Source organism: Electrona antarctica (assembly GCF_951216825.1).
Source record: "Electrona antarctica genome assembly, chromosome: 8".
Taxonomy (NCBI): domain Eukaryota; kingdom Metazoa; phylum Chordata; class Actinopteri; order Myctophiformes; family Myctophidae; genus Electrona; species Electrona antarctica.
Window position 1 is genome coordinate 20,452,903 of NC_136789.1, and position 72,089 is coordinate 20,524,991.

The window sequence follows — 72,089 nt, forward strand, 5'->3', positions numbered from 1 at the left end:
ATCCTCAAAAATGATGAAAAACGGAAACGGCATGCTATAGTATGCCGCCCGAGACCATGGGCTATAGCCCATGGTCAAAAAGGATGAAAAACGAGGATTAGAAAAAAAGTTGAAAATCACTCCGAGACCATGGGCTATAGTCCATGGTCTCGGGGTGATTTTCGTCTTTTTTTTTCAAATCCTCAAAAATGATGAAAAACGGAAACGGCATGCTATAGTATGCCGCCCGAGACCATGGGCTATAGCCCATGATCAAAAAGGATGAAAAACGAGGATTAGAAAAAAATGTTGAAAATCACTCCGAGACCATGGGCTATAGTCCATGGTCTCGGGGCAATTTTCGTCTTTTTTTCAAATCCTCAAAAATGATGAAAAACGGAAATGGCAAGCTATAGTATGCCGTCCGAGACCATGGGCTATAGCCCATGGTCAAAAAGGATGAAAAACGAGGATTAGAAAAAAAGTTGAAAATCACTCCGAGACCATGGGCTATAGTCCATGTTCTCGGGGTGAATTTCGTCTTTTTTTTCAAATCCTCAAAAATGATGAAAAACGGAAACGGCATGCTATAGTATGCCGCCCGAGACCATGGGCTATAGCCCATGGTCAAAAAGGATGAAAAACGAGGATTAGAAAAAAAGTTGAAAATCACTCCGAGACCATGGGCTATAGTCCATGGTCTCGGGGTGATTTTCGTCTTTTTTTTTTAAATCCTCAAAAATGATGAAAAACGGAAACGGCATACTATAGTATGCCGCCCGAGACCATGGGCTATAGCCCATGATCAAAAAGGATGAAAAACAAGGATTAGAAAAAAATGTTGAAAATCACTCCGAGACCATGGGCTATAGTCCATGGTCTCGGGGCAATTTTCGTCTTTTTTTCAAATCCTCAAAAATGATGAAAAACGGAAATGGCAAGCTATAGTATGCCGTCCGAGACCATGGGCTATAGCCCATGGTCAAAAAGGATGAAAAACGAGGATTAGAAAAAAAGTTGAAAATCACTCCGAGACCATGGGCTATAGTCCATGGTCTCGGGGTGATTTTCGTTTTTTTTTTAAATCCTCAAAAATGATGAAAAACGGAAACGGCATGCTATAGTATGCCGCCCGAGACCATGGGCTATAGCCCATGATCAAAAAGTATTAAAAACAAGGATTAGAAAAAAAGTTGAAAATCACTCCGAGACCATGGGCTATAGTCCATGGTCTCGGGGTGATTTTCGTCTTCTTTTTTTCAAATCCTCAAAAATGAAAAAAGGCATGCTATAGTATGCCATCCAAGGCCATGGGCCTAGGTTCATCTTACGGTGGACATGTTTGCCTGAAAAGGAATCTTTGAAATGTTCCATAGTTTTAGAATTATAGTGCTTTCAAATTTGAGAAATGAACAATGGGGCTCAATGGCAGATATTGGCACGTCAAAAAAGCACTTTCACCTATAAACTCCATTCACACTTTTTATAATTCAGCTTACTGTGGAGACACATACTGGAACTTTTTACTTTGAAATGTTTTGTAGTTTCTGAGTTATTTAACCTTAACGCCCAATGCATTCTCAATGGCAATAGCACAAACTTTGGCATGCTACTAGTCCTAAATACTTACACCTAGAAACCCCATTCAAACCTATTTAGGTTCATCTTACAGTGGACATGTTTGCCTGAAAAGGAATCTTTGAAATGTTTCATAGTTTTAGAAATATAGTGCTTTCAAATTTGAGAAATGTACAATGGGGCTCAATGGCAGATATTGGCAAGTAAAGATTTAAGTGGGGTTTGAACCCACAACCTCCAGATCATGTAACCAGTGTGATAAGTCACTGAGCTACTTGCTACCTGGCACAACACAGTTTGCCTTTCCCTTTGAGTAACAACACTTGTACAAAATAAAATAAAAAAAATAAAATAACAGGAGATTTGTCTATTGTTTCTTGTGCTGTTGTTTATCTCTAGAGGTTTGAATGCTTATGAACCACAATGGAAACAAGTCTCTGGCTCTTCTATCATTATGTTATTTGCTTTTTGTACAAAGCAAGCACAGTGGCTCACTGGGTACAGAGCCTGCCTGGGAATCTGGAGGCCATGGGCTATAGTCCATGTTCTCGGGGTGAATTTCGTCTTTTTTTTCAAATCCTCAAAAATGATGAAAAACGGAAACGGCATGCTATAGTATGCCGCCCGAGACCATGGGCTATAGCCCATGATCAAAAAGGATGAAAAACAAGGATTAGAAAAAAAGTTGAAAATCACTCCGAGACCATGGGCTATAGTCCATGGTCTCGGGGTGATTTTCGTCTTCTTTTTTTCAAATCCTCAAAAATGATGAAAAAAGGCATGCTATAGTATGCCATCCAAGGCCATGGGCCTAGGTTCATCTTACGGTGGACATGTTTGCCTGAAAAGGAATCTTTGAAAAGTTCCATAGTTTTAGAAATATAGTGCTTTCAAATTTGAGAAATGTACAATGGGGCTCAATGGCAGATATTGGCACAAAAAAGCACTTTCACCTATAAACTCCATTCACACTTTTTATAATTCAGCTTACTGTGGAGACACATACTGGAACTTTTTACTTTGAAATGTTTTGTAGTTTCTGAGTTATTTAACCTTAACGCCCAATGCATTCTCAATGGCAATAGCACAAACTTTGGCATGCTACTAGTCCTAAATACTTACACCTAGAAACCCCATTCAAACTTATTTAGGTTCATCTTACAGTGGACATGTTTGCCTGAAAAGGAATCTTTGAAATGTTTCATAGTTTTAGAAATATAGTGCTTTCAAATTTGAGACATTTACAATGGGGCTCAATGGCAGATATTGGCACGTCAAAAAAGCACTTTCACCTAGAAACTCCATTCACACTTTTTATAACTCAGCTTACTGTGGAGACACATGCTGGAACCTTTTACTTTGAAATGTTTTGTAGTTTCTGAGTTAATTAACTTAAACGCCCAATGCATTCTCAATGGCAATAGCACAAAGTTTGGCATGCTACTAGTCCTACATACTTAAACCTAGAAACCCCATTCAAACCAATTTAGGTTCATCTTACGGTGGACATGTTTGCCTGAAAATGAATTTTTGAAATGTTTCATAGTTTTAGAAATATAGTGCTTTCAAATTTGAACATTTATAATGGGGGTCAATGGCAGATTCGGTCATTAAAAAAAAAGGCTTGAATGGGGTTTGAACCCACAACCTCTAGAACATGTAACAAGTGTCCTAACTCACTGACCTATGTGCTACCTGCCACAATGTAGTCTTCCTTTGCCTTTGAGTAACAACATTGGTACAAAAAAAATAAAAATAAAATGACAGGAGATTTTTCTAAAATTGTCGTTTATGCCGTAGGAAACCATGAAAAACGACATACTCCGCCAGGTAATTAGTATTACTAATACTTAACTTGGTTTCTTGTAAAGATTAATTCATCATCATCATCATCACCTTTATTTATACTTGGAAGTACAATTGAGGGCAACCCTAAAGAACCCCCTTTTCAATGTAGCTGAGGTTACAATACAACACAATCATCCATTGCACAATACCTTATAAAATCAGGGTAAATTACAAACTTTCTGCACAACAACCAAACAAAACAAAAATAACTCAATTGAAACAGCTTGATTATTATTAGTTTAATATGTGCTTATTTGTTTAATTGTCTGTTTTCACCTTTTCTTCAGTAAAACCCTGCCAACTACATCACATGCATGTTCCTTAGAGGAGTTGGTGCAAAGGAATTCAGCTTGTATTTTAGTTCAGTTCCTACATTGACATGGGAATAGTTGGGGGAACGTTAGCCCAAAATAGCCAAGTGAGCTTGTAGATCGGCTATTTTTGGCAAAGAGATTTAGTGTAGAGGGAAACAAGTGGTTCCCACGCTTCTAAAAGTAGCACTACACCTGGTCCAGCTGGGACCCCCATGGGGGTCCTTGAGAGGGTTCCAGGTGGTCCCCAGAAAAATAATTGATAGTTATGGGTCCATTTGGTCAGACGGTCCATGGACGAATGCATATACAAAACTTGGGGGTCTTGAAATAAAAAAGTTCAAGAACCATTGGCCTAGGTAGGTTGTCCCGGGTTGTCTCTCGCTGTCCTTTCCCAGGGACTGTTGGCCAGGTCAGCAGCCTCCTCTCTGACTGTGCTCCATCTGCTCCTGGATTCTCTGCAGGACCTCCTGCATCCTCCTCAACTGGGGGACAGGGATTCAGTGGATGACAGTATTTCTTAATATGATTTTATATCAATTAATAAATTGTGCGTTAAGCGAATTTAGCCTTTGGGAAGCTGTACTGTAGTACAGTGAAGTATAATGCATTTGTTTTAAATCCATACCTCTTCGTCTTTCTCCAGGATGAGTCTTTCTGTCTCGCTGTCGATGGAGGCCAGTGGCAGAGGGAAATCTACCCCACTCCCCCGCGGAAGCTTGTCCCTCACACTAACACACACGCACGCGCACACACACACACACACACACACACACACACACACACACACACACACACACACACACACACACACACACACACACACACACACACACACACACACACACACACACACACACACACACACACACACAGGATCATATCAATTCTTTTGGAAATGAAAAACACCATGTTCCTCTTTTGAAAGAATAAACGATCTACTAAAACATCCATCTCTCATTAATTCAATTACTCAGTTAACAAAACCTATAATCCAGCAATCATTCAATTGCTGATTCATCAGCGTGTATGCATTTCGCAGGAGCACATTCCAGAAACCATAACATAACATAAGCTAACATTAGCTAGCCTAACGTAAATGTGCATGTCATTGTCAAGTATTATTTTATGCAATTTGGAAACAGGTTAAACCATCACGGCGGTGCACTCGTCAGTGCACAAGGCCATCAGCTGGCATCACTTTCGCGCACTTGACTTGTCAAGTGATGCAAAAAAATCACGTGGCCGTGGTTTTCTGAATTTGCGATACTGCTGGTGCGAAAGGCATACACGCATTCAGTCAAAGGTTCCACTGCCAACCACCTGCGCCTCCTCTCCTGCACCCCCATGCGCGTCATGTTCTGGATACAATGTGCCCTGTAGTTCTCATAGTGGATCTCTCGTGTCACGTCCTTCAGGTCCTGCATGTGGGTTCTGACCAGCATGTCCCTCAGCAGCAGGAAGTCTGAGTGGGCCGGGTTCTCCACTGACCCACAGAATGAAAGGTATCACAGGTTAACCATCGTTCGTCAAATCACTGAATTCTGTTCAATGCCGTGCATATACTGCGACGGGTTATGCTGGGCTTGTAAATCTGCTATTTTCAGTATGCAAACCTGCCGTGCAACCAAGTACAAATCCCAATAAAAGAACACTCAGTCATGTCGCTCAGTCACTCAAATGCAAGGATTCAGAAATGGGCGGCGGCCTGTTAATCACAGATGATACAGTAAGCTTTTGTCAAATCAAATGTGTTGTTTACATGGGAATAAAACAATGCTGTGTAGTGTGCGTGTGCGTGTGTGCGCGCGCGCGCGCGCGTGTGTGTGTGTGTGTGTGTGTGTGTGTGTGTGTGTGTGTGTGTGTGTGTGTGTGTGTGTGTGTGTGTGTGTGTGTGTGTGTGTGTGCGTGCGTGTGCATGCGCGTGCGTGTGTGCGTGTGTGTGTGTGTGTCATACCTTCTACCACACCCCAGGGGTACTGGCGACACCTGAACTTGCGGCCGTTACTTTCCATCTGGAGGTTACTACCAATCACTGCAAATGGAATACTGTCCTACAGAGACAGGAGGGGGGTTGTTAACATACAAATAAAACTAATGTAATGATAATACAATTATCAGAATAAATACATCATAGTATTATTTCCCTTTAACTTGCACACTTATAGGATGATGCTGCTAGATGATTGCTGTAGTCAACTAGCGTAGCCAATTGACTACGACTCATTGTGTACTTGATCGATTACTGCTGACCATTTTCCAAAGCATTTGTTGAATGCATTTAACTGAATGAAGAGAATCAACACCTTGAGCATCTGCTCATGTAGTTTGAAGGTTTCATCTTCATCTGAATCACATTCTGGAAACTGGTAGATGTTGATGCCAAAACTCTCAATCTCCTCACGAATCTGACATGGACACGTATGCAGGGATAGAGAGAGAGAAAGAGAGAGAGAGGCACAAGGGATAAGGATGGAGGAGAGAAAGAAGAAAGAGCTGATGAGAAAAGTGATTGTTATGATTATTGACTTTTTGGTTTTTCCCGTCTCTCCGTGTGTCCATGTGACCCCTGCCTAATTTCTTTCCACATTTGCCTGTCATAGTGCCACTGGGAGGCGCCATGGAAATCGATCGATACACATTATCTCTATGGTCATATGATGAAGACACATCTGTAGTAAACGCAGCGTCCTATTCCAGTGAAAATTTGCATGCACACAGTCCGGCTAGGCCAAGATAGAAATATCACCCTACACTTTTTCAAATCAGCCTCATGGTGGCGCTATAACAGTTTTTACCTATAACTCTTGAACCGTAGGTCATACAATCAATTCTTTCCCCCCTGGATTCCTTGGATCATTACGCAACTCCCCGTTAGAACACAGATTGAAGATTTGCCATGTTTGCAAAACCTCCACCCAATTGATTTCAAATCGCTCTGCCCGATCCAATGGTCACTCCATGAGGCAGATTTTTTGCAAAACACATTTTTTTCTACGGATTTTGTCCAAACATCACACATTAGTCAGATGTCTCATATTCCATATCGATTGGCTATGATTGTCTTGTGTGTGGCCCATTTTGCACAAAATTACACAAATCATGAATGCAGTGGTTGATTGCCATATAGGCCAAGAAAGAAATGCCAGCATGAACATTTTTCAAATCGGCATCATGGTGGCACTATAACAAGCAGATTCACGTTTTGGCCTCACGAGAGTGTGTATGTGCGTACGTATGTACAGTATGTGTGTGTGTGTGTGTGTGTGTGTGTGTGTGTGTGTGTGTGTGTGTGTGTGTGTGTGTGTGTGTGTGTGTGTGTGTGTGTGTGTGTGTGTGTGTGTGTGTGTGTGTGTGTGTGTGTTTCACACCTTCTGCTTCATCCTGTGCACCTCCTGTGGTGTCAGACTGTCAGCTTTGGCCAGTACAGGAACTATGTTGACCTTCTCATGCAGGGCTCTCATGCACTCCACATCCAATGGTCGCAGACTGGAGGACACACACATACTGTATGATGTAACCATTGGCCTACTGGAAAGGATGGATGGATTTTTTTTTTTTTTTTTTTCCAACCAAAGTTCATGTTTTAGGTTGTTATAGAGCAGGGGTGCCCACACCTTTTGACATACTTTCAAAATGACCAGCTCAACAAAATCTACCCACAAAAAATATGCAAAGAATGTACCTGAGGGGGGCGTTGGAATAGCGGCGTTGGCGTTGCATATAAGACAAACACACTTGGAATGGGAATGGAATTGCTAGGGCTTTTTTCCCTGTAAAACTTTGTAATGCTACTGACGTTTGTGTGCAACAGAAAACAAACTATTGCATTGTGGGTTTGAGTTGGGTTTGAATTGACAGGCCCTTTTCGATGTCAATCAATCAAGTCACCTAAATTCAAGTGGCAGATGCCTTTTTTATATATTTTTAGGGACATGTCATGTGGTTTACCTGCACAGCCTTTGCGATCTACTGGTAGACCTTTTGGGCACACCTGTTATAGAGGGTAAATAAAGTGATTGGCAAATCGAGTGCAAAGTGAGTTTAATGATTTCTCTATTAGAGAAAGTAAAAGATGTGTTATTATTATTATTTAAAAAAAATGCTGCTTACATTCGTTTCAGCGATTTTAGCTATTTTTGACAGGGCGGGGGCATTCGAACAAGTGGTTAAATATGTTTTTCTTTTTTTTAACAAAGTTTTACGGCGATTTCTTTATTGTTATTTACTATAGTCCTACTAGACTCCAGAAAATTACATCTGGCCACAAAAGATCACCGGATCTACTGAATGTGATTGTGAAGGGAGATACTAGGGGGGTGCCATACTGTGTGTCATAGGCTCAATATTTCAGTTTGTCTTAGTCTGAGGCTGTTTGTTGACATTCGATGCCCATTTAATTCAGTCTGACCATAGGCAGGAATGAATCATATCCCCAGATTCCCCACTAGCGATAAAGAAATGGCCGAGGGGGATATCAAAAACAGAGGCATGAATCTCGCCTAAAAGGAAATCAAACCTGGTCAAAGAGTCCAGCATCAAAGGCTGACCTCACCCCTGCTGTGTTGAAGCCAATATGGCAGGAAAAGAACACAAATCACCAAATGTGTCACCTCACTATTAACCTTGTGTCATTCAGCAGTTTGGTTCATTGTTGAATTGTGACTAAAGGATGTTTAGACAAAACGCAACAATATATTATATTAGTTGGGTAATATCTGATATTCTGATACTTCCATGACCGCAGAGAGCAAAGGTCCATTTCTCAGTGGATTTATCTATGAAGGTTAAAAAACAAATTGAGCCCCCATGCCCCTCACAAATGCGGGGAAAATGTGTGAGAGCCCCAAATCCATATGGCCGTTTTTGAACCACTAAACCACTTTCAACCTGGTGTCCCTAGTTTGGGTATGCCATTAAAGGTTTGGGCAAAACATTATATAGGGTTTAAGTGATTAAGGATATGAGATCTCTGCAGCTTTGTGTACCCGTGGCCAAGCGGAGAGATGAAGTAGAGACAGCAATGGACCCTGTTGTCTTGAATGTTCTTCCTGTTAAACCCACTCTCGTCTCTGAAATACTGCTCAAACTGCTGGTCAATGAAGTCCTCTACCGCCTTCCAGCTGCAGTTGACACACAGAAAATCACCATGAGAAAACTACAACAGCTATAACAATATAGCAGTTGTTCTCAAAATGGGGTGCTTTAAGGCTTTAAAGCATATCAAACAGGGGGACATTGAAATTAAAACATTTTGTCCTCGGTATACAGTAGGCATAAGTCATATAATATATGACTTATGCCTACTGTATACCTAGGACAAAATGTTTTAATTAAAAAACATAATTAATTAATTAATTAATTAATTAATTAATTAATTAATTAATTAATTAATTAATTAATACATAAATAAATACATAAATAAATACATAAATAAATACATAAATAAATACATAAATAAATACATAAATACATAAATAAATAAACATACTATGTCTGTATTATATAAACATTAATACAGACACCATTCAAAAGGTATTTTAGCTGAGCACCAATATCCTCACCTTTCTGTGTTGTTGACAGCATCTCCAAACCCTGGCGTGTCAATGATGGTCAGGCACAGTTTGACCCCTTTCTCCTCGATGCTAACCGTGTGTCTGACAATGTTCACTGTCTGAGGGATCCGTTCTACACCCACACACAAACAAACACACACACACAGAGGCGAAAAACATTAGCCGGGGCTGAGCACTTATGATAACACGCGGATGCCTCACTATGTGTAGTGTGTCGTGTACAAACCGAACATTTTAAAACCCATTATTCGCCACAGTGGCTGATTGGCGGCCCAATGGCCCGATATCAGCATGGTGTGTCTATACTTAACACTTATGTTGTGTTCACACGGACAGACGCAAAGCTACACAGTGTATTTGTAGCTGTTGTAGCTTTTGCAGCAGCTACAAGCAGTTTGCTTCATATCTTCACGTCGCTGGCTTCCATTGACAATGAATGGTACAGTATACTGCATTGTTGTGTCTGCCTGTGTGACCACAACATTACAGTATATCTAGGATCATACTGTATGCTTCAAGTACCCCTATATAATATATATCCTGTTCTGTTCATACAGAGCAGACTAGAGTAGATGAGTTGATGCTGCCTCACCTTCAGCATTGGGAACCCTCCTGTCCTTATAGAGGTCTGTGAGGAACAGACTGTTGACCAGCGTAGATTTACCCAGGCCAGACTCTCCTAGAGAGAGAGAGGGGGGGGGGGGGGGGGGGGGGGGGGAGCAAGAGAGAGAGAGAGAGAGAGAAAGAGAGAGAGAGAGAGGGGAGGGGGGGGGGGAGCAAGAGAGAGAGAGAGCGAGAGAGCGAGAGAGAGAGAGAGAGAGAGAGAGAGAGAGAGAAACAGAGAGACAGAGAGACAGAGAGAGAGAGAGACAGACAGAGAGAGACAGAGAGAGACAGAGAGACAGATAAATAAGAAATAAGAAATACTTGGTTGTGTAATAATAGTAACACAACACAACCGAGGGGCATACTTTCCCGACTGAACAGGCATCGCCCTATAGTTAGTTAGTTAGTAGACAACCAACTGAGATCACTCACCCTAACCCTATAGTTAGTTAGTAGACAACCAACTGAGATCACTCACCCTAACCCTATAGTTAGTTAGTTAGTAGACAACCAACTGAGATCACTCACCCTAACCCTATAGTTAGTTAGTAGTAGACAACCAACTGAGATCACTCACCCTAACCCTATAGTTAGTTAGTAGACAACCAACTGAGATCACTCACCCTAACCCTATAGTTAGTTAGTAGTAGACAACCAACTGAGATCACTCACCTACGACGATGACAGTGAACGTAAAGCCTTTCTTCACCGTCTTTCTATGTACTTGGTTGGGGAGCGTGGCAAAGCCCACGTACTCCCTCTCCTGATCCTGCGTAGACACAGACAGTCACAAGACATGTACAGTATGAGAGTAATGTTTGGAAAGAGTTCATTCATACACTAACTCACACACATAAAACTACCAAAATTAACCTCTTGGCAAAACAGTAGTATAGCAGTTTTCAATATGAATAAACTAAACACGCTGCTTAGTCAGCCAATGTCAAATGATTGTCATTGGCTGACGAAACATTGCAATAAGTATATTGTATTGTCCCGAATATAAGATTACTCTGATTATAAGACGACCCCCATTTTTCAAGACTCATTTGTGGAAAAATAACATTGAATGTCAAATAGTCTAGTCCCCGATTATAATACGACCCCGTTTTTTAGGATACAGTATTTCTAAACTGTATAAAAAACGTAGTCTTATATTCAGGCCAATAGGGTATGTTGCTGTAATCCATAGCATCAGACAATGTTTATTCAGCAGCATATAATGCTGTATTAATCACAGTAATGGGAGTCATGGACACCTCTGCACGTTTCTGAGAAGGAAAAAGTTCACACAAAACATGTCCACAGTGCAGTTCAACAAACGGGAACAGCATTATGGAAGGCGCTAATTGCTAAAAACTTTCTTTTTTTGATATAACCTCTTCACACCAGCCTTCCCAGAAACAGCAGATGCAAATTAACGTTTTTCTAAATCTGGCACATCATACAACATCACAAAGGTTAATTAATGTGTATCTTCCCTGCTAATACATAAGACTCATGCAGCTTGATTGGTGAATACATAATCTCTTGCATAATTATGCCCAATTTACAAAATATTGTGTACGTCATACAAAATATGATCTACAAGCTCACAATGCGTCGCATTGTATTATGTTATGAGCTTGTAGCTTGTTGAAAAAGTAGGCTAAGTTAATATAAACAAGTATACATTTGAAAGTATTTTTTAAAGCGTAATTAAGAATCCTTTTGACTAAATAAACAAATACAAATAACAACAACAATGATGAAATCAAACACACCTCAGGGGAGTCATAAGGGTCAAACTGTCCCCAGGCCCAGGGGCTGCGTGGCCGCGAGGAGGAGCTGAGTGTGGAGTCTGGGGAGCTCTGGGACATCATCTGCCTCCTCAGCGACAGGGGGGGCTGGAACTCTGCGTCCAGCAGGGGTCCGCTTTGTCTGTGAGGGGCAGTCGGGGAGCCTGGCAGGGCGCAGGAGGCAGGGAGGTGGGCGAGTGGGGGCTGGAACTCTGCGTCCAGTGGGGGTCCGCTTTGTCTGTGAGGGGCAGTCGGGGAGCCCGGCAGGGTGCAGGAGGCAGGGAGGTGGGCGAGTCGGGGCCGCCTAACGTGGCTGGGCAGTCGCCCCAAACTTCCAGTTCTCGCGGGTTCATGGCGGACATGATCCGGCGCCTCATAGGCCGCAGCGGGTTGCTGCTCCGAGGGCTGGGGGGTGGGCAGCAGGTCCCTCATGGCGTAGGGAAGATCTGTGTCTTCATGGTCCTTGTAGGGTTGCTGCTCCGAGGGCTGGGGGGTGGGTGGCAGGTCCCACATGGCGTAGGGAAGATCTGTGTCTTCATGGTCCTTGTAGGGTTGCTGCTCCGAGGGCTGGGGGGCGGGCAGCAGGTCCCTCATGGCGTAGGGAAGATCTGTGTCTTCAGGGTCCTCGTAGGGTTGCTGCTCCGAGGGCTGGGGGGCGGGCAGCAGGTCCCTCATGGCGTAGGGAAGATCTGTGTCTTCAGGGTCCTCGTAGGGTTGCTGCTCCGAGGGCTGGAGGGCGGGCGGCAAGTCCCTCATGGCGTAGGGAAATTCTGTGTCTTCAGGGTCCTTGTAGGGTTGCTGCTCCGAGGGCTGGGGGGCAGGCGGCAGGTCCCTCATGGCGAAGGGAAATTCTGTGTCTTCAGGGTCCTCGATGGACATACTGGACAACTGAGACAGGACAACGATGAAGGAGGTAATGCATGTGTTAGGCAGTGCTGGTTTTAGCACTATGATTTATTTTAAGAGTCTGTGTTCACTCACTTACTAGTTTTAATTTACTATAATAAATGTGAAGTGAGTGGTGCAACTCTGTGTGGGGGTTCCCGAGGGGGGGGGGGGGGGGGGGTTCCAGACCCACAGGAACACACCCAGGGTGCCTGCCCGGTTCCGGCGTGCCGCCCCGCGTACGAAACGGTTGAGAAACGACAGAGTTACCGTGTGGCAGTCCCCGTACCCTCTACTGTACAGTACTGTACTGTCACTGTACTGTACTGTACTGGCAAACCCGAAAGCATCATATATACAGTTAATATGTGCGTGTGTGTGTGTTTGTGTGTGCGTAAGGTTGCGCACAGGTGGTGAAAAACAACCATGCTGTTTTCCTGTTCATACCCAGCCAGCCAGCCAGCTACCCCACACACATAGCTCCGTAAGGGAGTGGTTGCACCACTCAAAAATAAGTCACATTGTATGGTTATAATTCACTCTCTAACCATAACTGTATCAACTAATCAAATGATTCCCGAGCGCGGCACGGCTGCAGCTCACCGCTCCTTGGTTGCGGCTCACCGCTCCAAGAGATATGGGTCAAATGCGGAGAACAAATTATACTATAACTACATCTATTTGAGATATTTTTGAAATAGTGTTAAGTGGTTAACTGCTGAACCGCTTACATAAAAGGGGGGGTGGTTATAGATATCTGATCCCCATGACAATATCATTTATTACAATATCACACTGACTGCTCCCCGTCAATCACGCAACAGTGCCATCGTTAGCCACTGACATGGCCCTTGGAAACGTCCAAACTTTTCATTAGATTCCAGTGTGACACTACTATACTGGGTGAGTCTACAAAACAACATGTTGCAGTGGAGATGTTGGCCAAGCTTCTATACACACACACACACACACACACACACACACACACACACACACACACACACACACACACACCTCCTATTAAAGGAGGTATAGACTATACAGCTGATTCTAGCCCAATATAGTTTCATTATAGGGTTCCTCTGTTTCGATCTTGTAAAGAGCAGTGGGGTCTGTCCGTCAGTCTGTCACTGTGTCTGTCCGTCTGGTCTGTCACTGTGTCTGTCCGTCTGTCTGTCACTGTGTCTGTCCGTCTGGTCTGTCTGTCAGTCAGTCTGATCAACACTTGTCATCCACCTGTCAGATTACCCACAAAGCTTTGCAGTAGGCTTAGCCTAGCTTCTTATGGTTTAACACACACACACACACGCACGCACGCACGCGCACACACACACACACACACACACACACACACACACACACACACACACACACACACACACACACACACACACACACACAGGCTATAATATGGCCTACCTTCTCTAAGCAGGCTGTGGTGTAGAGATGACAGGGGAAGAAGGGAGGTAGTTGTAGACAGTAGCTGTTATTATTTTATTATTGATGCTTCTGTTATTGTTGCCACAATGTTGAGGAACCTATATAATCATGTTGCTCTTGTGTAGCTTCCATAGTTTCTCCTATATGAGACATTTTGGATCTTGAATCTTTTAATGTGTTCAATAAATACAAAATCACAATGCTTAAGCAAGAATCTAACGAAAATAACACACCTGAAAAGTGCTATCAAAAATATTGAACAGTTATCATGTAGGCCTAATCAAGCATGGAATTGATTCATGTATTAGGCTAATTAACAACAACTTTGTTCTTGTTGTTCAGAGATTACACCATTCAGCAATACAATAGACCGTATTTGCAAATCCCACTAATCCCGTTAGAATGAAATCATGATTCCCTTTAATAGGGAACCATGATTTCCCTTGTGTGTTACCTTTTTTCTGTTTGGGGAACCGGACGGGGGACGACATGTGGTCCATCGATGAATGATGACGAGCCCTCTGGTGTTCACACAGCGAGAAATAAAGTGACTTGTGTCTGTCTGTTCAATGCGAAATGCAAAAGGTAAGGTTGCTCACACAAAGCTACCCACGCAATAAAGCAATAGCAATAGCATTCAAGTTCAAATTGTAAGACAGTGTATAACATACATACAGTATTAACAGCGCATGAAAAACGTGACAGATCGTCCTCCTGTGACGTCGCAGAGTGGTGCTGTAGTCTTTAGTGTATAGTGTACTGTAGTCCACTCCGCTACTCAGTGCACTGCCACTGAGCCAATTACCCACCTGTTGCTGGCTAGCCTATCATGGATCAGTGATAGCTATAGTGGCAACTGGCAAGATGACACATTAAAAGAAAAAATCTTTTAGGTTTTTTTAATGTGATTTTGTATTATTTAAAAAGAATATGTGTCATGTGGGTTTCATCATGTCATTTGAAATATCATTTAAACCATTTTTTTAAATGAAAATTACAGAATGCGCCTGGAAATGTTAAATGGTGTGAAATATTGAATATTATGAGTCTATTTTTTGTCAATTTTTGTCTCACATATGTAATGAGAAAACCTCACCAAAAATAATAATAAATACACTGCAGTAGTTTTTTACACGTTTCATGATTCATCAAATCAAATATCTTAATCTTGTGGAAAAACAGGTTACACCATTGAAAATTGACAATAATTGGTTAAATTAACTTGGTGCTTTTTATTTAACCTAACAACAATTTGTGTGGGTGAAAGAGGGAGGAGGGACCATATAAGATTATTATTATTTCGTCTATTTACATGTGGGCCAAATTATATTTAAGAAAATAGATACCGGTAATCTATAGTCCATGTAGTTAGGGCCTTTGAAGTTGTCTTATCAGCATGCAGCCAACATTGTCATGTTTGTGCTTAAGTGGTATAATTTAAAACTGATTAATGTATCAGCAAATAGAAAACGCATATTTGGTGTGGATCTTTAAGCGACAATTATTTCAGAGAGTGGATGACATGCAACACATGTCACATGACTACATAGCAAATCTTTGCATTACTCAGTGGTTGTGGGCTGGTTTCACAGATACAAATGCTGGGTTTAACATAAAGGCTGTGTCCAATATATTAAACAAAATATTGCTCTATTGGGACCAATCTTTTGGTTCTCATCAATTCATTTAGACACCAACCAAAGCTGCACATGGGACAAAAAGATGGAGTTGCATAATACTCGTGTAAACAGCTGAATGTCAGTCATCAATTTTGGTCAATTCCCAAATATGTAAACATCCACATTCTTAGCATGGCTGGCTACCACATTATTTTGTGCACCACCAATAATCTTTGATCTCTATACTTTTTATTAGCACACATATTCTACTCTACTCTAGGGATCTGGGCTAGCAGCTAACCAGCTTAATTGGTAAACCCAATGCCATTAAAATATCTTTCCCTTGTATTTGTTAAAGAAAATGTATTATTCCAAGTGTTTAACATTAAAACATTCCTCCAATATTTTTGATATTGACTAAAATACAGATACAGGGCCATCAAAGAAGGCTTTCTGAATCCAAATTGTGCAGCTTTATAAAGTGCAGTATTTTCACAGCTTTTAATCAAGGCATATATTGGTTTACACTACAGAGCAGCAGTGTTAGAAGACAAACACAAATGCATACACATTCCTTGTTGTTTTACCTTCTAAAACATGTTTATATTAAATGCATTTACGGTATACTGATGTCATTAATATGACCTTTTATTTGAAAAGGTGTCTTTGAGAAAGCAATACACTTTCACCCCACAGTCAGTCGATTATAAAACTAAACTGGTAAAGCTGGCCTCCACTAAAGCCTAGTTTATGCTTCAGTGATAAAGTGTTGTGTGACAGCAGTGTTCAACATCTATATTCAACAAGAATGTGTTTTAACAGAATGTGTTTTAACTGACGTGGCTGGCGTAACGTTGCACATGTCTTTATCTATCTGAGGTAACTTTGTGCCTAATGTTATGCTCCCAAAATACCCAAAATAGCCGATCTATATTAAAGCTATACATTGGCTATTGTTGGTCTGTGGCAGCGGTGTATGTATGACAAAGTATAAATCGGGCTTTAGCCCTCAGAGAAACGAGCTATCCTCTGTGGTTCTGTCCCACAAAACCCTGCATATTCTCCTGGGCCTGTTAGGGCGGCCCGGCAGAGGGCTGCGGACCTGCTGCAACTGAGAGGCTTCCGGCTGGAGCATTGGATGCTCTGAGTGGCCTTTGTGTTCAAATGTTTCACACTGCTCTTTGTTTGAATCTCCACCAATGGACATCAGGTGACCTTTAGAGCAGTCGTGGTTCTTGGGTTGTGAGCAGTCCTCATGGCCGCCGTTCAAGCAGGCGTGGTTGCCATTGCTTTGAGTGTCTCTGTGGCTGTGCTGATGCTGTCTGGCGCCTGGACGATCGTGGTTGAGTGTGATGTTCTCGTCTCGATGCTGTGACAGTTCAGCGAGACCACAGCCAGGCTGTATGTGACTACTGGAGTCATCTGAAATAAGACTGGGGTCAGAGCTGTCGTTTTGCTGGTTGTGGTCGGATGAGACGGTGTGTTGGAGGTGTTGGTGATTGCAGCTCTTCCAGAAGGCCCTGCAGTGGTGCTCCAGCTCAGACAGCACAGGCAGGCCAATGTCCAAATGCATCAGTAGGTTCTCTAGCCACTCGTCCAGTTTCACAAAGGATGGACTGAGGAGAGAAAGAAAGAAGCATGTGACAAATAATGATAATACGAGATACAAACTCAAAGATCTGTGGTGTTGAGCAAAAAGCAACATCTTGTGAGCTTGCAGGTCAGCTATTTTCACTCTTTTTGAACATTTGAAAGACTTACTGTAGATGACATGCCCAAAATATGGACACTCTGTGGGTTTATATACAGTATTAACCAATGCAAAGTAAACTGTATCAAACTGGTATTCATTTAAATGAAAGATTTTGAGAATGAGAATGAATGTTGTACCGTGTATCTGCCTCCAGGTCACAGCACAGGGCAGCTACGGGCAGGAAGGCAGCAGGGCAGTCTGGAGGGTGCAAGTGTTCCAGAAAACCATTGACATTCAGCCCGAAGTCTGAGCTCCGAGGTAAGAAGTCAGGGTCTGCACTCACTCTGCCTATTATCTTGAGAGACACAGTGACAGATGGGCACGATGCAACTGTGAAAATATTCAACTTAGGGATGTTTTTAATAGTTTATACACAGTAGAATGAAATGTGCATTTTGATAATCAACCTTTCCTTTCGCTGAACTCAATTCTAACAAATTGTGTTTATCTGTATTGAAAAAGATCTTTGTCTGATAAAAGGGACCTTTGCTGGCTATACTTATATTATATACCTCTACACCAGCATGCCTGTTAGATCATGAAGGGCCACAGACCAGGCAGTAATCAAGAGTCACAGCAGTTTATTTAGGTTTTACAGTGCAGATGGCAATGAAACGATGAGTGACATGATATGATGATGATAGAGGTGATGATCTTCAAATAATGCACCAACTTTGCACATCGGAGCTGTGGTGTCCCCCAGCACCTCTCCAGTGAGACAAGCAAATGTTTGTGTGGCTCCTACCTATAGCCACAGGTGTGCCAAATTAGTATCTCCACCCACCGCCAAACGAGGCAAACAGAGTGGTGGGGTTTTCTACAGTATACTTTGAAAAAGTAACAGAGCTTTTCTTTTAATCAGTTTGCATACAGTATACACTATACAGTATTGTTTTCTACAATTCTACTTTTTTAACCTTTATTTAACCAGTAAAAACCACATTGAGACTAAAGTCTCTTTAAATGTAGATAGCATAGATAGACAGATCGAGGTTTAATGTTTAACTGGAATCCCAATTCTATGTGATTGGCTTCAAAGTCCCACTGGACAAGAGCATCTGCTAAATTCTTACATTTTAAATACATAAATGAAACATTGCCTCTGATGTCAAGTGGTCCTACCTCACATATCATGATGCCAAAGGAGAAGATGTCGACTCGTTCATCATAGCTTTTCCCTGGAGGTGCACAGCAGAGAAGAAGGTAACATGTATGATGATTAGCATGCGCTACAAGTTTTTTCTACTTTTCTACTTTTCATTACTTAACTCATGATTTGCTTAGGATGCTGTCAACCAAGACTTTTATTTATCCCAATTCAATGAGTACCATCTATTTTCTTAATTTTCTGGAGTAAAGCCATCAGCCATGCCACTCAACATAAATCATGAGCCAGATTCAAACCCAGAACATCACAGTGATTCATCTTGATATTTATTACTGCTGAAAGGCTATTTTTGTGGAAATGCCAAATGGCAATTGGCCGTACATTGTGAAACAGCGCCCTCTAGTGGGAGCTAATAACAATAATCACCATGGATCATCTCAGGGGCCATCCAGTAGGGGTTCCCCACCACAGTGTAGCGTTTCCTGCGGTCTGGTCTTCGGAGCTCTGTCAGTCTCCCACTCCCTGCGGGGGGTCTCTGCAGAGTGGGGGCCCTACCCTGACACCTCTCCTCCTTCACCAGCCTGGCCAGGCCAAAGTCTGCCACCACCACACTCTGGTTCTAAAGACAGAAGGAAAAGTGAACAGTTTCACTAAATTCACTCAGAAGATAGCTGCTCAGATGGCTCAGAAGAGTTCTCGGTGGGGAGCAATTAGGGGTGAAGTGTCTTGAAGAAAATCGTTTGACAAAAATAAAGTATTTTCTTACAGCAAGATATAAATGGAACCTTAGTGCAGTACACTACCTCTCTGACCAAGCAGTTGTGCGAGTTCAGGTCACGGTGGATGACATTCATGGAGTGTAGATATGCCTGAGAAAGAAAGATGGAAAACGGAACATACTGTAGTACGTGAAGCATCAGTTTAGCGATAACCATATTATTAGTTTTTAGAGTAATAGGTAGGAATGGAGGAATGTCTCACCATTCCTGCTGCTATGTCTTTGGCAAAACTCACTCTCATATTCCAGGAAAAATCACTGTCCTTCAGATGAAAAGAATATACCTGTATGTCATACCATATTGCTCAAAACTATATTGATAATACATGGATGAAGATGAAAACCAGCCTCACCATCTTTTGAATAGTCTCCCTGAGAGTTCCTCCTTGCACATATTCTGAGATGAAGTTTAGCCGCTTGTCTTTATAAAGGAGACCAATAAACTTGAGGACATTCGGGTGGTCCAGACAACGCATCATCTTCACCTGTACAAATGTAGAGGAATCATACAGACATACACATCCACACGCTACTGAGTTCCCCAACACTGAGTGTAAAATTAATCAAGTGTAAAAATGGCCAATATGTGTTTTTTTTAGTGCAATCATCCAATCCACTAAGCAACTTTTGGGGGTGCTACCCACAAGTTTAGCTGTGTTTCTCATTCCACGAATGCCTGGTCCTTACAACCTGTACCTCGTTGGAAAGGTGACTAATGAATGATAAAAACTATATAAAATACAATACCAATTGGTATTATTAAAGGGGAGAAAATTAAATAATCAACCAAAGTTACATTTCTGAACTTTATATAGGCTACAGAACATAGGCTAGATATATTCTGTCTACCTACCTAGATATTTGTGTGTGTGCGTGCGTGCGTGCGTGCGTGCGTGCGTGCGTGCGTGCGTGCGTGCGTGCGTGCGTGCGACTTTAAACATTCAGCCTCAAATGTGTTTGCCTATTAAAATTTAAGATGCTGAACTGCTGTTGGGCTGTTTACCATCTTGAGGTTTGAGAGTTCCAAACCCCTCATCCTTTCTCGATAAGCTACCTACCTCCTTTAAGAAGGTCTTCTGTGTCTCCTCGTCAAAACGTATGAGCTCTTTCATCACCATCACCTCTCCAGTCTCTCGGTGTGTTACCTGAAAATTACATGATTATCTCAGGTGGAAATTGCATGTATATCTTGAAAATTAGAGCCATGGCTTCCCAACAGCACCGTTCTGTGCCAGTAGTACCTTGATAGCCTGTCCGAAGAAGCCCTTGCCGAGCACCTCACCGTGGATGAGGTCTGAGGACCTGAAGATGCGGTGACTCCTGTCTCCAGTGTCCACACGCAACGATTCTGAGCGCACCATGTCCCTGCGTTGGGACAGAAGAGGCATGGCGCCAGGCAAGAGGGGACACTTGTCTATACTACAGCTACGCCTAACAGAGAGACAGGAAACAGAAATGTATGTTGTAAGTGACTGACAGTGGCAAGACAGTGACAAGCACACAATATTTTCACGGTGAAACCTTTGCTACCCAAGTCTTTTGATCTGTTACATTTAAAGCTGCAATATATTGATATGTATGCCCCGATATAAGTAGCACAACTGTGCTGATTGCCAGTGATTGGAGACCTGTCACCTTTAGATCTTGTGATCAGACACTGGTTGACAAGAGGTATTGCATGAATGGTTAAAAACAAAACAAAAAACAGGCCTTCCCAATATTACGTGCTCACTGTGATAGCTGAATAGTGTAATTTTTTGTCAAGTAACACATGAAAGAGTCAGAAATCTTACACTTACAGGATATGTCTGGAACGCCTCTCCATTGTTCCTTGATGCTGAGGTGATACTAGGGCAGACATCCTGATTGGCTTGTGCATTTCCTCACCAGGACTAGGCTCCTCCTCCTCCACGCTGGGGAGTTTGGGGGTTCCACTGAGGCTATCATGGTCAGGGCGGGTGGCGTCGGTGTCCTGGGGACAGCCGGAGCTGCTGGTCTCTACAGCAGGCGGAGGGTTGTGCTCTATGGTCAGCTGCAGTGGTCTGTTCGTGTCCTGGATCACAGACATGATCTAGAAGTGGACGGACAGCGGCCACAGACCAATGTAGGCCTAGTCATCTACTACAGACATCATCAAAATGAAACCATTTATTGTAGTGATATTGCTTTGCATTTGGTAGAGTGGCTCTGCCGTTTATACTCTGTTCTCCTCTTTCTCATGTCTCTCACCACTGTACTACACAATACAATCCTCAGTATTAATTCAACATGTTATCCTCTTTCTCATGTCTCTCATCACTGTACTACACAATACAATCCTCAGTATTAATTCAACATGTTATCCTCTTTCTCATGTCTCTCACCACTGTACTACACAATACAAACCTCAGTATTAATTCAACATGACAGGATATTGTTGTGTACCTAACAGAGCATCAATGTTAATGGATCTTAGGCTACAGTACCTCGTCCGGGGAGACATTGCGGAGAGGGATGCCGTTCACCTCCAGCACACGGTCCCCGTTGTGGATGGAGTTCAGCAGGTCGGTACCGAGGACGGTTGGGTCCAGGCTGAGGAATAGTGAACAGGGACAGAGAGGTTATTCTAGCAGCTATAGATGTCACCAGATGTATTGGTAAGCGGAGATCTCTGATCAACTGGCTATGTGAGACTAGTAGTAAATTCCAATCCACCGACATTTCATGTTAAGAACCTCTGAGGGACTTTAATTTTCCATACACATATATGGTATCTATTTTATATACATATGTCATATGAGAATATGTTTCATATCCTGCCGTTTCTTGACAGAATGCAATGTGGTCTACATTCCCTTCAAGTTTAGACACACACATTCACATTCAGACAATTGAGACAAATAAAGCATAGGCAGAGAACTCACTCTGTCACGGTGACCAGAGGCCATTTCTCCTGGCTAATCTCTGTGGCCACATTCAGCCCTCGTCTGCCATCAGCACGGGGAGGGAGTGACACTAGCGCCACCAAGTGGGGACTCCTGGGCAGTGGCGATGCTGTCTCACTCTCAGAAGATGCTTTGCCCTGGCAGAAACAGTGGCCACTGCATGGCAGACAGACACGTAGAGGCGGTTTACCATCTCTATTTCTCTCCTATTTTAGCCTCTGATATACAGAAGTATACCAGTGTACACAGCAACATCCTCAATGTTTAACACTGAGAGTGTAAAATGTCTATTGTTACATTACTCAGGATTTTACAGTTTATGCTACTAGGTGATATTGTGGACATGGGATGGCATTGTGTAAGACAGACACGTCTCTCCTCCATTTGACCCATGTTCCTACACAATTCATTTTACAGTATCTCTGTGGGCCCCAAATGCCCCCGATGCATGGGTCCATTTGTCAGAGTAACACTGGGTAACGTTGACGCTGCACCAGCGACTCTTGCAGGTTGATCAAGGATGCCCGTTAGCATGGGTAATGAAGCTCCTCAGTGGCAGGCAGCCAGGCATAAAGAAGCAGCTTGAAGGAGGAACATGGTTTCTTTACCAATTAAGGACTGACCAGTTCAGACACCAACCAGTAGGGGTCAGCAGTGACAAAATTACAAAAGTGTGTGTGTGTGTGTGTGTGTGTGTGTGTGTGTGTGTGTGTGTGTGTGTGTGTGTGTGTGTGTGTGTGTGTGTGTGTGGGGGGGGGGGGGGGGGGGGGGGGGGGGAGAAAGAATGAACAGTGAACACTGAGGTTATACTAACCAGTAGAGCTCTGAGTGCTGTACCAGTGTGTAGGTTTCTCCATCTCCAATGAACATTTCACAACTCTTACATGTGAAACACTCGGGGTGGAACTTCTGCTCTCCAGCAACCTACACACAGTGAACACACAGACAGGAAGGATGACATAACACAACGGAAAGAGCAGGGAGGAGAGAGATTGGCATACAGAGTACATACAGAGTACAGACATACAGATGAGTTTGGCCCTGCCTGCTTTATAATAGCATATTACATCATTTTAATCTACCGTATACGTGTGTGGAATGTGGACAGTGAGAACAAAGATGGAAGACAAAGAAAGGAGTGAAAATATTATATACCGGTAGATGGTTAAATAACAAAATCCAAAACATGATTTTAATTACACAGTACCTAACATAAATTGCGATTGACACCGCAGTTATGATTGCGCCCAGGGCAGCGCTCCGCAGATTTGTTTATACATTTACGGTACCAACAATGCCCATTGAGAACGCTACCAGGCAATCACAGTGCGTCCTTTCTGGGACGTGGCAACATCCAGATGCATAAACATATAACGCGTTATATGAAGAAAATATATATGTTTATTCAAGACAACAAACAAACAAACAAACAAACAAAATGTTAAGTCCCCACTCCCCACATTGACCTCTCACTAATCCTCTATTTAGAGCTATTTAGATTTCAGACAGAAAGGAGTTAAAAAGCAAAGATTGTGAGCCAAATGTGAACTCTCAATATTGCTACATAGGCCTACTGAAGAATGAACCCACAGACTCATCAGACTGGCCTCTTTCTGAGAAATATAATGAACTTCCTCAAAGAAAAATAGATGAAAGCAACAATAAAGCCAAAGAAAATAGGGCAGGCTTGGCCTGATTTGCAAAAATGCAAATAAAACTTTGAATTATGCAAGTTCTTTGTGTAGATTAAAGGCTTCAAGGCCTGATACTGTCAGGGTGTTTCCACAGGGATATCCTCCACTTAACAGTTAAAGATAAAAAACAGTATTTATTGTCACATTGAGGAAGCAAAGAGGAAGGAAGCTTCTGAACATACAGCAGTAGTTGGCTTTAGTTTACACATTGTAATAGATGTACTAATTGCAAGGCTTGAGTTTGGATAGTTGTGAGAGTGAGGTCCAGTTCATACTGTATAGGGCAGGCTACTCAACTACAGTACTCGTTTTACTGAGATTATCCTTAGGAACGAGTTTAGGATTATGCAGTTGTACTGGGGTTAAGTTTAGGAATAAGACTATAGGTATTTAGGCATAGTTTTACTGAGGTTGCATTTAGTAATAAGGTTTGAATTTGGCATAGTTTTACTGAGGTTACATTTAGGAATAAGGTTTGTTTTAGGCATAGTTTTACTGAGGTTGCATTTAGTAATAAGGTTTGAATTTGGCATAGTTTTACTGAGGTTACATTTAGGAATAAGGTTTGTTTTAGGCATAGTTTTACTGAGGTTACATTTAGGAATAAGGTTTGTTTTAGGCATAGTTTTACTGAGGTTACGTTTAGGAATAGCCTACCTGATTAGACTACCGGATTAGACCCGGGGCGAGTCACGAGTTTTGGGGCAAGTGTTCCTGTATTCGTTCGCTATTTTTCAAAAAATTAAATTAAATAGAGATTGTGGTATTGTGTGTAAGTTCTCTTCCTAGAAATGAGTTACAAAAATAGAGTGACGTCTACAATTCTAAAAAGCAAACACTCACTCAAGTAAAATACAGATACAATTTTATTTTTCTATTATAATGTACTGTATGTAGGCCTACCTCATTACTGTCCACCAATGGTTGTGTATGATCAATAATCTTTTTGATTTGGACATCAATATGTAATCAATTTGCTACTATTTGAGTATACCTGTATAACCTAACCATTTAGGTTTAGGGCAGTGAAAACTTTAACTTGACTCCGCCAGATGGGGCAGCAGAGAGTACACTGGGTTTAGTGGCAGCGGTGGCCGAACGGATAGCAGAGCGGTCTTGATACCGGAAGGTCGCCAGTTCGAATCAGCGGTCCGACACGTTAAAATTACCACCGCTGAAGTGCCCTTGAACAAGGCATTGAACCACTACGATGAAATGTTCTATGAGCAGGGCCTGGCTGGAAACAAGTTCTTGAGCTTAGCCCAGATACCCTGGGTAAATATAGTAATCATTTCATTTCCCCCCTCCTGCAGGAGGGGGGAACCCAGTGTACTCTCTGCTGCGGAGTCAGGTTATGAAACCTTAGCCTTGTGTAGCGATACTAATATCACTGCGAGACATGGCCAAAGTAATTCCGGGGGTCCCCAGCCAAAAACGTTGAGAACCCCTGGTTTAGAGGATAGTAACTTGTACAGGTGGTATAGAGTCTCTTCTCTGACTATAGTGTTAGTTTTAGGACTGATTATGGTGAATTGTTAGTGTACAGGTCAAACTGAGGCCACTCCGGCCAGTACAGGAGAAATGGGCCAGGAAATTAGTGTTTCCTTTTTACTTGAATATTGCTTACTTGCACAATACAAAAGCCTTTGTAAGATGTAAAATGTTGTATATGTAAGGCTGATGTAGCAGACCATATTTTATAGTAACACAATTGCATACAATATTTTCCAATTTTTAGTTTGGTGGGGTGTGACCCTAACCATTCCATGGCTCTAATGTGGTAATATGATGATTCAGTAGAGTAAATCTTGAAAAAACAAGAGGGTGGCCGCACACGCCAATAGCCAGAGTGCCAATATTTTATTAGGACAGCAGGTAAGACAAAAATGAATCCAACGTTTCGGCGGTTAAGGCTTCAGGGAATGAAGGCTTAACCGCCGAAACGTTGGATTCATTTTTGTCTGTGCTGGCACCGCTACAAGGACTTCGGTGTGCGTTAGCATTTTTGTACAATATATGATGATTCAGATCATATCTGTTGCTGTTTTGACATACCCTCACCTTTACACACACTCTTGTCATACACAGACGCTATAGCAAAAACAGGCAGATGGAACCTCCACCCCAAACACACCCACACCCCCTGCACACACATACACACTCACACACATTTCCAGACATTCAGACAATCAGAAGAAAGTAATCTGCTTACACTTTGTCATTATGACTTAATATGCATTGGCAGCACCCACCAGCTCACCATTAATCTGTACTTTAGTGCAGTGTGTTGTTTACTATTGTGTGATGTGGTGTTTCGCTCAAAAGGTCCACAACTCTGGACTATTGTTGGAATGTTTTATGACAGTGGTGGGTCTCAAAGGGGTCCAAAGACCCCCGGGGGTCCTTGAGGGGTTTCCGGGGGTTCCCCCAGCAAAATTAAAGTTAATAATGCACCAAAATCAGTTCAACCACTGTAACCTATATATACATCGGCTATTTGCAACTCGACAAGTTCGCAAGCTTGTAGATCTGCAATAATAAAAAAGAGAGATAGCGGTCATTGAAATTAAAAAGTTTTCTTTCTCATTTTGCATAAAGTATATGAGGTGTTTGTATTATTCATTAGGTAGTACAGTGGAGGCATACTGGAGAACAGATATGGTTAAAATATTCTTAACCAGTACTATACAACTATACATTTCTTGATATGAAAAACTGCTATCAACTGCGATGCATCAACAGCAGGGGCATGGATTCCTCCCCATACCCCCAGCATATCGGCTTTGTTGTTATACAGTAAACGATGAAAAGGTTACCATGACAAGTCCAGTAGCGATAGCTTCCTTACAGCCGTGGCACTGCTCTCCGTAGCGGGCCCAGTAATGCTTCTTACAGAAGAGCTGACCATCTCTCTCATAGTACCAGTGAGACAGGATGCAGCCACACTCACAACACCTGAGGGAAACAGAGGATATGCATGAGAGACGAGACATACAGTAAGACAAGATGAAGATACAGTAGGATTTCATTGATCCCTGGGGTGTAATTAGCCTACGTTAGTGAGCACAGGATATAAACAAAGGTACAGGAAAAACATGGAACATGTTTAAGAAATGTATTCAGCCCTTCCTCTTCTCATGGTCGAAGTCCAAAGCTGTTTTGTTTTTGTCCCCCTCAGCAATATTGTAAATACTTTCGTTTCTTGGTTGTTGTTGTTTTTTGTCTTTGTCTTTTTTTTTGTCTGCCCGCTCTTTTTCTCCTTCTGAAATGTACAAATGTACAATGGAAGCGATATTGCCCTTTGCCCCTGTTAAGTGTTGACTTGATGCCATATGTGGTCCTGAAGAAAGCAAGGATGTTACAGAGACACTGGAGATGGAGTAACTTGGAGGGGGGAGGGAGGGAAGAGGGGTGAAAAAAAAAATCCTGGGAACTGCACTTGTGTCCTATGTATGCATAGAAATGCTGTTATTGTACTGCTTTTTCCAAATAAAATAAATATTATAAAAAAAAAGAAATGTATTCAGAGCCAGAGGTGAGAAATGAAGAGGATCATGAGAGTAGAAAATTAGCAACACTTCTTATGAATTAAGCACTCATAAATAATGCTTCATAATAATAATCAGTTTCATATAACATTTTATAATTACTTTTAAGGTCAAGTAGAAATGCATCATAATCTGCATAGTAGACTATCTCACTCTGTATAGACAAATCCATGGAGCAGTGGCCTATAGGCCAGGTGTAGCTAATCAGTGCTGGCTGCGCCCAGGGCACCCCTCCGTGGCCCCAAAAGTAATTAGGTTCTCTGCTTACAATAATCAACATTATATAATATTTGATAAAGTCAAGAATGTATATCCCGTTATTGATGTTATTGTGATTATAATACCAGATTGACTCGAACCTCCTTGCCTACAACAACAGTGTGGCTTCAACAGGCACAAACAGCCAGTCTTGCCATTCAGAATTGAAATACACCTCATGCACAAACTATTTCAATACGTGTGACTCTAACCCTCACACACACTAGTCCAGAGGGACTCCAACCACCAGTGTGGCGGTACAATATGAAAAACAAGAGGCCAAGATGAGTGAAATCAATGATGGAACATACAGGGTATAATAACAGTGAGGGAGGTGCAGGGCACCACGCACGCACGCACGCACGCACGCACGCACGCACGCACGCACACACGCACACACACACACACACACACACACACACACTTCAGAATGTTTGACCCAGAATAGGGGCGCTAGGTTTCATGTAGCTAAATATCACTTATGCTCCAAACATTCTCATGATGCATCTCAAAAGAAGCCTATATCTTCTCTATGTTTTTCCATGTCCTATTTAGTGTGTGTTTGTTGTTGAGAAACTATCAGTGACATCATACCGTATGTCACTGACAGTACTAATATAATTAGTACAGTTTTATTATGACTATGTGAAACATAGTCATATGGTGTCTCACATGAATTGACTCCCACCAGAATCTGTGACCACTGACCAAACAGTATGACTTAATAGAAAAGTAATCGCCAAGGGAACAGTCCATTCCCTTCATGAATATTGGCCCTGGGGGGAACAATAATTATGAACTCCAAGCATTATGACAGTGGTCTCATTAACTACAGAACAACAGGGCATTCATGTTCAGCCTTCTAGAACAGCAAATACAAGCCTCTTGCTTGAAAACTTGCAAAGTTGCAAACTGAATACCGTCGAATAAAAGCCATATATTGCACCGTTGGAACCCGTTTTCTTATCTCTCCAACACTGCCGCTTGGAGTGGGAGGCAACTTCCTGGACAGAGTAAAGGTCCATGCTTCCTTTTACCTAGACTTGTAAGGCCATGTTACGCTCACAATAGAGAATGAAAAACTTTGCCCAACAATTGAAAATTCATGTCAGGAGAGGAAGAGATGGAGAGTTGGAGACGCATAGTTCCTCTCATATGAAATATGTTTACAGACAACCAAATATCATTCATTATATATAGTGATTAATTAATGATATATATATCATATCAGGGGTTTATTAATTATAGATAGGATGCATCAATTGGTGTCTTTCTTTTTAACTAAGTATTTATATGTCTGGGATTTTGATGTAAGACAAGGAACTCTAGTGGAACTTTCAATTGCAGTACGTCATGTTTGAGTGTGAGCATCCCAAAAGAATGACAAAGAAGGCCCTTACCAGACAGTGTGTCGTAATACCAAATCTAACAGAAGAGCTCTTTCTTATTTGCTGAGAAAAGAATGGGGATCAAGGAGGGGAAAAAAGCATTGTCTAGGGTCAGCTGCACGTTTATTTCTGTCCTCCTGTGTGTGTGTGTGTGTGTGTGTGTGTGTGTGTGTGTGTGTGTGTGTGTGTGTGTGTGTGTGTGTGTGTGTGTGTGTGTGTGTGTGTGTGTTTTTGCCTTTGGCGACGGATGTGGGACATAATCAGCCTCACATCTGCCATTAGGCAAACATCTGGACTCAGACTCAACACCAGAATCCATCCAGGCATGAAATAAAGAATTGTAACCGCATGTTTTATGATTCAAGCTTGACTCACATCAATAATCTTCTTGAACTCTATGTCTAAATATTCCTGTGAATTTGACTTGTCATCTCTGTCCTTATTACTCCCTGCTGCTCCCGTGGCTCTGTGCACCGGCCGGCCCCCAGACACAATAGAACCCAAGGTTGAAAAAATATCAACCTTGCTAATGATGTCATAACACACTGTTGTAGGTCAAATGTCATGTCCTGGTGACGCATGATATCATGGTTGCCTCCCAGTTATCTCCCTGCTGGACTTCCTCTAAAAACATCTGTCATAATGGGCATGCACAATACTAGGACACCTGACAGTAGAATACTGTATGAGATCACTTAATGTATTAACTCCTTGTGCAGATTTGTCCTTAGATGCCCATACAGAACCCACCATTGCCAATTGTACAGCTCACTTGACTGGCTGCAGCCCAAGGCTAGAAGGCAACACCACTGGTACCTATTCCTTTTCAAATGCATCCACCTCAACTGCCCTTCATACCTGAAACAGTCCCTGAAACCATTCACATCCCCATACCCACTTAGACACACACAACACCCCTATCTCATGGTTCCCAACAGAATATTCTCGGTATCCGGACGCAGGTCATTCCACTACAAAGCTCCATCTGACTGGAACAACCTTCCACTTTCACTCAGATCAACTACCTCTCTAGGCCGCTTCAGGACTTCCCTATTTTCAAATCTCCAAACAACCTGTTCATGCTTCTAATACTACTTACTCACATGTTTACTTCTTACTGGTTATAGTACTGTTTTTCTCTATTTCCATATATAAACGAGTTGGGGGTCAGGGGTGGGAGAAGGGGAGCAAGCTAACTGTACCTGTATGTGTATGTCCTGTGTGTTTGTACTGTATGTCATGTTGTGTCTTTAGTACTGTGTACTTGCACTGCTGTATTGTTTGTATTTTGTATGTATAGGACCCCCTCGAAAACGAGATGCGACATCTCAAGGGGCCATCCTCTCAATAAAGTTCAATAAAGTTCAATTTTACTGAGTATTCATTACAGACCCAGCACGTTTCTGGTACAGCAAAAAAAGACAATTTGCAAAAATGTAGGCCTACATGCTCACATTGGATTTGTGATTGTTGGAGGAAGTATTTAAAAAGAGAAGTGTAAATACTATATGTGTATAGTGCAGAGAGGGACAGGAGTCACCGGACTTGGTTCTAATCAGACTTTAGTAACTCAAATAATTGTCATCACACACACACACACACACACACACACACACACGCTACAATGACAATGCCAGTGGAATCGTACCTCCCTTTCATTCCTCGGCGGAATCTCTGGTCCCGTCGTGACATTTGGACCCGTTCAGTTCTCTTCACTCCAACAGGACAGCTGTCACTCACTCCCTCCCTTTCCCAGGTCAGGCCGGGACAGATTTAGCGGAAAGACAGTAAATAGCAGAGCTCGTCACTCTCATGCGTGCTTGTTTGGATCTCCTACAATGACCTCCTCTGTGGTTGTTCTCCATGTGCTGCCTGGGCAGATGAAGTCTGGGGCTGTATAGTATAATATGGGAGACACTCTTACACCGCTCGCTGACAGCAAGTCTCCCTCTACTGGCCACTGACAGCCAGCCAGTGTCCCTCTGCAGGTCACTGACAGCCAGACAGTGTCCCTCTGCAAGTCTCCTGCTGGTAACATCCAGTCAGTTTCCCTCTGTCTGTTGGTCACCTTCTGGTCACTGACATCCAACCATTCAACCTCTGCATGGTCACCAAGCAAACCAAGCCAAGGATAGAACCCCCCCTCACACCACCCTATTTCTAACCTTTGGCTTTATAGACCCGGCAAGTGGCAGATAGAGTTACACTCCTACTTGCTCTGCATAGCATACATACAAGGCTGCAAGTGAAGTAGAGAACTATGCTTACTGTATATGCATGTTATCTGCAAAGGCATGGCACATGTTCACTGATGTGCAGTTAGTTTGTGTAAGGTGTGCAGGCATGAGTGTGTGTGTGTGTGCGTGTGTGTGTGCACGCTCACAAATTTGACATGAATCAGTTCTCTTTTCATCAGCCCAAGTAGGCACACAGCCATAATCTCTTTATGAATGCCCCAATTACCCCACTCTGGTTTAACAGCAGCCTCATTCACCACACACAACAAAGAGGGAAATGAAGAGGGAGAATTACATTCCAGGAGAGAGGAGTATGAGAACCAGTCCAGATCAGAGCCACTGAAACGCTATAAAACAAGACCAATTACTCATCTGAATATCATGCAGTGAGTGGGTATAAGCCTGCAATGCACATTACTGTATGTCTGTTAGTGTTAAAGCATGAGAAGCAACAAAGTAAAGACGTCACACTCTATTAGATTCAAAGTGTAAGTAAAATAAGATTTACTGTACTGTATCTCTGGACTGCATTTAAGCAAGTTAGTTCACATTAAATCTAAGAATAGCCCCAGACTGTGTCAGCAGGCAGCCGATCTGGAATCACACACTGCTCCAGTCTGTCAGACCAAGAACCAGGAAGAGGGTCACTGGATAGAACCAGGCAGAGGGTCACTGGATAGAACCAGGCAGAGGGTCACTGGATAGAAACAGGCAGAGGGTCACTGGATAGAACCAGGCAGAGGGTCACTGGATAGAAGAAAGGAGAGATACAGTAGACAATGCAAGAGATAGGGAGATGCTGTGTGTGTGTGTGTGTGTGTGTGTGTGTGTGTGAGAGAGAGAGAGAGAGAACACGCAGCATTACTCAATTGTTATTTGTCAATTGTTTATTTTTTAGAAAGGATTGTCAGAAATAGTGTATTGCATATAAAAAAGTGCATCATTCTCTTCATGGGCCAGATAGATGGCAGGTATTGTAGTTGCTAAACACATAAGTTGGCCTAAACGTTGGTATAAAACACAAATGCAAGCTCACAATGAAAGTAATATTAGTAGTAACACTAATAGTAACACTGAACATGTTTTACCCAAACAATATCACATATTACATCCATGCCAGCCCATCATCAGGGCAAGATAAAATAAAGCACATCATTTGCACTTTATCATTGAAGAAAACATTCAAGTTAAAATGCCAAAAAACTCATACACACAATTAAAAATTGCTTACATTCCTAACATGAGACTAAATAGCTGAGCACTGTATTTTTCTGCTGTTTCAGTATAAGTTAAAAATTCTTAAGTAAACACATGAACTTGTCAAGTTACAACAGTAACCCAATGTTAGTCAGAGCAGGTAATGTTAACCCAGCATCTTGTGATATCATTACCTCTCATTTAGCCCGATTCAATCTACAGCTTTCACATACAGCAAATATACAAGCCAGAGGCAAAGGTCACCATGTCCTCTTTATTAGTAGAGTATCATTCCAAAATGATAAACCCATGAGGACCAAAAAAACAACTCCTATGCTTACAAAATACTTGATATCATACAGTATAATTAAAACAGATTAGACTGATACTTTTTAAATGGCACAAGGTTTACAAAATGATGCCACTTCGAACAGCCACAAACCCTGAATAATCAGGTAATGATGGATGTTACCACTCTTACAGCACACTGCTGAATTCTCATAAAATCCACATTCAATGAAAGAACAAACAAAAAGACTTGTCAGGCACATTAAACAACATCATTACTGTAAGTAAAACAAGAGTAGCACTTCATTTGGCGTTACATACTGTAGAATAGCTGTTAGACATTGCCATTGCCATTGTGGCAACTACAGTTTAAGCCCATCTTCTAAAGCCTGATTTATACTTTGTCATACGATGGCGTATACATTAAGCTGAGAAGCATGAGCTCTCTAGTTTTACAGAGCGTCGAGGCATTATGGGGGCCTTAACCCATTTACACTGTTCATTTCAGCACAGAAGTTTGTCAGGGATCAGAGAACGGTCTGCACCAAATGTCACACCATAATAAAATGCCCTCGCATATATTATTCTCTGACTTTCACAGATCCCTGGCCTAAAACAGCATCTGTCCCTCTCTTTGTCTCTATAGACACAGGTGGACAGATTAGCCTGGTTGCTTGTGCTTAAACATGAAAACTAGACACAATCATTACACAAGTAGACATTATAATCACAAGTGTCTGTGATCTTCTGTTGAGGATGTTGCAGAGACTCTTTGGGAAATGTGTATGGAAGCCCAGCCTCAGAGAAGCACATTAGACGCCAGTTCAGCATGAAGACAGGTCTAGTGGAACTGCCCTGAGGGAGTTCTGGGTAGCAGTGTTCAGTGGAACTGCCCTGAGGGAGTTCTGGGTAGCAGTGTTCAGTGGAACTGCCCTGAGGGAGTTCTGGGTAGCAGTGTTCAAAAGCAGGATTCATGGTTTGACCGATAGCTGCACGAGAGTGCAGGTGAGGTGAAACAACACAAAAATAATAAAATAAACACATATTACAGTGGAGTTGAATTTAACAGCTTAGCGTCCAACTTGGTCTTTAATTTGATAGAGACCTTCTGTACAAGGTAAACAAACAGAACACGTTGAATGGTAACAGTAGCTTCTGTAATAGATTTTACATTCTGGAATCGCTGTTTTAATGAGGTCACTTCCTGTCACTTGGCCAATCACTTCCTCCTCCTGCCGACTCCTAAAGAGATCAGTCAAAACACAGAAAACCATTGGTCACTTCTCAAAATGACAGCTTTTGTATGTATGTCTGTGAATGAATCGCGTACCAAACGATTCATCTTGTAAGAACTGGTTAAAATCAAACCATAGTCATAACCGTAATGTTGAATAATCATTTGCACAGTAAATTACTTATAGTTAAAGCTGCAATCCATAACCATTTTGTATGAATATGTAAATACAATATAACTAACACAACTGTGGTGGTTGTAGTTCTTCTATTGATAAATGTTACTGTGGTCGGTAGGACCACCACTGCTTGAAAAGAGATGTTGTTGACTTTCTGTCTTAGCTCAGCAGTAGACATTTTGACACTCAAATGGGAGACTAGGGTTTGAATCCTGGGTAATACAAAAGTTACGGATTGCAGATTTAATTTATCCATATGCAACTCTGAAAGTATATAAATTAAACCAATGAACGTGTCCATTTTGGCTCCATTTGTATGCTCTTGGTGTATTCAATAAAACGTTATTTTAAAAAATCTGCATGGAAGAGTATGATTGATGATACAATGATACAATATCCCTACTCTTCCATTGACAATTGTATAGACCCTGTGGGCTGGAAACTACATGGTATTGCAACTTGCAAGTGGGGCCTCAAATAAATGGCAAAACCGAAAACAATAATTGATAATATAAGTTTTATCAATAATGTATCAATAATATAATATATTAAAAAAAGAAGAAAAGAAAATGTAATGGAATTTTCTTCTTTAAAACCTTGAAAAATGCGGGATTCCCGGTAGAACATTTGATGGATTGCAGCTTTAAAATAAAATAAATAACACTGAGGATGTTAAATAATGTTACCTCTGTACGCCCCAGATCCCAGTAAGGCCTGCATGGCTGCATACTTGGCTGCCATCTGTGCTTTGGCTGCAGGAAGGAAAAAGAATAATGAGATTGAGAAGAAAGACATTGGCCTTGATCTACAGTATAAGGTGTTAAAGTTTTATATCTTTCTTTTTCGACACAATGCAAATTGCAAAACTATAAGAGCATGAGTAATTTTTTTACTTGTGTCAACGAGAGAGAGAGAGAGAGAGAGAGAGAGAGGGGGGAATGTGAGAGAGAACATTTTCTTACATTTCTGACCAGCCCCCGCATATCCTAAGAAACAATAACAGGAAGAGAAAGAATCTGATTAGTCACTAAACCACCTGATTGTCCTCACAATGTTCACATTCAACCATCTAGAATAGATGTATTATCTCTGCAAAGATGTGAAAAACAACTTGCCATAATTAAAGCCTGAATTATATTGCCAAGTCGTACAGTTGCTCCCCGAAAGTAGCTGATATAAAAGCTAAAACATACACATTGTGATTTGTGAGCTTGTATGGCAGGGTATCATTTAAGCCTACTTTGCTCTTCAGGGTAAAACTGTTGCTTTTAATGATGTGAGGAGGAGAGAGGGCGGCAATAAGATAGGGAGTCTTACCTGGGTAGCCACCAGCGATACTGCCATAGCCAGGGACAGCACCTCCTGCTGGACGTTTGTACACTTTACATATTACAGCCAGTATCATACAAACTCCTACCTACAGTACCTACATACAGTACAGTAGGCCTATATGTATATAGCTGAACTCATAACATGCACTTCCACATGGATCTGACCAGTAGATTTGGACTTTACAATTGTACACCTTATATAGTTCCCAAATTATTATGTAAATCACCAGTGATTTGTGTGGCTGAAGCAATGCAAAGACCACTGTTATAAAACCACAAATTTGTGGTTTAAGAAAATCGAGTGTATTAAGGTGGTTGCACACTGGTGTGTTTTTTCGCTGCGTTTTGCAGATCCGAAAGTAGTAGGCTATCACTAGCTGTCAGCCTGTCACCAACACTCCACTAGACAGCTGCGGAAAACAGATAAAATCAACCCCGGTCCCAAAAAACTTTATACGGACGAAATATTCGGCTGCAGTGTGCAAACGTGATTGACATAAGGTGAGGTCGATCCTTTTTACTTCCTTCGACAAAAAAAAAAGTCAGAGAGTGACACCATTCATACCTGTCATTATATCCAAAAATCTATATTTTTGTTGCTCTCCACTGCAGTGACGAATGAGTCAAACTAACCTGGTAGTCCACCTGCTCCTCCTCCCACACCTCCTCCTGCACCACCTCCCACTCCTCCTGCTCCACCACCTGGACAGGAACAGAGGTGTGTCATGTTTAAATCATATTTTGTTGTGTGTCGGTGTAAAAATAATGTGTGCAGCGATCAAACAAAACAAGAAACTTTGTTGAGGGTACCACATTAGTAACACTGCACAGTAGGACGTGGCAGTCCACACATGTACAGTAGCTTATACAACATGAAGTCTTATCCTCCTCCAAGGAAACTCACCTGGAACCCCACCAGGTGAGTTTATCATGTGAAAGATAAAAGGTCTTATTATAAACTTGATCATCATAATAATGTCTAAAGCAGATGAAGGATACAATTTACAATAAATATTATTCACATAGAATACAAGAACACCTAGAGGTGTGCATAGTTGAGCCACAGCACCCTCTGCTGGGCAAATGTGCAGACCAGGTGACAGAGGCTCATTACAATTTTGCCACAAAAACCTCATAAGCGAATAAGTTGTGATATGAGTTAAATCTCTTTTGTCAACATGCTTCCTTTTGTTAGTTACTCCCATTGGTTTGGAACTCTGGTCAATAATAATATTATTGATGTCACCTATTATATGTCACCTGATGCCGAGTCAAGCCCAGTTTATCAAGCAAACGCAGAGAGAACATGATGGGAGAAAATAAAGGGGAAGGAAAGGCTGTCAGGTGATCGGAGAACTCTGTCTACTGGTACGGTATGTCTGGTGACAAGAAATCTTTTTGGAGGAAAAAAAGTAGTTAAGGCAGCTCTTATATATATTGGGAGGGTGACTTTTCAAAGTAGATGTAGGTTTGTTAGCAACCATTCTTGCCGCTGTTCAAGCAACGTGATTGAATTTAGATTTCACCACATGTATCAGTAGGCAGAGATCTCTGATCGTCTGGCAACGCAAGACAAGGTCAAATAAAGCAAATCATAAACGAATTATACAAATAATTTAATTATTAGTTTACACATTATAAAATAGTGAGTTAAAAACATTAAAACCAGAGCATTAAAACTAGAACATGCACACATACAACAGATCATCTTGTAATAGAAAAGTTAACATTACCTGGTCCATAACCAGTTCCTCCCAACGAGGAGCCATAACCTGATTTAGGAGGCTTCCTTCCCAGTCCTTGACCACCTGGTCCAAAGCCTCCTGGACCAATTCCAGCTACACCTGTTCTGTAACCAGCACCACCCGGACCAGTTCCAGCACCACCAGGTCCAACTCCACCACCAGGCCCGTACCCAGTACCAGCACCACCAGGTCCAAATCCACCACCAGGCCTAAATCCAGTACCAGCACCGCCAGGACCAACTCCACCACCAGGCCCGTACCCAGTACCAGCACCACCAGGCCCAACTCCGCCACCAGGCCCAAATCCAGTACCAGCACCGCCAGGACCAACTCCACCACCAGGCCCAAATCCAGTACCAGCACCGCCAGGGCCAACTCCACCACCAGGCCCAAATCCAGTACCAGCACCGCCAGGCCCAACTCCACCACCAGGCCCAAATCCAGTACCAGCACCACCAGGCCCAACTCCACCCCTGCCTGCACCTAAGCCTCCAAGCGCTCCACTTAGCATACCTATGAATATTGAAATACAAATATGTAGTTATAACTTAACAGTACAATTTAGGCATTTATCAGACGCCTAAAGTAGACAATGCAATCTATACTATAATATTGCGTTTGTGATAAATACCATATTTTCGGGCTTTGGCACTGGCATCATATCCTGAAATACAAATCACATGTATGATCATGTATATTTATCATGATTTACCAATTTAATATAAACATCATTCTGCACAATTTAATAGTCTTTAGAAGTAGATTTATTGTTTGTATATTACCTCCAGTTCCAGTTCCAGCCCCTCCTGGTCCAGTTCCAGCTCCACCTGGTCTGTAACCAGCACCACCTGGTCCAGTCCCAGCACCGCCTGGCCCGTATCCACCTGGTCCTGTTCCTACACCTCCAGGCCCATATCCACCAGGCCCAGTGCCTGCTCCACCTGGGCCAGTCCCAGCACCACCTGGTCCAAAGCCACCTGGTCCAGTCCCAGCACCACCTGGTCCGTATCCACCTGGGCCAGTCCCAGCACCGCCTGGTCCGTATCCACCTGGGCCAGTCCCAGCACCACCTGGTCCAAAGCCACCTGGTCCAGTCCCAGCACCCCCCGGTCCAAAGCCACCTGGTCCTGTTCCTACACCTCCAGGCCCATATCCACCAGGCCCAGTGCCTGCTCCACCTGGTCCATACCCTCCCCGTCCAGCTCCAGCTCCTCCAGGACCCGTCCCTGCACCACCTGGGGAACAACCATAGATGTGTTCAAATAATTCCGTATTAGGTCTAGCATATATAATAAGGGTAGCCAGGCTGGGTTGCCTTACTTGCCTAGCAAGCATTTCTACAACAGAAAGGTGCAACTTTATGCAATTGTGGCACCCCATATGGGCAGAAATGAAAGTGATTTTGTCCAGCGGTGTCCGCGATTAGCTGGAACGGATGAGCCTGTTGGACTAGTTGGATTCATTATTAAGTTATATGTAGTACTTATTTACTTCAAAAAGTTCTAGTGTGAAGAGCTTGTTTCCAGCTGTAAACAGCTGTGAAAGTTATGCGGGAAGCAAAAAACTACTTTCTGGCCTTGACAACACATACATCCAAACAGAAAAGTCCTATCTGATTGCATTAAACAACGCTAAACAACGTTAAACTCACTTTTCCACTCGACTTGCCACTCACTTTATGCATGCACATACCCTCTATTGTGTAATCAAAAAGGCACCTTTTCATTCTTTGAATATCTGGTCCAAACACAGCTAAACAACTGAACAGGTGTGTGGGTTTTGAGGGTACATGCTTGGGAGAGTTCCTCACCTGGTCCATATCCAGCTCCGCCCAATGAACCATAGCCTGTTGGGAGAGAAGAGGGACTAGTTGAATTATGGTTCATTCAATATTTATGACATTGTACCATTCACTGGTTGTTAGTGTCATGGCCAGAATTGAGAACTTCACCTGATTTAGGGGGCTTTCTTTTTCCAAATCTTTGGCCACCTGGTCCAGTCCCGGCACCACCTGGTCCTGTCCCAGCACCACCTGGTCCAAAGCCACCTGGTCCAATCCCAGCACCGCCAGGCCCAACTCCGCCACCTGGCCTAAATCCAGTACCAGCACCGCCAGGGCCAACTCCACCACCAGGGCCAAATCCAGTACCAGCACCGCCAGGACCAACTCCACCACCAGGCCCAAATCCAGTACCAGCACCGCCAGGGCCAACTCCACCACCAGGCCCAAATCCAGTACCAGCACCGCCAGGCCTAACTCCACCACCAGGCCCAAATCCAGTACCAGCACCACCAGGCCCAACTCCACCACTGCCTGCACCTGGAACTCCAAGCGCTCCACTTAGCATACCTATGAATATTGAAATGCAAATATGTAGTTATAACTTAACAGTAGACAATGCAATCTGTACTATAATATTGCTTTTGTGATAAAATTATCATACCATATTTTCGGGCTTTGGCACTGGCATCATATCCTGAAATACAAATCACATGTATGATCATTGATCAATGATCATACATACAAAACTGAAGCGTATTAGTCTTTAGAAGTAGATTTATTGTTTGTATATTACCTCCAGTTCCAGTTCCAGCCCCTCCTGGTCCAGTTCCAGCTCCACCTGGTCTGTAACCAGCACCACCCGGTCCAGTCCCAGCACCGCCTGGCCCGTATCCACCTGGTCCAGTCCCAGCACCGCCTGGTCCGTATCCACCTGGTCCAGTTCCAGTGGCTCCGGGGCCATAACCACCAGGGCCGGCTCCGGCCCCTCCTTGACCAGTACCAGCACCGCCAGGGCCAACTCCACCACCAGGCCCAAATCCAGTACCAGCACCGCCAGGGCCAACTCCACCACCAGGCCCAAATCCAGTACCAGCACCGCCAGGGCCAACTCCACCACCAGGCCCAAATCCAGTACCAGCACCGCCAGGGCCAACTCCACCACCAGGCCCAAATCCAGTACCAGCCCCGCCAGGCCTAACTCCACCACCAGGCCCAAATCCAGTACCAGCACCACCAGGCCCAACTCCACCACTGCCTGCACCTGGAACTCCAAGCGCTCCACTTAGCATACCTATGAATATTGAAATGCAAATATGTAGTTATAATTTGGCAGTAGACATATACAATGCAATCTGTACTATAATATTGCTTTTGTGATAAAATTATCATACCATATTTCCGGGCTTTGGCACTGGCATCATATCCTGAAATACAAATCACATGTATGATCATTGATCAATGATCATACATAAAAAACTGAAGCGTATTAGTCGTATTTAGCGTATTTAGAAGTAGATTTATTGTTTGTATATTACCTCCAGTTCCAGTTCCAGCCCCTCCTGGTCCAGTTCCAGCTCCACCTGGTCTGTAACCAGCACCACCCGGTCCAGTCCCAGCACCCCCCGGTCCAAAGCCACCTGGTCCTGTTCCTACACCTCCAGGCCCATATCCACCAGGCCCAGTGCCTGCTCCACCTGGCCCAGTCCCAACACCGCCTGGCCCGTATCCACCTGGTCCAGTCCCAGCACCGCCTGGTCCGTATCCACCTGGTCCAGTTCCAGTGGCTCCGGGGCCATAACCACCAGGGCCGGCTCCGGCCCCTCCTTGACCAGCACCAGCACCTCCAGGCCCGTATCCACCTGGTCCAGCACCAGCACCTCCAGGCCCGTATCCACCTGGTCCAGCACCAGCACCTCCAGGCCCGTATCCACCTGGTCCAGCACCAGCACCTCCAGGCCCGTATCCACCTGGTCCAGCACCAGCACCTCCTGGCCCGTATCCACCTGGTCCGTAACCACCTGGTCTAGCACCAGCTCCGCCTGGCCCTGTACCGTAACCTCCAGGGCCGACTCCAGCACCACCACCTGCTGCTCCTCCATAACCTGTTGAACCATAGTGAACCAGAGTTTGCGATGGGTGATTAGTTCCGTGTAAATGCTTTAATTAGTGTGTGATCTTTTTATGTGCTCTTTTGGTGGTCATACTTTTTGGTGGTTTGGGAGCTCCGCTGCCTGTTCCTGCGCCAGGGTACCTGGAACCTGCAAAACATGAACATGCAATGAAAGCTTAGCGTCACATGTAAATGTCATCCTTTGTCTTTGGATATATCCATGATTTTATCTGAGCCACAGAGTAAAACAACTATGAAAGAGTGTCAACCCACCGCCTGGCCCTACTCCAGCACCATATCCTCCTGGACCGACACCCACTCCACCAGGGCCTCCCCCTGCTCCTCCTCCAAGAGCTCCACCCACTCCTCCAGGACCGGTTCCAACCCCCAGGCTACCAGCTCCACCAGGACCTACACCCACGCCACCTCCTCCGTAGCCCCCAGGCCCAGTACCGTAGCCCCCAGGTCCAGTGCCGTAGCCCCCAGGTCCAGTGCCGTAGCCCCCAGGCCCAGTACCGTAGCCCCCAGGTCCAGCGCCGTAGCCCCCAGGTCCAGCACCGTAGCCCCCAGGTCCAGCACCGTAGCCCCCAGGCCCAGTGCCGTAGCCTCCAGGACCTGCTCCATAACCCCCAGGCCCAGCTCCGTTCCGGACTCCTGCTCCCAGACCCCCATAGGCTGAAGGACAGATAAACAATGAACTGAATGTATAGAAGAGCTATACTGTAGTATCTCTGGGGCCAAAGGTAAAACAATTCTTTAATCAAGTTTCATAGAGTTTAAGGTACCTTTGCGTGGCTTTCCTCCTGCTCCTTGCCCAAATCCAGCCCCGGTCGGGTAACGTTTACCTGATCAGGAAAACAGTTAATTCACCACATGTACATCAGGGGTGTATGTATGTGTATGTTATTATGGTTAAGCCTAATTTACAGTTGGTGTACATCAGTAACACGCACTAAAAACTGTATGACACATTACATTGTGAGTTTGTATATCGGCTATTTTCGACACAACTAAGAATAAATCAGGCTTTAAAGTGGTAGAAAGGCAGATGAACCTACCTCCACCTGGTAAAACTCCACCAGCACCATAGCCTGTTAAATATCACAAGTGAAGTGACATACGATCTATTAACAAAGCTACATGACTGTGACAAGTTGACAATACATAATATATAGAGAATGTATGAATCAGACCAGAGAGTAGAGCAGCTTACTTTTGCCTGGTTTAGTGGTTCCTGTTCCAGCTCCACCTGGGCCCCCGGCTGCACCTCCAGGGCCCCCACCCACACCTCCTGGGCCCCCACCTACACCTCCAGGGCCCCCGCCTACACCTCCTGGGCCCCCACCCACACCTCCTGGGCCCCCACCTACACCTCCTGGGCCCCCACCCACACCTCCAGGGCCCCCACCTACACCTCCAGGGCCCCCACCCACACCTCCAGGGCCTCCACCCACACCTCCAGGGCCCCCACCTACACCTCCTGGGCCCCCACCCACACCTCCTGGGCCCCCACCTACACCTCCTGGGCCCCCACCCACACCTCCAGGGCCCCCGCCTACACCTCCAGGGCCCCCACCCACACCTCCAGGGCCTCCACCTACTCCACCAGGTCCACCACCCACACCTCCAGGGCCTCCACCTACTCCACCAGGTCCACCACCCACACCTCCAGGGCCTCCACCTACTCCACCAGGCCCACCACCCACACCTCCAGGGCCTCCACCTACTCCACCAGGGCCCCCGCCTACACCTCCTGGGCCCTCGCCTACACCTCCAGGTCCACCACCCACACCTCCTGGGCCCCCGCCTACACCTCCAGGGCCACCATCAGCACCTCCAGGTCCACCACCCACACCTCCAGGGCCCCCGCCTACACCTCCAGGGCCTCCTGTAGGACCTCCTCCCACCCCAACTCCGTCTCCTCCTCCAACGACACTGGGGCCCCCTGTCACGGTGTCTCTTTCTCCATCAGGGCCCCCTTCTCCATCTCCTTCTCCTGGGGTATCTCCCCTGGGGACGCCTGAGAACAAACCCATTACGTATATTAATGTTGCTATAGTCACTATAGAAGATGTTGGCCGTTAATTCCTATAGAGCCATTGGTACAGCAGCCATGGCCTCTAGCAGTGCCGTCGCTACGTATACGCACAATACGCACTGCGAGTAGGGCAACACGCCGAGTAGGGCAACCAAATCAGCGACGTCCCTGCCCTCTAGTTTACTCAAGTCACAAGTAGTAGTACATCTCAAGTAAGTCCAAAATCAAAGAGATAAAGTCAAGTAAAATCCTGTGTGATTTATTTTCCCCTCCCCATATGTTTTGTCAGTATTTCAAGATTTCAAGTCAAGTCCAAAAGTCGCAAAAATTGTGACTCGAGTTCAATCAAGTCCCTTGATGACTGATTTCAGTATGCACCATTTTACCTCCCCCATTGTACTATCACTGCCTCATTGTTTGATCATTGTGGAAATAAACTAAAGGAAACTTTTTCTTTTGCATGCACAGCATAAGGAATTGGTCATTCATATACAGTTGGAGGCCATCGATATTGTCCTTTTCTTTTTGCTGAGGTTTGCGTGATCTGCGCAAAAGGACAGTTAACCCATTTTGGGCGGGAACCCCTTTTGGTGTTTTAAACATTGTTATAATTTAGCTATTGAAAAATAGCAGATCTACAAGCTCATAGCGCGCCACCGAGTGGCGCGCTACGAGCTTGTAGGTCTGCTATTTTTGAAAAATCGTGAAAATATTTATTTCAGAAAACTGGAGGATTTAGAAGGATTTTTTAAAATGTTGAGGTCAGGCCTAAATGGGTCAAATAATAAGGGACAATATCGGTGGCACCCAACTGTAGGTATTTTATATTTTTTATTTTGGTTACCTGGGGGTTTGATAGGTTTGGCTCCAGGTAGTGTCCCACTTGTGTCACCATCAGCACCTGCTAAACCAATTAGATTAAAAGAGGTAAGTTCCTAAACTGTCTAACTGTTTTTTTTGTATGTAGATTAGACTACTTTTCGTTGTGGATCTACCATATGGATTTTGTTTTGCCTTGTAGGGGCTACCTTCTTATGTGAACCTGCCGATGCACTGCTACATGTTGCACCTTACAGTAACCTCATGTACATAACTGCTGCTATGTGTATTTGATATCTTTGATTTATCTTTGACATGTTTCTATTCTGTTTTGCTTTGCCTCTCTCTGTCCTTAATAAGCATTGTGATATATCAATACCTAAAACTCAACCATTTTCTTTGGTATCATCAATTGATATAGAAAAGATATCCTGTGATGCTATTTATGTCCACTGAGAGACAGATGAAAATAGGAGATAAGATACGCAAACTAGGAAACGGAGGATAAGGGTGGGTGAGAGTCAAAGTGAACAGTTGCTGTAGTGATGAATCTCACCTCCAGTGGGCAGTGCTGCACCACCTGCAGAACAGAGAGTGAGATTGCATAAGGTAGGCAGGAATAGCTTAGTTTGTTTCTATACATACATAGTGCTAACCATGTTTTGTCTACAGTACCAACAGCACACATTAAGCAAATACTCACCAACACCCGTCCCAGCTGAAAAAAGAAAAACAAGAGAATATTAGGAAAATAATTGGCTTATATATGAGGTATATAAGTAGATACCAATAAACATGTGAATATCTAGGTTTACTTACCACTGGGCTGAACAAGTCCACCACCAGCTGTAAGGACAGAAACACAAAGAATATGTCATAAATTTGACATTTTACATCAACAAATGATGTTATGTGTTTGAGAAAAACAAAACAAAAAAAACATGCAGATCAGTATGCCACAGTGAGTTTTTGATAACAAAATAAAAAAGTGTCAAAAAAAGAAAACATTCACTCTGTGGTACAGACAAACCAGTGATAACTGTGAAAGCATTTCAGTGGAAACAAAATGATCATTCAAAGCCTTTGTGATACTGCTATAGTGCTATAAGCCATTGGGCAGTATTATGCGTGTCTTAAGTACCAGGTCTTATTACTTAACTTAAGACCTGGAGGCGTGATCAATGCCATTTGGCTATTCTGAGTGGCCAAACAGCATTGACCACGCCTCCAGGTCTTAAGTTAAGTCATAAGACCTGGTACTTAAGACACACATAATACTGCCCATTATGTCCTGTCATCGTGGATTTATTTTTCTATAAATACCAATGTTGCCATTTTATGACACAGACAGGCCTGTCGCCCAGCAAGGAATGTTATAGCAGCAGTTGAGCGTTCTCCTCACACATATATTCACAACAAACAATATGTCAGTCACTAATACATGATATTTGTCGGTAAAGGGATGACCTACGTACCAGGTGATGCTCCTGTAGAACCTGTGGGAAGCATGGATGGAATTACATTAGCCCAGTTATGCCACAACACCACAGTCAACAGTCTTATACATGTAAACAAAGAAATCATATGACAATAATTATACTACATACAGAGGTTTACAAATGAGACACAAGTACAAGCAAGATGTGATTAAAAGAGCTGCTTGTGTGCATGAGGAGAGAATGAGAGAGGAGAGGACAGGTGAGGTACAGTAAGAGGTGTGGAGAAAATGTGCAATAGTGATTATGTTGAGAAACACACACAAACAAACAAGAGTGTTAGGGCCGATTCATACTCCTATTTTAGAGCCGAATAAAAGTCGGTTCGGCTCTGTAGAGCCTACAACGTGACGTCATTTTAGGTTCGGGGGGGCGGGTACCGTCCTAAAGTCGGCACTTCGGTGCTACTGATAATTTCTGACGAGCCGAAATCATTTCGGCACTACAGCGCCGAAACAGCGGTAAAATAGGAGTATGAATCGGCCCTTAGGCAAGACACCAAAAAAGAAAGAAAAAGCTCCACACCTGGTGGCAGTAATGTCCCGCCCAGTCCTGTTTTATTTGTAGAAGAATGGGGAAAAAACATGAATTTAGTAGGGGTGAACAAATAATCATATCATTGATTATTAATCAACTAATTGAAACATCATTTTAGTTGTAGTATACCTTATTCTAGCGTCATTCTATGTTGCATGAATGAATGAATCAAATGGATCACTAATAGACTACCAACAGACAGTTGTAGAACTACCGCAATCATTCTAATCTAATGAGGTGTACCTGGTCTTGCACCAATAATGGGGATTCCCGTCCCAGTTAGGCCATCTCCATCCACACCTGTTCCGATTGGTCCTCCAGTGATGCCAGTACCTGTTGAAGTTACAGTTGTCAGCAATCAAACACTAGCATGTTATGGAACATTTGACAGTGATGATGACTACCCATTTTCCAGATGGGACAAAATTAAGTCATCTAGAAAAATGTTATAATCATTATTTTTGTCAATTTTTGACATTTCACCTGTACATACAGTAATTTGAAGGGTTTAATGTATCGCTCAAGAGCCGTTGAGCAGGACACAAGGATGTCACTAATGCCATCATGTTGCCCCTCTCAATAAACGTTATAATATTTGACTGGACTGTTCTGTAACTCGTTCCGTGGAGTGGTGATATGTTTTCTCTGTGTCAGCATGTGTTGACACGTTCCATACAGCTTAGACCTTAGCTTACATCGTAGTTTGCAGACTGTGCTCGCCAATTTATAAAGCCATGTTTGGCAATCATTTGAAAACATGGCCGTGACATTTTTTTCTATCATCTAATTTTCGACCTGGAGCGAGCCATGTTGCCATTGCACCACAATGGAAAGTAGGCTATATTGTTCATGCTCATTGGCTCAAGATACAAAATGAAAGCTTTTCATTTTCATCCAAGGTCATTTGCTGGTTTTGCACACACCTTCACCTCCAGAGCTTCCAGACCCTTCTAAAACACCACCACCAACCCCCTCACCTGTAAACAGCAACCGTAAACTATCAACAGCGACATGGTGAAGTGGGGAAACTATGTGAATACCATGATGTGGAACTGTAACTAAAGAAAGATATACACTAGAGGTTCATGCGCTCAGTGGAGTGCATATCTCCGCCAGGAAGTGTGTCGAGCCTATGATGTAGGTCATCTGATGTATCCATTACGTATAAGTATGTATTTGGGCAAGGTTTTCAGCCCTATCCGACAGCTACTGTCTTAAGTTCCAATATAAATGTAAAGTTAAATATAACAAATAAAATAAATAAAACGTATGTGAAATGCGTTGAGGTACTTAATTTAGCATTGATGGGTCTAGCAGCTGTTTGCAAGATTATCCTCAGGCAAACAAACACACAGACAGGGAGAAAACACCCATTTGCCTTCGGCCAGGCGGAGATAATAATATACTGTATGCTGTATTATTGGTAGTAAATCAATCAGAAACCATACCGCTAGATAGATGTTCTGAAGATTGTTTCTTAATCTATCTAATAACTTGTACATTACCTTGTCCTCCTGGCCCATCACCATCCTTTCCAGCTCCACCAGGACCACCTGGAGATCAGGGGGAGAATTGTGTAATAATTAAACATGCTTCAATTTGTAAAAAGCGGGGGGACACTTTCATAAGCAGTTGAGCCGCCTTTTTTTGAGCATGCTATATTGGGATTTAAAATACCGTAGTTAAAATCTTTGGAAAAATAATGCTGACATTTTCTTTAAAAACATACATACATAGGGACACAGGGATATAACCAGGGACGGACATTGCTGTTCCTTGGAGTGGCTGCACCACTCAAAAATGTCCCAAAACTGACAGGCTATGGTTAACACTTTTTTATTTTGATATTATTCAATTTTCAAATTGGAATATTATTAAATATCAAACGAGAAATCTACATTTCCCAAAAGGAAACCAGAGGGGGAATGTCAAAAGCAGATGCAAGTATTTCCCCTATCCCCCAGCAAATCCAAACCTAGTTTTAGAGATGTAATGTAATACAATGTAATATGATTTACTTTGGATAAGAACATCATATCCTGTGTTTGTAAAACTAGTACTACATCATGTGAACAGTGAAATCATTAAAAGCATTTCAAGGCATGTAACCTGTCTCAGTGCTGTTGTCTGGGGTTCTTGGGGCCGATGTGGCTCCTGCTGTTTCTCCATCTGCACCTGCGTCAACAATTAGATTCCATTAAGTACAATTTAGGAAGGAAAATTACTATCCAAGACCTCTGTCACCATTTCATTTTCAGTGCAGATCCTTCTCATTTTTTCAAGTTCAGCGGTTCAATTTGAACATCAGGTACAAACACAAGTATTCAGATAATGCTCTGAACTCGTCATGTGACTCCCAACGCACAGCAGCAGAGGAGTTATGAGCCTGACATCACAGACCAGTTATTTTTGACACTTTAGTTTACGTTACAATTACAAACAATTACTAATGGTAAAAAAAACAACAAAAAAAGTTGTCTTACCACCAGTGCCAGTGCCAGTTCCTGTCCCAGTTCCAGTTCCAGTACCAGTGCCAGTGCCAGTGCCAGTGCCAGTGCCAGTGCCAGTGCCAGTACCAGGTCCAGTTCCAGTGCCAGTTCCAGTACCAGGTCCAGTACCAGTTCCAGTGCCAGTACCAGTACCAGTACCAGGTCCAGTACCAGGTCCAGTACCAGGTCCAGTGCCAGTTCCTGTTCCAGTGCCAGTACCAGTTCCAGTACCAGGTCCAGTTCCAGTACCAGGTCCAGTGCCAGTTCCTGTTCCAGGTCCAGTGCCAGTTCCAGTACCAGGTCCAGTTCCAGTACCAGGTCCAGTGCCAGTTCCTGCCCCAGTTCCAGTTCCACCACCTGGCAGTCCTACAGTCAGAGGTAACAGGACAATAAGAGTAGGCAGCATAAAGGAAGGTATAGCTCAAGCGACTCAAACAGAGCCTTGCAGTCATGTCAAATCTTATGGTGCTCCTTACCATATTTAGCAGCTTTAGAGCCAGCTCCAGTTCCATAGCCTAGAAGAAAGGCAAACAGTGACTACACAGACACAATAACTCATCACATTCTCATCGGCACCTGTATGCAAACCACCTTCAGTCCAACCCAGTGCCTGATTAAACTCTCACCTGGACCTCCTGTTCCTGCACCAGGTCCATATCCACCTGGCCCAAAGCCACCTGGCCTATAGCCACCTATGGAGTAATGTAAAACATTGTGAACATGCTGAAATCTTACTGCTTGTGAAAACAAAAGCACTTAATGTTGTGTGTGTGTTGTTGAATCTTAGTATCTCACCTGGTCCTGTGCCATAACCACCTGGTCCTGTTCCAACTGACATGGGAAAAAAGCAAAAGTATTGAGAAAACAACCAATGTATTAGTCTAAATGTTAATTTATACTCATTTAACAACTTTCAATTGGACGTTCCTATTTTGGGACACCAAGGGTATAGGCAAAACAATCAATTTTGAATATACAGTATAAAATAGGGCTTAAGTGGTTAACCGGGACTTTGTTCAGTCATGGAGCATTGCGTTGCTCACTTGCATAACTATTCCTCATGTTTCAAACTCACCACCACCTCGCCCTACTCCGCCTCCAAGCACTCCACCACCACCCACTCCACCAAGGCCTGCATCAGGATCAGACCACAACCATTAGGTCCTATAATGATTTGGTCCAATTGAGGATTTAATGTCATGATCATGATGTTGTGAGAAAAACGTGCATCTGTTCATACCGTATTTAGCAGCTTTTGATCCAGGTCCATAACCTGTCAGGGAGAATGAAAGAGGATAAGGATTTAGTTCATCTATAATGATTCAGTTTGACTGATCTAAAACATAACCTTGATTCAGATAAATTACCAGGTCCATATCCAGTCCCTGGTCCTGCTCCACCTCCTGCTCCAGGCCCGTAGCCTCCCCCTGGGCCATAGCCTGTCCCGGTCCCTGCTCCAGGCCCGTAGCCTCCCCCTGGGCCATAGCCTGTCCCGGTCCCTGCTCCAGGCCCGTAGCCTCCCCCTGGGCCATAGCCTGTCCCGGTCCCTGCTCCAGGCCCGTAGCCTGTCCCTGGGCCATAGCCTGTCCCGGCCCCTGGTCCAACTCCTGCTCCAGGCCCGTAGCCTCCCCCTGGGCCATAGCCTGTCCCGGTCCCTGCTCCAGGCCCGTAGCCTGTCCCGGGGCCATAGCCTGTCCCGGTCCCCGCTCCAGGCCCGTAGCCTGTCCCGGGGCCATAGCCTGTCCCGGACCCTGGTCCAACTCCTGCTCCAGGCCCGTAGCCTCCCCCTTGGCCATAGCCTGTCCCGGCCCCTGGTCCAACTCCTGCTCCAGGCCCGTAGCCAGCCCCAGGTCGGTAGCCAGATCCTGTTCCTCCAGCCCCCAAAGCGCCTCCTGTCCCTGGTCCATATCCACCTCCTGCTGGGCCACCAAGACCTGATCCAGGTGCTCCTCCGCCTCCAGCATTACCTGGACCGGGAGAAGAAATGTCCAACGTGCCAATTCAATTTGAGGTGTACTTGATATTGTTATATAATATTACCATATCAGATGCCTGAAATTAATACAGATTGTGGAGCAAGCAAGGAGCATACTACACCTCCTATGTATTTTAAAAGAACATTAGAACACGTTATAAAGTGATTGTGGATTGTACAAGAACTTTTGAAGTGTCATGAAATTATGTACCATATTGAGACTTGGCCCCACCAGGATATCCTATATGAAACAAAGACAGAGACAAATATTTTTTTGAGCGGTGTCAAGTGCTCCTAACAGTGACTGTGTGTGTGTGTGTGTGTGTGTGTGTGTGTGTGAGTGTGTGTGTGTGTGTGTGTGTGTGTGTGTGTGTGTGTGTGTGTGTCTGTATAGGTATGTATGTCTATCTGTCCCTATGTCCGAGTATGACCTATTGACCCGCACGCACACATGCACGCACCACACACACACACACTCACACTCACACACACACACACACACACACACACACACACACACACACACACACACACAGCACCGCTCAGTTCACACGCTGGTGTGATTTGTTTTTAAGAAACTCATACTGTATTGGGTTTGATATTGATTATGAAAGGTTCCAGTGCATCCAGTGTACCTCCCGCGCTGCCTGGTCCAAAACCACCGGGTCCAACTCCAGCCACAACTCCAGAACCTGGTATTCCAGCTGTTCCAAGACCTGATCCAGGCCCACCTCCGGTTCCTAGTCCAACACCCTGGCCGGGGCCAGCACCTGCACCTCCAGCACCAAGGGCACCTCCACCAGGCTGACCTACAAAATGAAGCAATAATAATAATAATAAAAATAATAATCAACTTTGTTTACAAGAAAAGTTATTTCAACAAAACCAAATGGATTATGTACACATACTGTAAAATTACATAAAAAATTCTTCAGGCTCTTTTTGTATTTTGCATTTGTTAAATTTTGTGTCAAAGCACAATAAATATCTAACAAACGCAATTATCTTCTTACCATATTTGCGTGCTTTGGCACCGGCGTAACCTGAAAGGTGCAGAGAGAGAATATTAATATTTGGTGCAATATTGGTCTATTATACAATCTAAATGTAGTTAGAATCTGTATTTATAATTACCTCCAGGGCCATAACCAATTCCACCAGGCCCAGCTCCGCCACCAGGCCCAAATCCAGTACCAGCACCGCCAGGCCCAACTCCGCCACCAGGCCCAAATCCAGTACCAGCACCACCAGGCCCAAATCCAGTACCAGCACCGCCAGGCCCAACTCCGCCACCAGGCCCAAATCCAGTACCAGCACCACCAGGCCCAAATCCAGTACCAGCACCGCCAGGCCCAACTCCGCCACCTGGTCTAAATCCAGTACCAGCACCGCCAGGCCCATATCCAGTACCAGCACCACCAGGTCTAACTCCACCACCAGGCCCAAATCCAGTACCAGCACCACCAGGCCCAACTCCACCACTGCCTGCACCTGGAACTCCAAGCGCTCCACTTAGCATACCTATGAATATTAAAATACAAATATGTAGTTACTGTATCACAGTAGACATACAATGCAATCTGTACTACAATATTGCTAGTGTGATAAAATAATCATACCATATTTTCGGGCTTTGGCACTGGCATCATATCCTGAAATACAAATCACATGGTTTGAGTGACTCAAATGCAAAGTCTCGTGTTTTTATTATTGACATGAACACCTGCACAATGATTGAGAGATTGGGCACTGCACTGGTGCATTAGGTGGTGGGCATGATCACCAGAGCTGGGCGCTGCCACGCTAATAATTAGTCATGGCATTCACCTGCTCACAGAAAGTGTAGGAATAGAGGGTATGCGCATGCATAAAGTGAATGGCAAATCGAGTGGCAAATTGAGTGGAAAAGTGAGTTTAACGTCATTTAACATCATTTAATGCAATCAGATAGGCCTTTTCTATTTGGATGTATGGACTGTCAAGCCAGAAAGTAGGTTTTTGCCACTAAGTAGGCGTTCCCGCATATCTACTGGGTATGTTGATGATTTTTGTACTGCCTATAGTTAGTAGTTACAGCCGCAATGTGTATGATAAAACATAATGCATATTTATCATGATTTACCATTTTAATATAAACATCGATCATTGTGCAAGACTGAAACAATGAAGTCTTTAGAAGTAGATTTATTGTTTGTATATTACCTCCAGGTCCAGTTCCTGCTCCCCCTGGACCAGTTCCAGCTCCACCTGGTCTGTAACCAGCACCACCCAGACCAGTTCCAGTACTGCCAGGTCCAACTCCACCACCAGGCCCGTACCCAGTACCAGCACCACCAGGCCAAACTCCGCCACCAGGCCCAAATCCGGTACCAGCACCACCAGGCCCAATTCCGCCACCAGGCCCAAATCCAGTACCAGCACCACCAGGCCCAACTCCGCCACCAGGCCCAAATCCAGTACCAGCACCACCAGGCCCAACTCCGCCACCAGGCCCAAATCCAGTACCAGCACCACCAGGCCCAATTCCGCCACCAGGCCCAAATCCAGTACCAGCACCACCAGCCCCAGGCCTAACTCCACCACCAGGCCCAAATCCAGTACCAGCACCGCCAGGCCCAACACCACCACCTGGACCTCCAAGCGCTCCACTTATCATACCTATAAATATTAAAATACAAATATGTAGTTAAAACATAACAGTAGACATACAATGCAAGCTATAATATTGCTTGTGTGATAAAACTATCCTACCATATTTACGGGCTTTGGCACTGGCATCATATCCTGAAATACAAATCACATCTATGAGAATATATATTTATCGTGATTTACCAATGTTCTATGTGATATTGGTCTATTATACAATCTAAATGTAGTTAGAATCTGTATTTATAATTACCTCCAGGGCCATAACCAATTCCACCAGGCCCAACTCCGCCACCAGGCCCAAATCCAGTACCAGCACCGCCAGGCCCAACTCCGCCACCAGGCCCAAATCCAGTACCAGCACCGCCAGGCCCAATTCCGCCACCAGGCCCAAATCCAGTACCAGCACCACCAGGCCCAAATCCAGTACCAGCACCACCAGGCCCAACTCCGCCACCAGGCCCAAATCCAGGCCCGCCTCCTGTCCCGACTCCACCTCCAAATCCAGGCCCACCTCCTGTCCCGACTCCACCTCCAAATCCAGGCCCGACTCCTGTTCCTACTCCACCTCCAAATCCAGGCCCGCCTCCTGTCCCAGCCACGCCTCCTTGACCAAGTACACCTCCTCCGGTTCCAGCTCCACCTGGTCAAAAAAAGATACAAACACTAGAATAGTGCACTCCTCAGAGGCTAGAGCATAGATCCACTGGTTTTGATTGTACGACCTACGGTTCAAGAATCATAGGGCAAAACATTATTTGGCTAGTTATAGTGCCATCATGAGGCTGATAAAAAAATTGGGGTGGCAGTTCTTCCTTGGCCCAGTGGGAGTGTGCGTGCAAAGTGTCACAGCAATCGGATTCTGCGTTCATGATGCTGCGTTCATATGTTGATCTGACCTCAACCTTGTACACTCAAGACACGCTCCATATCCATGTACATATAAGTACAGAATTCATTCCATATATTGATCTGACCCCCCATGCCAAAGCACCAGCCCAGCAGTCTGCCGCCACCCAGGCGGATGCGTGCCCTCAGGGCGTCTTACTGGTATATACTGCTATGGCAAGACGTCTCTTCTGATTTAATCTATTAGGAACTGTAGAATCAATACAGCGTGTGTCACATTGTCCCAGTTCTAGGCTCACACCCTGATAAATGTCTCCTTACCATATTTAGCAGCAGCTTTGGCTGGGTTCTTCTTTGACTTGCCCGCTCCTACAGTAGAACAAAAAAGACAAAGAACACATAATTTACACGACATATAAATGATTCTGTACTGACCACTACATGACTCCATACGATTCTACATGTCAATCATGTGATTGCAAAGGTTTCTGTGTTGCCGTTTGCTGTACCTGATTTGGGGGAGATGAGAGGGTAACCGCGGAATACTCCAGGCAACGGCTGACTACCAAAACCACCTCGACCAGCTGAGGGAAGCGGGCAAAGATCAGAGGCTCAACATCAAAAAATCCTACGCTGCTAAATGTTTGCTGCTTGTAGTTGACACCACCTCACCGCTTTATTTCCTTTGGATAACTTGTTGGCTATTTAGATTTGACATATGACATCCAGATAATAATGCTTTTATTGTTGTAATTGTTAAGTGTAAAACGATGCAATAACGAGATGCAGATGCTCGTTTGGGATTTATCAAAACTTCAGCGACATTAAACGGTTATCTAATTTTGTAGCAGAGGTGAACACTCACCACCACCAGTTCCATCTCCAGCTCCTCCCTGACCCTGACCCTGGCCCAGCACTCCACTTCCTGTGAAGGGGTGGAAATATGTTTGATATTTGTGAAGTAATGTCATATGGAATTGAAGTTGTGTAGAGTTTAAATGATTTACCCACCAGTTTGAGAGCCAGTGGCAACACCAGGGAGAACACCACGACCTCCAAAACCTACAGCGAGATGGGATGAAAGGAAAAGGGTAAACAAATGTAAAAACAAAACAACTTTTATACATACTAGTCCATATCTAAACAACATCATCAGTTTCTTTTGTTTCCCACATAATTATATGGACATATTATACATAAAATGAAATACTACATAAAGCATGATAGAACACTATAAATTCAAATTAAAAGGCCAATTACCTTGGCCTGGCACAATTCCTCCTTGATACAGTCCAGGCAGCCCAATGCCTATATGAGCGAACACACACACACACACACACACACACACACACACACACACACACACACACACGTAAATGTAAAAGTCAACTCATGTCTAGCCTCGATACCCAGGCTTTCATTTTCGTAACTCACGTCTGGCTCGATGTTTTATTTATTTATTATAACAATCGTTCCGAGGGCCCTTAGAAACCATGTATGATATTTCAATCCAAGTTTCAAGCTGAAACTTTCCACGCCATCTTTAAGATAACCTTAACCACACTAAAGCCATGCCTAAACGTAACAGTACCAACTGTGCCTAAACTTAACTGAACTTAGTCAATTACCTACATACTGTATAACTAAAAGTTTCCCTAGCAAGAATCAAACCAAGAACCCTTTGATTACAGTCCAATGGCACAATACCACCACTACACCATGCAGCGCAATGAATGTTTGGCATCCTAATAATGTCATATATAAACTGAACCAGCTGTAAGCTTTAGCCATTTCATTGGTTGGGGTCGTATTCCCCAACCATTCACACGGTGTATGTGATGTATGATAGATTGATGAATGAAATTACCTGGTACTTGTTTGTTTTTTTTCCCAGCTTTTCCAGCAGTCTTTCCTCCAGGTAATCCAGTCTGAGGCAACACTGGTACTGAAACCGGAAAATGTGTTTGTTACCTTAGTATAGATCAATTACAAATGGGGCTGTAGTTACAGTAAGTATTTTTATGCTTATAACTCAGACTCTAGTTGCCTTTTAAAAAACATGCAAAAACAATTTAAAGCATTTCAGAAGTTCTGTACGCACTCATAACACTCCGGATGAGGTGCGATAAAAAAACAAACAAAACAAAAACAAACTAGAAAAAGTTCTCCACCAGGGCAGGTCAGGTTGTGGCCTCCTGGTGGCACTATAATAGGACAGGTCTCCACCAGGGCAGGTCAGGTTGTGGCCTCCTGGTGGCACTATAATAGGCCAATGTGAAAAGGGTGACATTTCTTCTTGCCTTGGATGACAATTGGATAATTTGAGGCATTTTGTTCCAAAAATGTGTTTTGCAAAAATCCACCTGTTGGTGGCGCTATAACAGGCAAATGAGTTTTAAGATTGAGAATTAAGATGAAATGAATTAATTACTTTAATAAATTCATTGTGTTATATGTGAAGGCAGTATACTGTATGTGATTTGTAGTACAGATCTTAATAAAAATAATAATAATATCTGGGACTTATATAGCGCTTTTCATGACACTCAAAGACGCTTTACATGTGTGGGGGCCAGGGGGGGGAACAAGAAAAAGACAACGTTATTAGAAAAAACAATTCAAAGAATAAAACCAATAAAATCTTAACACTTACCGCCTGCTGGAACAGCAGCTCCAGTGCCAAAACCGCCAGGTCCAACTCCTGCACCACCAGGTCCAACTCCTGCGCCGCCAGGCCCGAAGCCACCAGCACCACCAGGTCCAACTCCTGCACCACCAGGCCCGAAGCCACCAGCACCACCAGGTCCAACTCCTGCGCCACCAGGCCCGAAGCCACCAGCACCACCAGGTCCAACTCCTGCACCACCAGGCCCGAAGCCACCAGCACCACCAGGTCCAACTCCTGCGCCGCCAGGCCCGAAGCCACCAGCACCACCAGGTCCAACTCCTGCACCACCAGGCCCGAAGCCACCAGCACCACCAGGTCCAACTCCTGCGCCGCCAGGCCCGAAGCCACCAGCACCACCAGGTCCAACTCCTGCGCCGCCAGGCCCAAAGCCACCAGCACCACCAGGCCCAACTCCTGCGCCACCAGGCCCAAAGCCACCAGCACCACCAGGTCCAACTCCTGCACCACCAGGCCCGAAGCCACCAGCACCACCAGGTCCAACTCCTGCGCCGCCAGGTCCAAAGCCACCAGCACCACCAGGCCCAACTCCTGCGCCGCCAGGCCCAAAGCCACCAGCACCACCAGGTCCAACTCCTGCACCACCAGGCCCGAAGCCACCAGCACCACCAGGTCCAACTCCTGCGCCGCCAGGCCCGAAGCCACCAGCACCACCAGGTCCAACTCCTGCGCCGCCAGGCCCAAAGCCACCAGCACCACCAGGCCCAACTCCTGCGCCACCAGGCCCAAAGCCACCAGCACCACCAGGCCCATATCCTGTCCCACCTAGTGCTGTTCCAGCTCCACCTGAGATAGATAAGTTAGATTGAATTACTATGTAGTTAGAATTCATGAAATATTACTAATATCTTGTAATAAGCAGTAATTACCTGATTTGGGAGGTTTGGGGACTCCTCTTGGCCCATAACCACCTCCATAACCGCCGTAGCCACCTAGGACAGCACAGACGGTACAATTAGGATGGCTCTGTGTGTCTGTATGTATTACTGTAAAGTCTGTAATATTACTTATTTTATACTATTTAAATTGCCAAACAAAACCCAAACTGACCTCCTGGTCCATATCCTGTTCCGGCTCCCTGGCCTCCGGGCCCGAGCCCCCCAGTTCCCTGGCCCCAGCCACCTCCGGTTCCAAGCACTCCCCCTGCACCGTATCCTAATGTGGGGACAGGAAAGCCTTAAAGCTCAGTGGCTCTTTTCCTCCTTGATGTGTGTGAAGTACAAAATGCTACATCATACAGTACATTAATGAATCCAATGTGTCCCTGTGTGCCTCCGCCCTTTGGTAATGTTATACATCTATGACTGTTGCCAGACAGAAACCTCACTAAGATTAATGTGTCCCCCTGGAAAGATTTTGTGAAAGTGTTAAGTGTTTGACTTTAAAACAGTTTAAAACTCCTCGAGGGTCAATCTATGGACGGGCCAGTAAAGAATTACTGTACAAGATGGGAGAGAGGAAACAGAAACCTGTATAAGGAAATGGGAAAACCAGAAATGAATCCTCCAGTTGACTGTTCAACTCTGAGTTGGTACAAGATATGTTCAATAGGGCCTGGGCCGTGGCTCAGTGGTCCAGGCACCTTGGCTGGTAATCCAGTCTGGCAGTGTGCCGCGGGTTCGACTCCCGTTCCCGACGGCCTTTACTGCATGTCTTCCCCCCATCTCTCTCCCCATTTCCTGTCAGCCTACTGTCTGTCCCTCCATAAAAAATATAAAATAAAGGCGAAAGCCACAAAAAAAAACATAAAAAAAAAAAAAAAAGATATGTTCAATAGATTCAATTCTAGTCCTGATTTTTCATAAACATAGTCTTGCAGGTTAATGTATACATAGATTTTGTATTATTGTAACATTTGTGTTATTGCGTATAGTGCTAAATGGAAATCTAAGGAGGTGAAGCATAATGTCATCATGTGGATTTCAATGGTTTAGTGTAACTTCTGGTTTGATTGATGGAACTTTGTAGATGCCACCCTTCAATTGCTTTTTCAGGTTAGGCAAGCAGGATGTTTTCGTCTTACTCATATGGGTAGGGGCGAGGCCGTACAAACACACATGTTCTGGGTATTATTGTCTAGAATGTATAAATAACATGCTGGGTCGAGGGGACCAGACTTTCGGCAAACTGGAAAGTGTGACTGAAGAGTCTCTTTCCTGTGCTTGACACTGACCCACTTTCTACCCCAAGGCATTATGGGTGGGATTCGAAGGTTCCACAAAGCCGGGGCCTAGCGTCGGAGAACAGTTATAATAATAATAATAATATTACCAACATTCCTCATCCTGCATGAGCGAGCTGCATGTATGACAAGGCAAAAAACAAAAACAAAAAAAGAGACGGTCAAAATTCCATAGCAAACCCCTCGCTCTGACTGAGGTGATGACTTCCTCTCTTTATCTGGGGGTCCACCATAGCTTTTATCAGTATATGGGTCTGTGTGCATGCCTGCGTCTGTATGTATGCGTGCGTGCGTGCGTGCGTGCGTGCGTGCGTGCGTGCGTGCGTGCGTGCGTGCGTGCGTGCGTGCGTGCGTGCGTGCGTGCGTGCATGAGGGAGGGCCTGTGGCCCCTTATGAGCAGCATATAGCCTTGAAGGAATGAGGAAATGAAATAATGGCAAATGCATGCGACTATAGGATCCCGCTGGACTGACTCTCCCAAGGAACAATATTTACAGTACAGTGCATAGGGTCTGCCGCCTGACCACTGATCATTGTGCAGCGAGCACAGAGGACTTCCACTCATTGTAAGGGCTAGTTACAGTAATGGAGGCCACCGATTAGGCGATTAATGTTGCAGCCAGTGTATTGTTTGGGGTTGTCTGCTATGGCAAGTGATCTGTCGTCAATGTGGCATACAGTTCACCTCCACCTCCACTCCCACCCAACCCCCTGTTCTGTGTTCTCCCACATGGTATATAGAATAGATGGTGAGGTTAGGGTTGTCTGCCATCTTCCTAATGAGACTTGACAGTACAAGCAGTCTTACCTGACTTTCCAGGTTTTCTGCCAGCCCCTGTGAACAAGAAAAGCACAGTTTTTCCTCCATGTTTTTTAGACTCTGAACTGAGACTTTTGTAGAAAAAACAAACAAAACAACAACAATAAAACCATAATAATAAATAATACATGAAATGATATCATTGACATGTACTATAGTATAGATAGACTATACTAAATAACGGTAAGATACATTTTCTGCAGTATATTATTCTTCATTAACTCTCCTGTTATTCATATGACATAATGTATCATATGAATAACTGGTGCATAGTTGCCTACAACTACTCACCTGGACCAGTGCCTCCAGGACCAATACCAGCTGGCCAAGTTCCATAGCCACCAGGACCCACACCACCAGGAACAAAGCCTCCTGGTCTAACACCGCCTGGCCCAACTCCTCCTGGTCCAGCTCCTCCTGGTCCAACTCCTCCTGGTCCAACTCCTCCTGGCCCAACTCCTGGTCCAACTCCTCCTGGCCCAACTCCCCCAGGTCCCAGACCTCCTGGTCCTAGACCTCCAGTTCCGAGTCCGACACCCAAGCCTCCAGGACCTCCACCACGACCACCGTAGCCAGCTCCTATATAGAATCAAGTCCAATAAAATGTACAATGTGTTAAATCATCAAATTAAAAAGAAATGTTGGTTTCATATAATTTACATCTGATGTGAGGTTGGCCAGATGACTGATTATATGCCAATAGCATAATATTACAACTGGAGTTCCTGCAGTACCTCATAAAGCTTCTAATGATCACTACTTACATCACTATAAAAAAACACAATTGCAGTTATAGCACTGTAGCTGTTGCGTTTTCACCACCTGAAAACACCATTCTCGTCTAAAGGGACACCAGCAAACGATACTTTATTTAGCCGTTTTCTATGAACACCGTTCTCGTGTAAAGACCACCTAAGTCCCGCCTCACCTGTAGAATTCCCAGGCTCTGCCTCAGCCAATTGATTGCCATGGCAACCCTACACCTGCCTTTTGATTACTTAACCAGTCCACTTTTCACAGTCAGTTTGCACTCTGACACAGGCAGGCCAGGCAGATGCAGAGATCTCCATTATTGGCACAAAAGGGACACAGACAGCCGACGGTTAAAAGGGGTGCTGTGACAACGGATACTTGCATCATTTCCAAGTAGGCTGGTGGCCGACGGGCACAGGTCTAGTATAAATAAATGAAAGCCAAACATGGGCAGAGACAGCTCAAAGCAATGACACATCGGCGAGTAATTTCTAGATGATTCCTGTGGCATAACTACATGAGGAATTCCTCCCCCGTGAGACATGAAATAACACATGTACAAATGTTTTGCCAGGGTTGAAACCTGGACCTCCTCCAGGAGATGATGTCATTTTAACTAAATAGCCTACAGTACAAGCTTAAAGTGGACATTGTTTTGATTGTGTATGTAAGCTTGAAATACTGTGATGAATATATAGAATGTGTTTTAAAGCAATAGTGATGGTGCCAGACATGGTGCCACTAGTAATGTAAACCTTTCACTCATTTAGCAATCTTTAAAATGAGGTTAAAGCATTGAACACACTGTCACATTCTGAAAAGAACAAGACACTATCCACTACAGAAGAATAGGCAGTATCCAACCTCCTGGTCCAAATCCAGTCCCAGCTCCCCCGGGGCCAAATCCAGTCCCAGCTCCCCCGGGGCCAAATCCGGTCCCAGCTCCCCCAGGGCCAAATCCGGTCCCAGCTCCCCCAGGGCCAAATCCGGTTCCAGTTCCACCTGGCCCAAATCCGGTTCCGGGCCCGGCACCCACACCGGCACCTGCACCTAATCCGGCTCCAGCTCCACCAGCCGGTATGTACACACCTGAAACACAGCAACACAACTAAGCTCAGTAACACACAATAAACAATTACACCATGCAGAGCACACACTGTGCCCACTGCCCAATGGCTTTGAGTCAAAGATTAAATGTTATTAGCTGTGTTGAACAATGCTAAGACAAACAAAGGCTATTTGTTTCGCTAAACTCTGCCTCAGTAGGTTTGAAAATAAGCCATCTGTACTGTTAAAACCAAGTGCTTGAAACCACATTTTCATTTGATCTAATCTAAATCAAAAGGCTTTGGCTTATCTGTACATAAACAGCAGTGTAATGTTTCCATTACCCTGGACTCTGGACAGATTAAATGACCTTTTTATGGGCCATCTGTCAGTGCTAATGAATCTTGAATTTCTCCTATCATTTCTGGCTCCTTAAAAAAATGACTTTCATTTGTGCAAACAAAAACTAGACATACCCAGATAAGAAGGTGAGATAGCAAAATAATAAACTAGTTGATGTCATTTTAGTAGTGAGTGAGTGAGTGTGTGTGCGTGTGTGCGCGCGCGCGCGTGCGTGTGTGTGTGTGTGTGTGTGTGGGTCTGCGTGTGTGTGTGCATGTGTGTGTGCGTGCGTGCGTGTGAAAGAGAGAGTCTGAGTGATCACCACCACTGCACTCTGAGAATGAGTTTCTTTGCCGCTGATAAGAAACATCCCTTAAGCCAAAAGGCATGTTCCCTCGCTTGTAATTCTCACACTTTTCTGCAGCCACTATAACGTGTTTCACCAAATGAGATCGAAAGCCGAAAATAGAATCGTAGAAAAGCGAACTATAAAAGGAAAAAGGCTGTTGAGATCCCAAAGCCCCAGATGTGAGAAGAAGAGGTCTTCAGGGAATGCTACAAGAAGGGTAGTTTAGTGATCTCAGAGCAATGCCATGCACAGAGCACGAGCAATGTGCAGTAAAATTCACTGAACCCTGAGTCGTCCATCACTGCCATGTTGAGTCTGCATGGAAGTCTTTTGCAGTGTTTTGAGGGAATCTCAGAAGGAACACGAGAAGATTCGACTCACTTTGAGCTAAATAGGTGCAACCTGGGAGTCTTGCAAGGCCACATGAAACAACAGTATTACAGACATGGACGTCTATTCAAATGCGGATAACACACATTTGAACTTTAAAACACTGTCCAGAAATCTTTGTTTGGAAGTTAGTGGCAACTCAAAATTATTCTACCTCATATTGTGATCTACAGTGTTTAAGTGTCACCTTATGACTCTGAAGTTGTCATTGGAAATACAATCGTTCATCAAATTCTTGTTGAGGGAATGTTGATGTGATTTTAATACTGAAAAGCTTGGAAATCTTGGAATGCTTGGAAAGCGCCAACTGTCAATTATAATGTCCCATGTGGTCATCATTCCTGGTGACAGATAGCAAGCTGCAGAAATCAAAGTGACATTGCTCAGACCTCCCTTCAGTGTGTGTACCAGGGCAACATCATATCAGATGGACTAAAAGCACTCTCCTCTTATACCAGTAGGAATAATTCAAATGTAAACACTGTGCTTTCGTCTGTATGGGCTCACTGTGACTAGGTTACTCATTCCCTTCCCTAACTGTGCTTTCCTTTCCTTTCTTTTTTGACTAGCCAATTATCTCCCCCTGCCAATTCCCCACACATTTCTGTGCAGTGTTCTCACTGCTGCCCCACTAATTGTGCTTCTTTAACACCAGCAAAAGAGTTCCGAATTCCGAATACCAGGGGAAATGACTCAGTTGCCATTTTTATAGCTAAAAGGAATTACAAATTGCTCAGGAATTACAAATTACAAACTGTTGGAAGTACTTATGGAAGCATGCGTGAAGCATGTGTTCATTTATCCATCTGTAACTTTTGAGTGTGTGTGAATGTATATCCAATTGGACCCGTAAACAACGAGGAGTTTATGGTGCATGCAGTGTGACTGCAGGTTGACATAGAGGCTGCACTTCAGCACCAATGTTTACAGTAGAGAAAATACTAGGCCTGTCACAATTCATTAATTATTACATAATCGCCTAATAGCAATTATTTTTTGCATAATCGTAATCGTCATAATTGTTTCCATGTTGAAAAATGTTCATACATTTTCAAACATTTTCCAAAAATAGCAGAAATAGCTAATCTACAACCTCACAACTTTGTGATGTCTTGTAATCTTGCAGATCAGCAATTTCTGCTATTTTTACATTTTTAAGTAAAAATGAAAATGATACTCAGTAATTTGTTTGTATATTTAAGTTATTTGTCATCTGCACTGTGCAATTTGTGATTACAAAGCCTAAAAGGCACGGCAAACATTTAAATCGTTTTTTTTATTATTATTATTATTATTTTTGTGGCAATTAATCGTCAACTTAAAAATTGTAATCGTGACAGCCCAAAATACACTGGCTCAAACCCATTCATTCGCTTACTTGATTTATACTTGTTTGTGCGTCAGTGTTGTGCATTGAAAATTGCCAATCTACAAGCTCACAACTGTTTGCTTGTAGATCAGCTATTTTAGGTGGGCGACATGCCACGCAACCAAGTATAAATCATATAAATCAATAACCTCTTCCTAACTTTAAAGGAGAATTCCATACTAGAAGGCTTTCTTACCTTTATTTGTAGTTGTTACGTCCCCACCAAAGAGGTCCAGGTGTTATTTTGTGCAAAAGTGCATTATTGGCTATTTCCACTACCATAAGCCCTCAATGGGGGTTGGGTTTTTGTGCTAATTCGCTTATTTCCATCGAAATAAGTAGTAAAGTGTGCCGCTTGGGATACTATTTACATTTTGAAGAGAGGATATATACAAAAAAATGATTTTTGAGCGATGGAAATAAGCGAATTAGCACAACACCCCATAGCCCCATTCAATTCAATGCAATTCAATGCAATTCATTGAGGGCTTATGGTAGGGGAAATAGCCAATAATGCACTTTTGCACAAAATAACACCTGGACCTCTTTGGTGGGGACGTAACAACTACAAATAAAGGTAAGAAAGCCTTTTAGTATGGAATTCTCCTTTAAGAGGTGAGTATTCCACCAGCTCATGTCGGTTGAAAATATGTAGATGATGATGATAGCAATGATGATGATGATGATTAATTATCACACAGATTTATTTTAGCTGACTATGAGACTTGAAATTTTGAGAACTACCATATAGAAAATTGCAACAATTGTTAACATGATGTAAAAACAGTATAAATATGCAGAAGACAATGTTAATAATGATCTTAGAGCACATCAGCAATTAGTGCACACCTTGAAGAGGAGGCATACCATCATGTTCATTACCACCATCATCATCATAGCAAGTTTCAGAGACTCCGAAACAGTGTCTGAGATTTCCAGTCAGTGTCTTTTTCAATCAGAACATCCAATCACACCTGCACCGTATTGTCTATCACACACCTGCCGTCACAGGTGTTGCTCTTGTACTGTACGAGTGGCCTGAAATTAAGCTTTAACTTTAAATGAATCACGAGAGGATAGCCTGCATTTACAGATGCCATGATCCATTCGCTGTGAAGGCTACACATTCAGCACCAGCGATTGTCAATGTGTGCACGAGCCAGCAGCATCCTTGAGGCGAGACGCTGACCTCCTACAGAGGCACTTGTTGCATGTTCCTGTGGATGTTAACGCCTGCTGTAGGTGCAAAAATAGGACCTACCTCCTTGCAGTGAGGGCTTCCACAGAGTCAAGAGAAGGAGTCCATGTAGATACGAGGTCACCGTCCCCCTCGCCATCTTGCTCTCAAATGTCCCTCTCCTCTCCCAAGACCCAGGTTTTTATCCCCAGAAAAAGCCCACCGGAGCTCAACCAGGCCTTGAGAAAGAAGGAGGGGAAATTAGATAATGAGACAGAAAAGAGGGGAGGAAAAAAAAGTGTTGGGATGCAAGACAGGACTATGTAATTGACAGACAGAGGGAGAGGGAGAGAGAGAGGAAAGAGAACACACTTGATTCAATGGATCACTTCATTGGATCAAGTGGGTCGTTCTCCACCCAAACGATGTTGGGGCTGCATTTATTTGGTTCACTAGTGCCAAAACACAGAGAGAGAGAGAGAGAGAGAGAGAGAGAGAGAGAGAATGGGTGAGAGAGAGCTGGGGGGGAGGGGGTGGATTGTACAATTTGGGGGTCGTCTCTTCCCCTGCACACTGCTCAAAAAGAAAAGCATTGAGGCGGTCTGCCAAAAAACCCCAAAACAATAAAACACTTTCTTTCTTTCATAAAAAAGAAGTGAAAGGCTAATTCATGTGTGTGTACTGTGTAGTAAAGAGTAGGTAAGTGGGTCATTGTTAAGAAATCAATGTAAACAGTCGTTAAAAGGTTTAGTGCTGGAGGGATTCTGGTGTCATTTTGACTGAAAAAAACTGAAAACACAACATAGGCAGACAGGTGGACTGCACTGGCAGAGTTTATTGTCTGAAAGTCTGCGCACGTGTGTGTGTGTGTGTGTGTGTGCGTGCGTGCGTGCGTGCGTGCGTGCGTGCGTGCGTGCGTGCGTGCGTGCGTGCGTGCGTGCGTGCACATTAAGTGTGCGTATGAGGGGGGTGCGGGGAGTGTTTGGCAGCCGTCCACACATCACGGAAGAGGCCCTTTCTTTCCTGACGTGAACATGAAGTCATGTCAATAGCTTAGGTGGAGACTGAAATGTAAACCTGTTCTTCACAGGCTGGCCTAATTACAGTAGAGACCAGAACATCTATCAGCCTGATAGAAACCCAACCCTTTGTGAGAAAGGCAGACCACAGCATGTGCTGTACACATAATACAATTAATTTACTCTGAGTAACAAACTATGTATCATTAATACATGTTTTTCTTTCTTTTTTTATGATCTTTTTGGTGCTTTTTCTGGCTTTATTGATAGATTGAAAGTAGGTTGACAGGTGAGAGGTGGGGGGGTGACACGCAGCAAAGGTCGTCAGGATCGGGAATCGAACCCGCGACACGCTGTCAGGATGGTTTACCAGATTAGGTGCCTGGACCGCTAGGCCGGCTCGGGCCAATACATTAGAGTTGAGGTAGAAGAACACTAACTCCCAGTATTCTCTCTCCACCACGTCACCCCCTGGAACTCCTCTATCCTATCTTGACACCTTTTTCCATAGATGCTAGTTATACGCTACTATACTGTAGATCTATGATGGTTTAACTTTCTTTACACGTTTCTGTTAAGATTTAGATTATTTAGATAGCATGCTGTTAAGACAGATGCCACTGTAGGTTAGATGTTTACCTATTATCCTAGATGCTTTGAAGCACTTTATTGTTTTCCTTGCACTCTAATTAGTGACTATTTTACCTTGTTTGTTGACTGGAGTTAATGCTTACTCTGATCTCACACTAAGAGCATCTGCTAAATGCCTAAATTGTGATTGAAATTATAAGAGCTGGAAGAACTTATTTAGAAAGTACCTACAGCACTTCACGGACAGGTGCGTAGGAAGAAGTCAACGCCTGAGACTGGAAGAAAGAAATCCCACAAAACTGTCTTCACTGACAGCCAAAAGGTTTTAATGGATATACTGTACAACATTTCGGTCGCCCTGACCTTCATGAATCATCAGGTACCCGATGAAGGTCAGAGCGACCGGGTGTGTGTTATATTATATTCCCAGAAGTAATAAAGCTACAGCCTCAGTGTTCACCCATTCAATCGCGTGTGCGACTGTGCACACACGCACGCACGCACGCACGCACGCACGCACGCACGCACCCACCCACGCACCCACCCACGCACGCACATCCATGAGGCACCAACCTGCTTATCAGGACAGAAGTGGTTAGGGGTTCAGCCACGTCTGGCTCTAGTTCACTGACGTCAGGAGAATCCGGAATCGTTTTGAGAAACTTCCAATTCCACCACTCTACCTCCTGGGTAAACCTCTGGCCTTTGGCAGTGGTCTTCGTTCACTACATTATGTACACAATCACCCACTATCCCTGCTTGGGATAGTGGGTGAAAATCAACCGATAATTCCCAGTAGGTTACTTATCAAGCCGATCTTATCGACCTGCATGTAGTCTGGGAGCCTACTGGCTGCGATTGACATTGATAAAACGGTTGAGTGAAAATCAACCGATAATTCCCAGTAGGTTACTTATCAAGCCGATCTTATCGGTCTACTGCACATGCTGGGAGCCTACTGAAAACGACAAGCCTCCTCATACCCTAACCTAAACATAACCGCAAGCACGTAGCAGCGCGGTCCCAACCTTAATCGTCGTTTTCGTTTTATAAATGCCAGTCGCAGCCAGTAGGCTCCCAGACTACATACAGTAGGTCGATAAGATCGGCTTGATAAGTAACCTACTGGGAATTATCGGTTGATACCATTCGAAGCAGGTGGCCTTCTTCTGTCTTGCCTTCCATAAAGGCACACAACGGGTGTTTCCTGGAAAGCAACAAGATTTTCTTTTCATTTTGTTCCGTCACTGGTTTACAGTGTTGATCTGATTGTGTCTTTTTCTCCTTGTTTGGGCTGGCTGGCTGGTCCTGCCCCAGCAGCCCCAGGGTCCTGCATCTGTGTCTGGGAGCTGTGCAGGAACATTCTCTGGGTCTGGAGGTTAACAGGCCTGGAAACTAGGGAGCCAAGCAAGCCAAGTGCACCTAGAGCCAAGGAGAGAGAGAGAGGAGAGAAAGTTGCCCATTTTTATGTGATGTAATGTAAGCGCTCACTCTCTGGCAGAAGTACAGAACATTTGTTGATTTGTTGTTTTCGCCTAAAAGATTATAAATGGAAATTGGACATTTGGGTGATTTTTCAACATGTCAGTATCAATTACGCTACACACACTCACATGTACTGTGCACACACAAACACGGAAGAATGCTCTTTTTCACTCCCTTCCGTCACACCAGAATCTGGTTTATTCTCCACATGTCTACAAAGACTAGCTTTATACTAGCTGGAGGAAGGCATACACTTGAAATCCATAGTGGGCATTAAATAGTAGTAACCCAGACAGGCTGGTAGGTCCATACTACATCAGCAAGGGTTCATAGTAGTAACCCAGACAGGCTAGTAGGTCCATACTACATCAGCAAGGGTTCATAGTAGTAACCCAGACAGGCTAGTAGGTCCATACTACATCAGCAAGGGTTCATAGTAGTAACCCAGACAGGCTGGTAGCTAGTAGGTCCATACTACATCAGCAAGGGTTCATAGTAGTAACCCAGACAGGCTAGTAGGTCCATACTACATCAGCAAGGGTTCATAGTAGTAACCCAGACAGGCTGGTAGCTAGTAGGTCCATACTACATCAGCAAGGGTTCATAGTAGTAACCCAGACAGGCTAGTAGCTAGTAGGTCCATACTACATCAGCAAGGGTTCATAGTAGTAACCCAGACAGGCTGGTAGCTAGTAGGTCCATACTACATCAGCAAGGGTTCATAGTAGTAACCCAGACAGGCTAGTAGCTAGTAGGTCCATACTACATCAGCAAGGGTTCATAGTAGTAACCCAGACAGGCTGGTAGCTAGTAGGTCCATACTACATCAGCAAGGGTTCATAGTAGTAACCCAGACAGGCTAGTAGCTAGTAGGTCCATACTACATCAGCAAGGGTTCATAGTAGTAACCCAGACAGGCTGGTAGCTAGTAGGTCCATACTACATCAGCAAGGGTTCATAGTAGTAACCCAGACAGGCTGGTAGCTAGTAGGTCCATACTACATCAGCAAGGGTTCATAGTAGTAACCCAGACAGGCTGGTAGCTAGTAGGTCCATACTACATCAGCAAGGGTTCATAGTAGTAACCCAGACAGGCTGGTAGCTAGTAGGTCCATACTACATCAGCAAGGGTTCATAGTAGTAACCCAGACAGGCTGGTAGCTAGTAGGTCCATACTACATCAGCAAGGGTTCATAGTAGTAACCCAGACAGGCTGGTAGCTAGTAGGTCCATACTACATCAGCAAGGGTTCATAGTAGTAACCCAGACAGGCTGGTAGCTAGTAGGTCCATACTACATCAGCAAGGGTTCATAGCATCATCTCTGTATAGTAGTAACCCAGACAGGCTAGTAGCTAGTAGGTCCATACTACATCAGCAAGGGTTCATAGCATCATCTCTGCTAGCTCTGCATTATATTTGTGTCTGATGTCTGTTGTATTTGTTCATGCAGGTGCAAACTCCATGCACTTCACAATAAAATATTAAGAGAAATACACCAAAGTAGCAAAAACATACAATGACCATCCTAACTGCCCCCCCCCTCCCCGCACGCACGCACGCACGCACGCACGCACGCACGCACACACGCACACACACACACACACACACACACACACACACACACACACACACACACATGGTAGAGAATAATGATGCCTCCACGAGTCCACACAACAAAACAACTAACACATATGCCTACCTCAGAGAGTCAGACAGACAGAGAGAGGGGGGGAGAGAGCGAAAGAGAGAAGTAGGGGATTTTACCTGAGCAGTGAGCACCCATAATTGGTCTTAGAGCTTAGTTTTATTGTGTTATTTGAACCTGCATTGCTTTGTGCTCAGTTTTGATGGAATCGCATAGTTATGTAGTGAAATAATATTGGAGTTAGAAGACAAGAAGAAAAAGTGAGGAGGAAACTTTTAAGCTACACGCTCAAAGCCACATTTTTCTCTCCCTGGATGAAACATAATGCAAGCATGCAAGACTAAACACATCACTTTGAAACCTAAGAGGTATACAGTACTGTTGCAGGGTCACTTGTCAGACAAGCAATGCGAATTCATTAACCAATCACGGCAATCACAATCTGTTTTATTCATCATTTTTAGACCTGCAGGTACTAGTAGGAAATACTAGGCAAAGTTGCTCTTCGGCTTGCAGTTGCATGTGGGCACAGCATAATAAACTTCAAGTGATGTAGTTCTATATTTGGATGGAAGGGACAATGAAATGGCAGATTGATGATACCTGCTCTTCTCTGAATTAGGTGTACAAGTTTGAAATGTATCATTTGAATAGGTCTTAGTGCGGTTTATATGCAATATGTCCCAAAATTGAATAACTACAATAAGCAACAAGTACAATTTTAACATTAACAAGGGCTAACACCAGATAAGTCTCGCTCCCGGTACCCCCTGACTCCACGTTTCTCTGTACATCAGGGTCACATGAAATGAAATTAAATGATTACTATATTTACCCAGGGTATCTGGGCTAAGCTCAAGAACTTGTTTCCAGCCAGGCCCTGCTCATAGAACATTTCATCGTAGTGGTTCAATGCCTTGTTCAAGGGCACTTCAGCGGTGGTAATTTTAACGTGTCGGACCGCTGATTCGAACTGGCGACCTTCCGGTATCAAGACCGCTCCGCAATCCGTTCGGCCACCGCTGCCATCATGTGACCCTGATGTGGGAAACACAAATTGTCATGCATTTTGGAGTGGTGAGCTGATACAATTTGTTGTGAGTACTGTTAGGGTACGGCCACACATATGCGTCAGCGTCCTGTTCACTTCCATTTAATGGGAGTGAAGCGGTGGAGCTTCCCGTTGCAGTGTGTCTGTGTCACTGTCAACGCGTTGTCTTTCAGTGAGCCACTCCACTCCAACAAGTCGAACAACACACCAGAAAACTGTCAATTGGCACATTGGATGGAATTGGCTACTATGCTTAGCCTGGCTGTACTGTATGTGTGACGGTGCCCTTAAACTAATTTGTGCAGTCCTTTCTCTAAAGGATGTGCAGGAGCAGTCCGTAGACCTCTGCCTGCTGAAGGGCTTTGTCCCTGGCTTCTACTGGTTTGGGCATCTGTGTCAGGTGTGGACTGAAGAGCAGCTGACGAGCACAGTGGATCAGGTGTGTACTGTAGGAGGACATCAGCCTGGGACGTGAAATCAATATGGTGAACTGGGGTTCACTATGGTGCCCTAGTGGCACAAACAGAGTCAGCATTTGTGCCAACTTTGACTGAGACTGATCCGTCTTACACTGTTGTGATTGGGGACAATGACAGACTATTTACAGGTCTGGCAAATGTATGAAGAGTAATGAGGTAGTATTGTAATATGACCACCAGCCAAGCCACTAAAGTCTGCTTCAGTCCCAGAATTGGCAGGGAAGAGCTGCCTCTCAAACTAGCCTATATGTAACCCCACTCAAAGAGGATTAAATGGAGAAAAGAAAAACACAATTACACTGTTTGTACTAAAAGTTAGATTAATGATGCACAAGTCTTGCTCTGTCATACCAAAATAGTCCAGAGTTTAACAATCATTCCAACCGTTATGTACCGTTTTCACAAAAATGGCCCACACCGTATGTATACTGACTTCTGATTCATCTATCTAGATAGGGTATAGATTTGTTTCTCACAATTGTCAGCAATGTTACAGTAAGAAGCCAATTTTCTATCACCTTCAATTCCGTCTGTAAGCACTTACTTTGTGCTTCAATATATCGTATAACACAGTTCAGACAGACAATCCAAAATATTTACTGAGCATGAAAATATCTATTATTGAGCATTAAAGTATACCGTTTCTGGCATCATAGCTCTGTCTCGAATCACTCTCTGT

At 43.9% G+C, this 72,089-nt stretch overlaps 3 protein-coding genes and 2 long non-coding RNA genes across 7 annotated transcripts; all 5 read right to left on the reverse strand.

The window, feature by feature from the left end:
* Positions 1–3,629: 3,629 nt before the first annotated feature.
* LOC306927566 (septin-4-like) lies at positions 3,630–12,045 on the reverse strand. 2 transcript variants are annotated; one of them, XM_079507352.1, is made up of 11 exons: positions 11,662–12,045; positions 10,571–10,667; positions 9,885–9,971; positions 9,281–9,404; positions 8,705–8,839; positions 7,088–7,205; positions 6,023–6,124; positions 5,674–5,770; positions 5,040–5,202; positions 4,345–4,447; positions 3,630–4,201 (listed from the first exon to the last, which is right to left on the reverse strand). In XM_079507352.1, the coding sequence occupies exons 1-11, from the start codon at positions 11,758–11,760 to the stop codon at positions 4,130–4,132; spliced, it is 1,197 nt and encodes a 398-aa protein (XP_079363478.1). In that variant the 5' UTR covers positions 11,761–12,045; the 3' UTR covers positions 3,630–4,129. The 2 variants fall into 2 exon arrangements, with proteins under 2 accessions (XP_079363478.1, XP_079363477.1); XM_079507351.1 differs by having other exon boundaries at positions 4,345–4,441; positions 5,037–5,202; positions 11,662–11,879.
* A 2,943-nt stretch (positions 12,046–14,988) lies between these two features.
* Positions 14,989–31,155, reverse strand: LOC306927689 (LIM domain kinase 1-like). Its single transcript, XM_079507516.1, has 15 exons — positions 30,720–31,155; positions 26,694–26,832; positions 22,998–23,107; positions 22,163–22,339; positions 21,725–21,830; positions 21,059–21,330; positions 20,501–20,690; positions 20,318–20,404; positions 19,613–19,744; positions 19,463–19,522; positions 19,285–19,350; positions 18,908–19,100; positions 18,496–18,551; positions 17,511–17,668; positions 14,989–17,236 (listed from the first exon to the last, which is right to left on the reverse strand). The coding sequence occupies exons 1-15, from the start codon at positions 30,761–30,763 to the stop codon at positions 16,630–16,632; spliced, it is 2,397 nt and encodes a 798-aa protein (XP_079363642.1). The 5' UTR covers positions 30,764–31,155; the 3' UTR covers positions 14,989–16,629.
* A 2,694-nt stretch (positions 31,156–33,849) lies between these two features.
* Positions 33,850–36,236, reverse strand: LOC306927413. 2 transcript variants are annotated; one of them, XR_013790508.1, is made up of 5 exons: positions 36,170–36,236; positions 35,523–35,567; positions 35,168–35,191; positions 34,892–34,957; positions 33,850–34,035 (listed from the first exon to the last, which is right to left on the reverse strand). It is a non-coding gene; the product is annotated as an uncharacterized lncRNA (long non-coding RNA). The 2 variants fall into 2 exon arrangements; XR_013790509.1 differs by having other exon boundaries at positions 35,523–35,570; positions 36,170–36,211.
* Positions 36,237–37,374: 1,138 nt separating this feature from the next.
* LOC306928656 (uncharacterized protein) lies at positions 37,375–43,210 on the reverse strand (the record flags this gene model as incomplete). Its single annotated transcript, XM_079508926.1, has 14 exons — positions 37,375–37,701; positions 37,748–37,794; positions 37,913–37,945; positions 38,064–38,516; positions 39,092–39,127; positions 39,233–39,631; positions 39,726–39,758; positions 39,858–39,995; positions 40,759–41,166; positions 41,269–41,322; positions 41,448–41,849; positions 41,960–42,019; positions 42,233–42,265; positions 42,388–43,210. The coding sequence occupies 14 exons, from the start codon at positions 43,208–43,210 to the stop codon at positions 37,375–37,377; spliced, it is 3,246 nt and encodes a 1,081-aa protein (XP_079365052.1).
* Positions 43,211–45,506: 2,296 nt separating this feature from the next.
* LOC306927414 lies at positions 45,507–47,620 on the reverse strand. Its single transcript, XR_013790510.1, has 4 exons — positions 47,570–47,620; positions 46,308–46,397; positions 46,053–46,079; positions 45,507–45,527 (listed from the first exon to the last, which is right to left on the reverse strand). It is a non-coding gene; the product is annotated as an uncharacterized lncRNA (long non-coding RNA).
* Positions 47,621–72,089: the final 24,469 nt, after the last annotated feature.

Coding starts and splice junctions, on each gene's coding strand:
- LOC306927566 (XM_079507352.1), bottom strand. CDS start 11,760: ATGATGTCCCAGAGCTCCCCAGACTCCACACTCAGCTCCTCCTCGCGG. Junction 9,972..10,570: donor GTTCACTGTCATCGTCGTAG/GTGAGTGATCTC, acceptor CTCTCTCTCTAG/GAGAGTCTGGCCTGGGTAAA. Junction 7,206..8,704: donor ATCTCTCCGCTTGGCCACGG/GTACACAAAGCT, acceptor TGTGTCCTCCAG/TCTGCGACCATTGGATGTGG.
- LOC306927689 (XM_079507516.1), bottom strand. CDS start 30,763: ATGTCACGACGGGACCAGAGATTCCGCCGAGGAATGAAAGGGAG. Junction 19,745..20,317: donor AGAAGACCTTCTTAAAGGAG/GTAGGTAGCTTA, acceptor ACATTTGTACAG/GTGAAGATGATGCGTTGTCT. Junction 17,237..17,510: donor GACCTGGAGGCAGATACACG/GTACAACATTCA, acceptor TTCTCTCCTCAG/TCCATCCTTTGTGAAACTGG.